Source organism: Neofelis nebulosa, chromosome 9, assembly GCF_028018385.1.
Source record: "Neofelis nebulosa isolate mNeoNeb1 chromosome 9, mNeoNeb1.pri, whole genome shotgun sequence".
NCBI classification, from domain to species: Eukaryota; Metazoa; Chordata; class Mammalia; order Carnivora; family Felidae; genus Neofelis; species Neofelis nebulosa.
Window position 1 is genome coordinate 14,318,978 of NC_080790.1, and position 72,089 is coordinate 14,391,066.

Sequence of the window (72,089 nt, forward strand, 5' to 3'; positions counted from 1 at the left end):
TTTTTCTCTGTTCAGAACACGGCTGCAATGAATATTCTTGCACATGTTTTTTTTGTGCACATCTTTGAGAATCCCTTTGGAATAAACATCTGGAAATGGAACTGCAGAGCCAAGGAGGATGCTCATTTTTAATTTCGTTACTTATTATTGCCAATTTGCTTTCCAAAGTAGACGAACCACTTTACATTTTTCCCAGCAGTGTGTGAGTGTTTGTATAAAACGTTCCACTAGCTTTGGTGATGTATGACTATGAGACCGCTTCATTCTTGCTCATCAAATGGAAATGGATTTGTATCTTCTTATTTTGATTGTTAGTGGGATTCTCAAGTTCATTGCATTTTAGGTTTGTTTTCTGGAAATGCCTATTCACATCTCTGGTCTATTTCTCAGTTAGGTGTTCGAGTCCACTGGACCACAGACCTGACCTGTGGGAGCAGTCCCTGAAGTTACAAATGTCAGGGGAGAGTTCCTCAAACAGGCTACATCAAAAGCCCAAGAGTGCTCTCACCCCTTCATCCTAAGCAAGAAATAAATAGTGATCATTTCAGGTTTTAGTTTCTTTCTGCGGCTCTCCTATTACCTTTTCCCAACACTCCAGCCAAGCTCATTTCTGGTTTACTCCAGGAAGGCTTTCCAGACACATCTCATCCATAAAGACCTCTCCTTCCTCTGACAACCATCAGCCACTATTCTCAGCGCCTGCTGCACATGGCGCAGAACTGTATTCTGTCTTCTCACGTCCTCCGAGATCAACTTGAAGCCCCTAGAGGCCAGGACAGTGGAGTGCTACAGAGCTTGGAAGTGGACAGGTCAGACATATGGGCTCGGCCTTTACCAGTGTGTGATCTGGAACAAGTCACATAAACTCGTGGCCTTGTTTCCTCAACCATACAGTGAAAAAATAGCAATATCAACCTCAGAAATATTGTGAAAACTATGCCTTTACGCCTTTAGCAGAATGCTTGACTTAATCACTCAAAACATCTTTGTCATTGCCACTAGTTAAAAAAAAATAATGTTTATTCATTTCTGAGAGACAGAGAGAAACAGAGTGTGAGCAGGGGTGGGGCAGAGAGAGCGAGGGAGACACAGAATCTGAAGCAGGCTCCAGACTGAGCTGTCAACATAAAGGCTGATGCAGGGCTTGAACCCACAAACCATGAGATCGTGACCTGAGCCAAAGCTGGACGCTCAACCGGCTGAGCCGCCCAGGTGCCCCTTTGTCATTTCCATTATTATCGTGACTTTGTATTTCCCTCCACCCTTGTGTAACACTAGGTCCAGAAGGGAATCCCACACACACTAGGTCAGTCCTGACTCCCATGGAATCCTCTTATGTACTGATGTTCACTTTCTCTCCGTTACCTCCTGTCCATTTGGTATTTGTTTGCTCGTACTCTTGCCCCAGACTGCAGGCAGTGAGTTAAGTGTGCCCTAAAATTTGGGCAGTGTGGGACAGCAGATAGGGAGTATGCTTGAGGGTGCCAGTATGCTTACAGGTCCCAGGTAGCACATGGAACCCATTCCATGGCAAAACTAAGATGTGCTGCCCCGGTATGAAATATTTTTTAGCTTGGGGGCCCCAGGCTATGAATAGCTCAGTTCTTGGCTGCGACTCTAACTGTGCCAAGTCGACGAAGCATATTTTTCCTTTGTCAGTTTATCCAGATCAAAAGCTTTTGAAAGTACACGGTCTCCATGAGATTATTTGCTTTGTAACAATAGGAATCCCATATATATTTATAGAGCACATTTACAAAGTGCAAGGTACTTGCACATCTATGATGTCACACAGTCTCCCAAATAATGCTTGAAGGTAGTCAGGAATCGCTGACCTCGTGCCACAGATGATTCAGAGGAGAATAACTCGGTCCATAAAACCGAGAAGGGACAGAACAGGGCTTGAGTTCAGGACTTTTACATCTAAAAGCTTATTAAAACATTTAAATGCTTTTAAATCTAAATCTAGTGGTGCCTGGGTGGCTCAGTCGGTTAAGCGTCGACTTCAGCCCTGCTGAAGTGAGTTCGAGACCTGCATCGGGCTCTGTGCTGACAGCTCAAACCCTGGAGCCTGCTTTGGGTTCTGTGTCTCCCTTTCTCTCTGCCCCTCGCCTGCTCACTCTCTGTCTCTCAAAAATAAATAGACATTAAAAAATACAAATTTAAATCTAAATGCTTTTAAATCTAAATACTAATTGATAGAGTTAATATTCGGTGTACTGTGTGCCATGCCTTACATTGAGTTTTTTCTTATGTCCCACTTACACTCATTTTCACGTCAATGAGATAAGTTTAGAGAGATGATGTGACTGGGCTCCAGCATACAGCTGTGACAGCGGGTTTTACAGCCACTGCTTTTGCCTCCACACCGGGCAGCTTCCGAATACCAAGGTGATGTGTATCAGAAGGCAGGAAGACACCTTACCTCAGGCCCTCTAGGCTGAGCTGACCCTAATGGCCAGCCTTCATTGAGTCACCTCCCACCTGGCCACCTCCCTCTCCTCCAGACCAGTCCCTCTGCAGGCGCTGGCCCAGCTCTTGAGGAATATTTAGCTCACTGAGGGTAGAGACCTGGGTCCGAGGAAAAGGATAAGTTTTCGACAATAATTATGCCAACTTAGGCATAGAACAGACATTCAGATGCAGGCTTCCTTTTCCCACAAAAGAACTTAACTTCTAAGGAGAATATTGGAGAACTTTTGAATGTGTGATTTATCTAAATGATCTTCATAATGATATTCTTTTCAATGAAATACATTGTAAAACATCATTTGGGTATAAAGGAAAGTAAGAAAAATGTCTCTATGAAAAAGCAAAGAAGGTTCTTGAAGGAAACACAAAAATCCATTCATTCTCAGGGGAATTAGGCTGGGCTGGGCTGGACTGGACTGGGGTGGGCTGGAGACCTTTCACACATCCACTGGGCATGAACTCTTGGTTACCTAACACCCTGGTCAGAGGATGAGGCAGGGCAGGGCCACTGAGGCATAGACCCTACTAAGTACAGAACATCTGACTGTAGATTCTCAATACACACCCCCACATTCATGGGCTCCAGGCCCTCCATTTACAGTAGCGTCTGAGAGCTCGGACTCCAGTGTCAGAGGAAACAGGGTCCCATCTACTCAGAGCTACTGAGCCTGCTCAAAAGAGCAGTAGCTTCCCACTTCCCTTAATCAAAATCCAAGTCCTTTGAAGGGTCCCCAAGGCTCTACCCAATGTGACCCCTTTGCTCATCCCTGCTGCTTGTGCACTGACCTCTTGGCTGCTGTTCCTTAAATGATGCTGCACACAGTCCCCGCTTTATAACCTTTGAATGCTCTTCCCTCAGCCTGGCCAGCCGCTTCACCTTCTTCCATGTCTTTACTTAAATGTCACCCTCTTAGCAAGATGTGCCCTGTGAACTTCATTTATTATTACCACCATTTCAGCAGGCACCCCTTCATCCTCCTCAGGTTTTTCCTACCACCTTCATAATATATAATTGATTTATTTGTATTATTCCTACAATTTTATTCTTTGTTGATGTCCTTGTCAACTAGAACTCAAGCTTCATTAGAGTCTTAGTTTCTTTCATTAATTGAGTCCAAGTTCCTAGCACAGTGCTTGGCATATAGTCAGAAATTATGGTTGAGTAAAGTAATAAATGAATAAATAATGCATGGCATGGAAGCCACTTAACCTCTCGGAATCTGTTCTCTTCTCCAAATAGGAGTGACAATAGTGCTGCAAGGAGCAGCTACTGCTTTCTCCTGCACGGTATTCCTTCTACGTGCAACAACCCAGCTGCTTCTTCCCGTGTTAAAGCCATTCCACGTGGTTTAGATGGTATTGACCACGGGGTTCATATTGTCACCCAGGCTACCCTGGCTCAGGAGCACCACTTCCCTGGCTATGGTGGTGCACAGAGGAGGGCATGTGTTTCAAACGGGGCTCGTCTGTGAGATTAGCTCCGTCTGGAGGAACCCAGGCTGGCAGGGCCGTGTGGGCTGGAGGCTGTCAGCAGCCACCTTGCATACATGTGTAGGCAGCTTGCCTGAGGATGAAACCAAGCAGAGGCAGGCAGAGCAGAGCCCGGGGCCTTAAGGAAGATCAGGCTTTGTGTTCTCTCTCTTAGTAATGACTGGCTGAGGGTCCTTTGAGGCAAACAAAACCTTTACAAGGCACCAGAAGACTAACATGGAGAGAGGTACTGAGAGCCAGAAAGAAGGAATTCCTCTGTCCGTGATGTCATCCTTCAATTTTAGCTTGGCAAACTGAGAACCTCACTGAAGAATTTATTCCTCCCCTAGATCTCCCAGGCCGAATTGATCATGATTCCCTTGTGCCCCATGGTACCAGGTTTATACTTTATCACACTCTTATCATCGTAAATTTCAGTTATCTAGTTTATTAGTCTGTGAGAGCTGCCACAACGAAATACCAAGACAGGGTGGCTTGACCAAAAGAAACTTATCTTCTCCCAGTTCTGGAGGCTGAAAGTCCAAGATCAAGGTGTCAGCAGGTTTGATTTCTTCTGAGGCCTCTCTCCTTGGCTTGCAGGTAGGTGGTCTTATTTTCTCTGTGTCCTCACATGGTCTTTTCTCTGTCTGTGATGTCTGTGTGCTGACCTCCTCTTTTTGTGGGGACACCAATCATATTGGATTAGGAAATACCCATATAATCTCATTTTACTTTAATGACTTCATGAAGGGTCCTCTCTTCAAATACAGTCACATTCTAAGGGCCTGGGGGTTAGGCCCTCAGCATGTGAATTTGGTGGGGGGACCCAATTCAGCCCATAACATCCATTTACCTGCCTGTTTTTTCCAAGTTCATTGAAGTCACATGGAATCTGCAGTGCAAACATTTGTTGAACAAAGGAGTGGGAGAATGAGTGAGTGAATGGAAAACATCATACTTCCCCAGAACAAACAGAGCCTTCATTCATTGGCAATGGCCACTTCCCTAGTCTCTCCTCCTCAGGTGGGTTTGGGAAGATCCTCGTGACCTCACTTAAGTCTACCAGAGAGAGGATTCTACCTGAGGTTACCAGAGTTCCTTTGGTCCCATTTCAGGTGAAAGCAGTGCTGAGGGGATGCTTGTATCTGAATGGTCAAGAATCAAATTAATTATTTTAATCCATTGAAGGTCTTTCTCACCACCACTCTCTAGCTCTCTTCCCACATCCAGTAAGTCTCCCCAAGCTGTCAGTTCTCCCTCCAAAGTAGCTCTCAGTTCTGACTAGCTCTTTTCCTGGATTAAGAGCTGCAACTTCCAAACTGGTTTGTCTACACCACTTCACCATTTCAATGACCTTGTCCTTGTGATCACAATCTATCCGAAATACGGAGCTAGCTGTGACATTCATCTGCTAAAAAAACTCCAACGACATCCCATGGTAAAAACCTAGGTTACCTTTCTGTCCTTCACAGGCCCTTCATGCCAGCCGCGACCCTTGCCTCATCCATCTTTCCCGCATCTTCCTTAGTGTCCACCCTCCTGCCACATCATGGCCAAGTCCCCGTGCCTCAGCCTGTGCATCTCCCACTGCCTGTGATCTTCTTCTGTCCCTTCTTCCGCAAGGAACCCACGCTTCCAAGGCCAGCCCCAAACCACATGCTTACCTAAAGCTTTCCCCTTTACTATTGTTAGTTTTCCTGTGAGTTTTTTATCACAGATCCAATCTAGTATTTATTTATTTTGTATGCACATATTCATCTACACCTGCCAGACTGAGAGTATCTTGAGGGGCAAAAATTGGTCTTATGCATCGATGTATTATTTCCAGCACCCAGCACAATACCTGGAATATGATAGATGGTCAAAAACAGGAGAGTTTTTAGGGACGTCTAGTATGTGCCAGGCATAGAGATGCACGTGGGCCTGACCTAGAGACAGACATGACTTACAGTAGTGTGTTCAGGGCTGGAAAGGACAAGGAGGTGGGAAAGGCTTTTTGTAGAGGCGGCATGGGATCCGGGGTTCATCACATGGCTAGTGATTTTACAAAGGAAGTGAAAAACAATCCCTGGCCGGTGGAGGGTGAAAACAAGGGGAAGCATTCCCGGCAGAAGTGAGTGGCCCAGTTGGAGGAAAATAAGAAGCAGCCAAAAAAGCTTCAAGAATACGGAGTGGCTGAAGCTAGCTGAGAAGTAAGTTATCGTTTGCTGAAAGTCTTCATGTTGAAGTGAAGGTCCTTGGCTTGCAACGCAGGTCACCTGTTTTCGTGAACTTCCAGAGAGCAGAATAGAAGGCGAGGGCCCACATATGGGGTGACTTACATTGGTGCGAGGGAATGTGTATGTCACTCTGCTCAGGGGTGGTATGTGCTGTGTTATTAGGCCCAGGCTGAGGCCACAGTACAGTCATAAATCAAGAAGCGGGTGTTTAAAAAACAGTGGAAGTGTTAAGGGAACATGAAGTGGCTGACCTGTGGGGCTGGCTGTTACTCCCTACAAGAATTTCGATGACTAATGATGTGGATAAATAAGTGCTTAGCTTTCTCATAACCGCATGTGTAATTTATTTAATTCTGGGGGTATTATGCAGTTCTGGAAGCCCTTTAAGATGATGGTGATCCGTTGAAAAAGGTTTCCCACTCTTCAGAAGAGGCCAGAGCCTTTTTCTCCCAGACAAGTTTCCCCCCCCCCCCCCCCCCCCCGGTAACTGGGATTAATGCACAGAAGGATGGGATTTAGGGGTAGCCACCCACCTTTCTAGTTTAATTTATGGTTTTTGAAGTTCTACCAGCAGATAATCATTCACCTGGGTCTTTCAGAGCCTTTTTGGAAAAAAAAAAAAAAGAATAACTGAGAAAGAGGTGAGTCTCCCCTTAAGATTTATTGAATCGCATTGACAGAGGTTCATGGATCTGCTGAGCGAAAGGCCTAAATGCTTGTGAGGTCGAAGGATGGCAGGTAGCGGAAACCTGAGACTGCAGCCCTACCGTTTAGTCGCTGCCACTTCACACCTTCAAGCCTCGATTTCCTCATCTCTAGAAGGGGCTGAGGGGGGCGCCCGGGTGGCTCGGTTGGTGAAGCGTCCGACTTCAGCTCAGGTCATGATCTCACGGTCCGTGGGTTCAAGTCCTGTGTCGGGCTCTGGGCTGACAGCTCGGAGCCTGGAGCCTGTTCAGATCCTGTGTCTTCTTCTCTCTCTCTTCCCCTCCCCCACCAGCGCTCTGTCTGTTTCTCTCTCTCAAAAATAAACATCAAAAAGATTTTTAGAAGGGGCTGAGGATACTGGCCTCACAAAATATTGTGAAGCTCAGAAGACAAAATAAAGTCAGATGGCTATTTCCATATAATATGCTTCTTACAGGTGTATGAAATCCTAATATAGATATAAGGAATGGCTGATCCAGATACTTATAAATGACAAAATCTCACATTGGCCCTGTTGTGGTATAATATTTGATGTAATATTTCTAGTATTTTGTTTATATTCTTTGGTACATTTTGATTTATAACTGGGCACAGAGATAACGAACTTAAGCCCAATGAACACAGGACTGATGTTGTAAGTTGTTTGCTTTCATTACACTTATTTCACTCATTCATTCAACAAACACAAACAAATAAATGAGTATCCATTACTGGACAATTTAGTCTCAAATGTGTCAGGATTCTGAGATTTATATTGATTTATCACCTCCTTTGAAAAAAAATCTCGAGCGATTTTTAAAAATATATAGATAAAATGCAGTCCATATCAAGTAAGTTTGAAAACTTCTTCTAATACTCAACCTTGCTTTTCTTATCTCTTTTTATGAAATAAGCGCTGTCCAATAAGCCACTTGCCTGCTTATCTCTACTTCAGAATCTGCTTTTCAGGTGATGTGCAAAAGACACATAAAATGGTATTTTGGGGTAGTCAGAAATTGGGGAATGTTAACATAGATGGATTATAAATTTTAGAGACAGAGTCTGTAATACTTGTGACCATTCTGATGTATCTCTAAATAAAAATAATCGGAGTTTTAATTTTCAGAATACTATAATTTAGGCTACTCTAGGAAGGCCAGTAGAAAAAATTATTCAGATTAGGCAGAAGGGCTAATATGAATCATGATTTATAAACTAGAAATTCTGTTTCAGGGGCACCTGCGTGGCTGAGTTGGTTAGGCGTCTGACTCTTGATTTGATGGTTCAGGTCATGATCTCAGGGTTCATGGGATCGAGCCTTGTGTCAGGCTCTGCACTGACAGCACGTAGCCTGCTTGGGATTCTTTCTCTCCTCTCTCTCTGCCCCTCCCCTTGCTTGCGCTGTCTCTTTTTCAAAAATAAATAAATAAAATAAAAATTAAATAAATAAAAACAACATTAAAAAAAAGAAATTCTGTTTCAAATATATACATATCCACCAAAGGCTAATTTTAAATGAAATATGATAATCTTTAGATTTGTCAATTAATAATATGGTTAAAAACAACTTCTCTTGACCAGGTGGTACATTGCATTGCATGTTCATTTGCTTGGGATATGCTTTGTCTTGAGAGAATGTGAAGGCAACTCATCTCCTCTTCAAACATGCTATTACAAAATCCCAATTAATTAAGTCACAATAATGAGGTTTTATTTCATTTACAATTACTTTAAGAAAAGATGCATTTCTAGGATACAAAATCATAAATGTATTTAGCAATAGTTTTAGTAATTTTAAAGCTATCCTGTAAGCATCTGAAAGCTAACCTTAGTTCTAAATTCAATTACTTTTCTTGTTTATGTTTTATTAAAAAAAACCCCATATACCAAAAAACAAACAAACAAAAGAAAGCGTAGCACATAGCACATATGCAAATAGTTTTAAATGCCTGTACCCAATCACCCAAGAGATAGAACATTCCTAGACACCTGGATCACAATTTTCTCCCTCCCTCCTATAGTTATCCACTATCCTTCCTTCTGTGAGGTTATTTCCCTAGTTTGCTGTATTGTTTTATCACCCACATATCACAGATCATTATGCTCCCTCCCTTGGAATCTGAATGGGATTACATTTAGTGAAACTAATAGGATCCGACAAAACTAATGCTATGCTATGCAGATTTCCAGGCCCAAGTCTTAGGACACAGCAGCTGCCACTTGAAATCCAGATGCCATGCTATGAGAAGTCCAAGCCATCACTCAGAGAGGTCCACAAAGACAGAAACCATGCCCCCCACCCAACCGTCCTAGCCGAGCAACCATCTGACAGCCAGCACCAACTATCCAGCCACGTGAATGAACCATCTTGGAACCGGATCTTCCATTTCAGGCCAGTTGCCCACTTGGGGCTGGCTACGTAATGTGTGGGGCTCAGTGCAACTGAAAATTCAGATACCTTTGTTCTTAAAGTAGGAGAAAAGTTTTTTTCTTTTATTAATGGCCTCTTGGTTGACCTGCCATAGGTTTTTCGGTTGTTGTTTGCTATTTCATATTGTGCACCCTTTGGGACAGGGATACATGCCAAGTGAGTGCCAACCCTCAAAGGTTTCTCAGCACCCTGCAAGAATAGGGATGGTTGAGGCAGGTGCCTGATAAAGGTGGGAGCCAGGCAGCTAGGAATCCTCTCTGGGATGCTAGAAGGTGTCAGAGGGCTAAACTACATGTAACCTTAGGCTCCAAGCCTTTACTGCATGTTCCATTGTCCCATCAGATTTTATTTACAAAACACAGATTCAAAGATAAAATTATTAAAAAGTCGAAGAGACTGTGGGTCCTCTTATGAATATGAGGCCCTCTGCACCTACACATACTGCATACCTCAAACCAGCTCATGTCCCAGCTGATGTGAAGAGGAAAAGTGATGAGCCCCCCATGCAGAGCCTGGTCCCAAACTGCCAACTCATGAGCAAAATACATGGTTGCTATTATTTTAAGTAACTGCGTTCTAGAGTGTTTTGTTTCACAGCAGTGGGGAAGCAGAACAAATTTTGATACCTAGAAGTGGAATAATACTAAATCAATCAATCAGTCAATATAAAGGCAACACGGTTTTTGGACTAGACAGCAGGCAGAAATTGGAAGAGCCTCACAGAGATCATTAGTGAAAGTAGGTAAGATCTTAAAGAAGATTCTGCCATTGAGGGCTTGAAGGGCAGTGAGTGACATTGTCTGTTTATTTGTGCCTTCTCTACAAAAGGTAGGCCCATTTTATAAATCTTTTCAAAGAATCAACATTGTTGATTTTCTCAATTGTAAGTTGATTTTCTATTTCATTAGTATCTGCTCTTATCTTGAAAATTTTTCACTTTTCTCGAGCTAATATTTGCTGTACTTTAACCTCTAGATATGAATGCATGCCTGATTGATTCCCAATGATTTTCTACTTCTAATATATTCATTCAAGGCTATTATTTAATTATCATATCTTTTAAAATATTTAAACATCTCTGTTTTGCTTTCTGATTTGAACCATTGATATTTTAAAAGTTTATGTTTCAATTTTGAAACATAAGAGAATTTCTGATTATTATTCCTGATGTTTATCTTAACTGCATTGTGATTAGGAAATACATTCTATATGATCTCAAATTCAAGAGATAGTTGAAACTTGGTTTATAGTCCAATATAAAATCACTTTGAGGGGCTCCTGAATGGCTCCATCAGTTAAGCATCTGACTCCTGAGTTCAGCTCAGGTCATGATCCCATGGTTTGTGAGTTCAGGCCCAGCACTGGGCTCTGAGCTGACAGGGCAAAGCCTGCTTGGGATTCTCTGACTCCCTCTTTCTCTGCCCCTCCCCCGCACTCTCTCTCCCTGTCTCAAAAATAAGTAGATAAACATTTAAAAAGTAAATAAAATGAAATCACTTTGAAATTCTTCTGTACAAGCTCGAAAGTTCATGGATTCTTCAGCTGTTGAGTGCAGTGTTCTCTGTCTATTAAATTAGCTTTGTTAATCAAATTATGGCTCAGATCTGCTACAGGCTCACTGACATCTGGTCAGCTTTGGGTATCAACTACTGAGAAAAAGATACTGGGGCGCCTGGGTGGCTCAGTCCGTTAAGTGTCCGGCTTCGGCTCAGGTCATGATCTCAAGGTTCGTGAGTTCGAGCCCTGTGTCGGGCTCTGTGCTGACTGCTCCAAGCATGGAGCCTGCTTCGGATTCTGTGTCTCCCTCTCTCTCTGACCCTCCCCTGTTCATGCCCTGTCTCTCTCTGTCTCAAAAATAAATAAACGTTAAAAAAAAAAAAAAAAGGATACTATGACAGACAGTAGATCTGATTGCTTTTTGCTTTATATGTTTTGAGGCTCTATAATTTTTAATTTTCACACAGTTAGGTTCATGGCACATTTGAAAAAAAACAAAAAAAAACAAAAAAACAAAAAGCAAATCTATCATATCTTCCTGGTGGACTAAAAGTGTTACTGTTAGGAAGTGACCTTCTTTATCTACACTAATGTTTTTTGGCTTAAGTTTTACTTTGTCCTAATAGAGTTATGTCCATTTTCATTTGGTGACTTGTCCTGATGCAGCCTTTTCCTTTCTTTTGCTTTTAATATCTTCATACTTACATGTAAGGTGTATCTCTTGAAACAATGTACAATTGGGTTTAAAAATTTCTTAAACATTTATTCATTTTTGAGAGACAGAGCACAAGCAGGGAAGAGGCAGAGAAAGAGGGAGACACAGAATCGGAAGCAGGCTCCAGGCTCTGAGCTGTCAGCACAGAGCTCGAAGCAGGGCTTGAACTCACGAACTGAGAGATCATGACCTGAGCTGAAGTCAGACACTTAACTGACTGAGCCGCCCAGGTGCCCCTACAATTGGGTTTTTAAAAACCAGGGCACGTGGGTGGCTCAGTTAAGCTGCCGACTTCATCTCAGGTCATGATCTTGCAGTCTGTGAGTTCGAGCCCCACATCGGGCCCTGTGCTGACAGCGCAGAGCCTGGAGCCTGCTTCAGACTCCATGTCTCCCTCTCTCCCTGCCCCTCCCCCACTCATGCTCTGTCTCTCTCACTCTCAAAAATAAACATAAAAAAAAAGTCCAAAAATCTTTGTCTTTGTTATAGGAGTATTTAATCACTTACATTTATTATAACTATACATTTGCTTTATTATGTTGTGTCCTATGTTTGTCTCATATTGCCTACTCTTTTTCTTAGTTTTTATATTCTTTTAGAAATATTTTTTAAAACTTTTTATTTATTTAAGTAATCTCTACGTCCAAGGTGGGGCTCAAACTCACGATCAAGAGTCATATGCTCCTTTGACTGAGGCAGCAAGGTGCCCCTAGAAAGATTATTTTTATTTTTTTTTCCTGCTGTATTAGTTTGGAGATTATACCTTTTAAAAATTATTTTGGTGATTACTCTATAATATACCATGCATCCTTTACTTAACAAATTTGAGTATCAATCTTGACTTTTTAATCTTACTCCTGGATAATGGAAAACCATTAGAACACTTTAACTCAACTTACCACTTCCTGATTTCAACCTAAATCTTATCAGGTGTATTAAGTCTATTCTTTCACGTTATTATTTTATATACATTATTTTTATATAATAAGTGTTCATATGAGTCTTATTTTCTAATATAATTATCAGTTTTACTTAATATTTTCTTTGGTCTTATCTCCTCAGGACTTCCATCTGGAATTACTTTCCTTATGCTTGAAGTGAATTGTTTAGAATGTCCTTTGATGGGGTTCAGCTGTGGCTGGTTCTCTCCATTTTGGACTGTTTATGTTTGTTAACATTTTTATTTTACTTCCATTCTGGATATATACTTTGATTGAGTATGGAATTCTAGGTTGGCAGTTATTGTCATTCAGTCTATTACTATCTTTCACATGTGTATGTATTTTGTATGCAACCTTTCCAGATTGATTTCTCTCATTAAACAATATTCATTGAAGTCTCCTCCATGTCTTTGCTTGTCTTGATATCTCATTTCTTTTTAGTCCTGAATAACCTTCCAATGTTTGGATGTACCACAGTTTACTTAACCATTTACCTGCTGAAGTATATCTTGGCTGCTTCAAAGTTTTGGCACTTACAAGTAAGGCTATAAATATCTGCGTGCAGCTTGTTGTGTGTATGTAAGTTTTCAGTGTGTGCCTTTTTAACATTCCTTTTAAAATTAGGTTTGTTGAAGTTGTGGATTATTGTTTCTTATCAGTTTTGGAAAATTCTCTGTCATTATCTCTTCAAATATTGCCTCTGTCCCTATTCTCCCTTTTTTTCTTTCTATAACTACAATAAAAATATATTATATTCTGGGGTACCTGAGTGGCTCAGTCAGTTTAAGCATCAGACTTCGGTTCAGGTCATGATCTCACAGCATGAGTTCGAGCCTCGCATAGGGCTCTGTCCTGACAGCTCAGAGCCTGGAGCCTACTTCAGATTCTGTGTCTCCCTCTCTCTCTGCCCCTCCTCAGCTCACACTTTGTCTCTCTCTTTCACAAAAATAAACATTATATAATATATATATATATTATATATAATGTATATATATAATATATACATATATATACATGTATGTATAATATATATATAATATAATATATATAAACATTATATATATTATATATATATCTCATACATATATATGTTGATACATATATATAATGTTCTGTCTACATATTTCTTGATCTCTCCCCTAAAACTTCCATCCTTATGTCACTCTTTGAAACATTCTGCATTATTTCTTCTAATCTGTCTCTTTAGCTTATTATTTCTCTCTTCTGCTGTGTTCAATCAGCAGCCAAATCTACCCTCTCACTTTTCATTTGTTACAATGTTGTTATAAATTATATTTGTTATAATTTGCTATAAATTCTATAAATAAATTCATTTCTAGAAATGTTATATAGTTCTAAAAGGTGTCACTTTTGTAGTTTTTCTCTGATGAAATTTTCAACTAATTTTTATTTTTTTAAGCATAGCAAACATACTTATTATATCATCTATGTCTGAGAATTCAACTTACTTGTTATATCATCTATGTCTGAGAATTCTGTATCTGAAATCCTCGGATCAGTGCTGCTGATTCTTACTCATGGTTCCCATGCTTGTACCTTAGCTACTTGTTGACTTTGAAAAAAAATATTTATGGAGATTGCTCAAGCCCTTTTATGAAGGTCCCTTCCTTGGAAGAGGATTTGGGTTTTTTTCTGCTGGTCCTCTAGGGTACTACCAGTCCCCCAAAGGACTTTCGGCCAAATTGATGGTTTGAGTTTTTTGGGGGTTGCTCTGGTGAAGTCAATGGGCACTTCTCCCTGGGGGCCAGGGCTTAGTCTTCCTTCCAGGGAGGGGTTTTCTCTTCTTTTATATGTTCCTTCTTCTGTTCAATGTTAAGACAACTCCGCTGTTCCACAGGACAGTTGGGAGTATAATTCAATGTTAATTCTTTTTCATACTTACCACGAGCGTGGAATGGTTCAGAATCCCAGCTTCATGTGAATTTTTGTGAGTGTGTACCAAATCCCAGATTTTGTGCAGGCCTTCACTTCTATCCTCCTTCAGGCTCTGGGCAGTCAAAACAAAATTTTGCATTCATCATTGTTTCTGCTAGGGAGACAAAGGTACTCTGGGCAAGAGTAATTTTGCCTTCTCTCTTAACTTTTAGGATTCTTACATCATGTTTGCCTGATTTTGATCTAAAAATTTCTCACCACATTGTCCGCATATTTTTTCTATTTTTATCCAGAATTGTCAGTTGTCTTTAAATTAAAGTATTGGTCTAAGTAACCTGTCATTTTCAGCAGCCAAAATTCCCTCAAATAATTTTTTTTTTGGAAAACGAAACACAAAAAGTATTTTTCTTGTCATCTCTCACTTTATTCAGAAAATTTTACATGAAATAATATTGATATGTCAAGTGTGTTATCAATTGCAAAGAGGGAAAACTATTCTAAGTATTTGGAATCTTTAGAGGGTTTTTGCTAATAGGATATGTATAATCTCTGAATTTTCAGCAGATGTTGGAGAGTTAAAACTGCTTTATTTCAAAAGAAATGGATGCATTTACTATAAAGTACAGTAATACAATTCTTTTGATCATTGTATTATGATTTAACTCAGACATTTCATTGTTTGTGCAATTTCTGCAAAGCCATGAAAGATGATATATATCCCTTTGGCAGGGAACCAACATTCTGGATGGGGCACTGGGTTTTTTAACCGCCCTGATAAATAATTTACACTTAGGGATATTATGCAGAAACCTTTTCAATTAACTTGTGTTGACAGAGAAACTAAATATAGTAGTCAATGAAAAAAAAAATTAACACATTCTCGACCTATCAGGCAGAAATAACCTTACTTAAAATATTATCTACTCTAGAAAATGAATATATTAAAGGGACAGATTGGGAATAATAATGATCATAAATATGAAAACGAAATATCTACTATTGTGTTGGTTTTAGAGAAAATTTTAACTTTTTCTATGTACATTATTTTAGTTCACTAAAAGAAGTGCACACTGGTAGGAAGGAGCCAAAGTCTCTAAAACCTGAAAAATTTTGGTTCAAATCCTGGGCCCATCACTTTCTAGGCAAGTCACGTAGGCTTTCTGAAACTCTCTTCCCTTATCTGCAAATTAGGAATAAGAATATCTTGCAGTGTTGCTACAAGAATTAGAGATAATATATGTGAAATAGCTCTCATAAATAATAATTATTCTAGAAAGAACTCTCTCTGGTGAGTTTAATCACATCTCAGTTGTCCTAATTGAATTGATCATCCGTGGTCTTAGGGATTTGCAAGAATGGTGACATTATTTTTATTTTATTTTTTATTTTTTTTTAAATTTTTTTTAACGTTTATTTATTTTTGAGACAGAGAGACAGAGCATGAACAGGGGAGGGGCAGAGAGAGAGGGAGACACAGAATCCGAAACAGGCTCCAGGCTCTGAGCTGTCAGCACAGAGCCAGACGCGGGGCTCGAACCCACGGACCATGAGATCATGACCTGAGCCGAAGTCGGACGCTTAACCAACCAAGCCACCCAGGCGACCCACAGTGGCATTATTTTTAAAAAGAACATAAGCCCTCTTTATTTCTTTTCATGCATATATACTTATTTGAAAATTAATTATGAACCAGAGCAAATACATACTGGTTGTGGCAGAATTAATTGTGTTGGCTTTGGCAAATCCTCTCTCGACAACTGAAGGCAGACTGCTTACCAGAATCCACAGGAATCTGCAAAAAGAACTGGAAGGCACTAGTCAATAGTTTGAATGAACTATATAGACGTTTCCAGGGAAATCTGTGGCAAGATTCGTTTTTTTCAGCCTGTGAGCCTCTTTGTTGACATTCTAGTTTCCTCTCCTACAAATTCCTAATTATTATTGACTATAACTGTCAAAAATGATGACACACTTACTCAAGGCTCTTTCATACACATCATTCCGTGTTTTGAGTAAGAGTGTATAAGACAATCCTGCATTACTGTCACAAGCCCAAAGAACCCTCTACTCCCTGTGAAGGTTGAGCTTATTTTCCAGGATGTCGGAAGAGACCATCTGCCAGACCAGTTAAATCAGCTCCATCTACCCTGACCATCAATATGGTGGTAGACACCTTAGTTTTTGGTAATTAAATAACTAATTAAATAATCAACCTAATATCTTGTGAGTAATTGATATGTTTTAGCCCCATGCCAGATGTTAGCAGGAAGAAGAAAATGTTCAAACATGTCCTTGCCTTCCATGCACTATAGTCTGGTTCTTAAACACTCACATGTAGCCTCCGCATCCCCCTTACCTCTACTTCTCTGATGTGATTTGCAGCAGATAACTAGAAATAAATATTCCTAGGGTAGCCAGGGTTTCAGTTATGAACATCCTTCTAATCCATTCACACTGCCCAAAACACTTATGCAGGATTATCCATCACACGTCATTCTACAATCTTAATCAAATTGCCTGCTGAAGGAAGCCTAGTATTTATTACATTTTTCCTAAATGGAAAACAGCTGTGATAAATTAACCTGTTCCCCAGAAATCTCATATTAGGAAAGATTCGCGGATACTCTCTCATATGTCAGCCTTTGCGACCATGAATGATATATTCCTCTACCCCTACCTGTGTCTTTGAGTGTGGCTAATTCACTTGGCCGCTTTTACTTCTCTGTGATGTATTATAGAAGTGAAATGTTTCCTGAGGCAGACTAGCCATATTTAGGTGAGAAGCACAGATTCAAAAAAAGCAAAAAGAAAATGTCACCCAGAAGGTGGAGTAGTCAACAAGAGAACACATCCTTTCAAAGCCCCCTTCAAGAGCCATGGCCATCTAGAGCATAAATCTGCTTATGAATTCACCTAATACAGGTATCTAATCAAATTTCTGGTTATAATTTTGTTCCCCAAATGGATTTCCTCACTGTGTGTCACCCAAAGGAAAGAGGTTTCCAGTTCCTTTGGTGGTTTCTCATTGTCTACTGACATCTTGACAAGTTCAAATATGTGAGGCTGCTGAGTGAGGGCCCAAGCATTGTACTTCTGTGATCTTACCAAAGAAATGCCATGTTGGCTGCCTCTCCTTCATCAGCTCCCTCCTTTTCCAGCTGTAACCCTCCATTTCTTTGTGTCTTCTATTATGCCATTGCTTGCTCATTTGCAAGGTGGTTTTTATTTGAAACTTTATGCTTCTTGTCCCTGGTCAGTAATCCTGTTAATCTGCTTTCTTTCTTTTCTTTCTTTCTTTCTTTCTTTCTTTCTTTCTTTCTTTCTTTCTTTCTTTCTTTCTTTCTTTCTTTCTTTCTTTCAGCAGAAAACAATCCGCCCAGATATTTTAAGGAAAAGGGGATTGAGTAAAGTAGGGAAGTAGGTGCCTACAAAATAATGGGGAGGGCTGAAATACTGGGTTAGGTTATAGTAACAGGAATGAATCCAGAAATACTACAGAACTGACCTGTAAGAGGAAGCTACTACTTCTGTCATGCACGGTCAGGAAGGTGGGAGCCTGGCAGAAATACTTATTTACAAGACATAGCTTTGATTCTGGGATCAGGAAACCAGAATCAGGATGCTGCTACTGCTGTAGCCCCTGCTCAATACCCACTGAGAAGTGAGTGGACACAGAACTACAGGATCTACCTCAATTGCCTCTTGTTATCAAAACAAAACAAAACAACAAAAATAAGACTGAATAAAAAGAAGCAACTCTGTTTCCACAACTACCAGAAAATAGTCAAAAACAGTAGGAATCACTCATTCAAAATCTCACTGTAGAGGCATCTTTTGTTGGAAACTGGTTTTTGTCTGGAATGTGCACAGTGCAGTTGTGTTACTAAAAGGAAAGAAAACTGAATGGCAATTTAACATATCCAAGATAGTTCTGGTTCTATTTGTCTTCTTGTTTTTCTATAAACTGAGTGCAAGTTATATTGAATGTATCCTATCCTGCGCATAGCCCATTGTTCACATGGAATCTCTTAATGCTTGTATATGCATTAGTGGGTAAGATAAGAATTACACACTGGAGTTAGTCATAAATTATACTCGGTGTAAGGTACTGACTTAGATCCTACATTGTCCCACACCCCAAAAGGCTGTGACTAAGTATGTGGTTGGTGCCTTTGAATGTCCCCATATCACACATAGTGAAAAAAAAAAAATCCCCACTGAAAATAAGAGCACATTTATTTGATTTCTTACATCCCGCATTTATTTTAAGGAGGTGGGGACCCTCTAACCTGCTATTCCTTTCCTTTCTACCCTGCTGCATACTTTTCCAATTTAGCTATAGTTACTTCTTTGTGGCTACGATGATTTCTTTTAAAATATTCCAATACGGTTCTTCTCCTCTTTTACAGGTCACAAAGAGAGCTATAGTGTGTTTGGAGAAGAATGAAAAATCTACATTCGAGCCTTCTCCACCCTCCTGCAAAGGACTCCATTGGCTTTTGCAACACCCCCAACTTCATTTATCTATAGGATGGCTCTCGATAGCTTTGTGTGAGCTTTTTAAAGTTCAGCCAAGCCAGCTGCATGATCAACACAAAGACAATAGCTCCCACACACAGGGCTACATGGATTAAAGAACCCGATCCATCAGTAAATCTGCCAGATGGCAGTGGAAGAAAGCTTGTAACTCTCTCACTTTCATTTCAACAGCAGCAAACAATGTTCAATGTTTAAAATAAACTCTTCCAGATGAGCTAAAGATAAACTCTGAGGTGGGTGGACTTGAGCTTGCTAGGCTGCAGCTCTGAAGTGTTTGATTACATTAACACAAAACCCCTGGGTAGGACCCGCTTCTGTCAACAGAATGCTCAGACTCCAACACCTACTACATGAAGCCATTTCCTGTGCTTTCATGGGTTGGTGGCAGAAACTTGCTTTGCTTTTTTCACAAACTAATGATTATGTATTTCTCTGCGCTCAGCATTTCCTCAAACCATGTGTACAACTTCAAGATATTCCTAAAATGTTAACATTGTATGTAGGTCTGTACAGATAAAAATCTCTTGAATATATTTACAACTTAAACTTCTATTTACTCATTCATTTTACTGCTCTCATAGTAGCAGGAAAGGTGCTATTAGGATTTAAAACCGTTCTGCTAATCACTGGATTACTATGTAGACTATAGGGTATACTCCCTCCAAAAAAAAAAAAAAAAAGTATTAAGTCAGAATTTATAAAGGAAGTTAGCAACTTCTTTTTTGTTGTTTTTTGAATAGATTTTAAAACTTGAGACTTGGAACAGACTAGGCTGTCATACATCATATGTAACATGGCAACTTCTAAAGACCGAAGGACATACTGAAAAAATAACTATTAAATATTAAGGAACTTACCTACTTAACACAATTAGTAGGGGCTTTAAATGAAGCAGAGAAACAAACAGGGTTAATGATGAAAATAAATCTTAGGATGCAAAAACACTCAGGACCAAATAAACCCGATAATCAAGTCTATTGGGGTACTAAAATATATATATTTCAATTTAGATTAGAAGTCTTAAGGAAAATATGACTCACTATGCAGAACACATTTATTGCCAATTCCTCCAAATTGAAACTTTCTGGTGTCAGTGATAGCTCTATTTCATACAGTACTAGCCCTCTTCTTTGGAATTGGTTGGTTACATGAACAAGTTGATTAAAGAAGGAAATCATAAAGATGAATCATATGCACTGGGATTTATTATTTCAACTTGAAACATACAGCATATTCATTTATTTGCCTATCTTCTGATACAAGGCAAAGGGCCCTTATTTGTTGTTTTTCTGAGTATGAGTTCACTTGGAATCCCATCTTATTGCATTATAGTCACTTACACAGTATAGTCTATGATTTCCAGTTTTTGTGTCTTTAAAATGGAGTCAAGGGGCGCCTGGGTGGCTCAGTCGGTTGAGCGTCCGACTTCGCCTCCGGTCATGATCTCACGGCCCATGGGTTCGAGCCCCGCGTCAGGTTCTGTGCTGACTGCTCGGAGCCTGGAGCCTGCTTCCGATTCTGCGTCTCCCTCTCTCTCTGACCCTCCCCTGTTCATGCACTGTCTCTCTCTGTCTCAAAAATAAATAAAAATTAAAAAATAAAATAAAATAAAATGGAGTCAAAGTTGAAAGTCACCTGCAAAGCACTAAATATAGACACCTTTTAGATTTTTATAAATATATTTTTAGTATTTGACAGGTGTTTTGAAACTTTATTCAACAGCAAGTTTCTAGCGATCTGCCCTCATTTAATTGTAAGAAAGCACTCAGCTTACCTTTCATAGAAGTTCTTTCTCTTTGTGCTCATATTTCATTGGTTTGTATTATGATGAATAATTTCTATTATGATTACTAATAGTGCACAACTAACTCACACACACAGATTTGGTTGAGTTTTCTTTGTTGCCCCTGCCTCCCCAAAGCCTAGAATAATGCCTGGCACATAATAGGCATTCAATAAATATCTGTTAAGTGAATACATGAATGCTCTACAACTCACTCTTCGTAAATATATGATAGAACAGGTGGGAGCAGAATTCTGAGCCAAAGGTGCCCTGGAGGGGAACCTGCCAGCCTAGAGCATTTGCACCCTATGGGTATCAGTCAGTATGTTTTACAAGATGGAGTTATTACAGTAAGTCAATGGTCGGTTAAAGGTGCTTCTCTGTACTTTGGTGATATATCTAATTTAGCAAAAACTCTTCCTTACTGGTGGTGCAAAATGGAGCACTCCACCTAACTTGCCTTGAGGAATAAACTACCTTCCTTGTGTTAACCTGTAACTAATTTAACTCCCTATTGTCCAGATAAGCTTTGTGAAACATCTGAAGCTGTCTGTAGGGGCCAAGCTCCTGAAGGGTGATTAGTAACATGTTCTCTCTTCAGTGTTCCTTAGGACATTTGGAATCAATTAAATATTCAAATAGAGGTTCCCTCAGATCTCTGGCCAGGCTCAGCAGGTTTGTGAGGGGAGAGACTTGAAGGCGGATAACTATGATTCCTCACACCAGAATCGATAGCTGGAGAGAGGTTTTAAAAAATACACTCTCTAGACTTCCTGGGTCTGCAAACAAATAGTCATACAAGATTAGAGATGATATGAAGAAACAACAGGAGCCACACAAAGAAACTGGTGTTACAGCACACTCAAGAACCGCTGTCATGCACAGTGTCTGAAAGAGGAGAAGAGTTAGTTAGTCCATTGGGCTGTTGCATAAATGTAATGGTCTGGCCTGCATGAGCTAAGAAAGGTTTTTACATTTTTTAAAGGATCATAAAAGAAAAAGAACATGTAACACAGATTGTATATGGCCTAGTGACTTTAAATATTTACAGTCTGGCCTTTTGTAAAAAGTTTGCTGACCCTTGGTTTAGTTTTGTTTCCATCATACGAACTCACATAAACATTACTATTATTAATTACTATTACCATTAATAGTAATGATCAGGTGCATTTGGGAAGGGGAAATGGATGAGTGCCTATTATGTGCCAGGCACTTTGCTAAATGCTTTATTTACATACTCTAATATATTCACTGCACAGTCCTTTAAAGGATTATCTGAATGATAGAGCCAAGAAAACAGAAGCTCAAGGAGGTTAAGTACCTTGCCAGTGTCTCAGGGAGAACTGGATAGTTGAGCTGTTAATCAAATCTGATGTGGTGGTGTCTTTATGCCATGAGATCCCTTTCCCAGTTAAATGCTACTGGGAAACCCCTATACAGAATAGTTACTCTGAGTAGAATCGAGGCAGAAAATCTAGCAAGTTCACTTCTTTTCAGAACAAGTTGCTTGATGTAGAAGGCAACATTTCAAAAGATGAAGCCAGAAACCAACATGAAAATGGGTTTCTAACTCAATTATTGCATCATCTGGCACACTGCACACTTCTAACAATATTTTGCTAAGGGTGAGAATAAGAATCAGCGGAACAGAATTGCCTTTTGCTCATTTCTTTGCCCAGTGAAATGGTTAGAAGTAAGTCAGCAGAACAGAAGAGTTTAATAATAATCTTCAAAATCTAACTAGTCATACTATAGCTATTAGCCCTCGATTCCATACAACACGGGGTGGGAAGGACATCTTCCAAATGGCAGCTCATTTTACCTAAATACTTGGTGTTTCCAGATGAGTTTCTAGTTTTCCATCATGATAAATTAATATATCCTATTTTATTATGGTGCCGCAAACAAGAACTCTGAAAGGCTCAACTCTTACAAAAGGCCCAACTCCCCTGAAAAGCATCAGGTATCAAAATGAAGCCAGAAAAGATGGTATTAACTGGAAGAAAAAAAAAATAAAAAAGGCGCTCTTTTTAATGAAGTCGAGGTGTAGGACAGATTTATTAGCTTCCATTTTTCCAAGTTGCATTCTGGTGTATTTCCTGCCATATTTCTAAGTTCAGCAAGTCTCTTTGTGGAGTATTTTTTAAAAATACATTTCAAAGAACATGATGCAGCTATACCCACTACACCTGCAGAGGCACACCTGTGATGATACAAACACCGTGTTCCTCAGATGCACAACCCAGTGCTCTAACAGAAAACAGATCTTCTGTGTAATCTGCCAAGGTCCTGCCATTCTCGAAAAGAATTGATACTGGTAACCAGATAATATAAATAGTCTTAAAAATAATAAACAACCGAGGATTACTCCTGAGCAAAATGGTCCTTAAATTCAGTATTGTACAGTCCATCATTTTCTGTCCCAATTCCTTTTCCAATAAGAGATGGTTAAGACAAAGAAATACTAATTATTATTCTGATGTAACAGTACAGATACCTACAATAGCCCTATTCAGACTTATTTTTAGGCACACCACTGACCCATTACTTATTACTCATTCAAACATCAGTATTCAATGTTTACTGTGTGTCAAGTACTACACTTGATTCTTGAGGAAGGAACACTAATAAGAATATAACAAAATAAAAAAAAATTCCTTGAAGAATTCTTATTCTAAGTATCTAACTGGATTTTTGAGCAAATAATTAATAAAGCTCCAAAATCAATTAAAACAAAGTAGTAAAAGGACTGGTTCTGCCTACAGGGATGGAAGGAACGATAGAAGGAAAGGCCAAGAAGCAAGTGAACATATGACTGATTTATAATGATGACTGGGTTATACAATGGAATGAAGAGAGACTCCTGTCTGAGACATTAGTCACTAGGCACCTGTACCTATTAAATCTAAATTAATGTTAAATAAGATTAGAAATGCAGGTCTCAGTTATATTTCAAGTACTCAATAACCACACGTATCTAGAGTGTACCTCACAGGACAGCACAGACACAATTATTTCCATCATTGCAGAAGGTTCTATTGGACAACACTAAGAGGACAAGGTAAGCCTGTGGCCAGTTCCTGGATAGTCTCAAATGTATATTAAAGAGTTTAAACTTTAAATAGAAGTAGTTTATAAACTACCATATTCTGCTAAGTCCTTTCAGGAATTAGCAAAAGGAACATATTTGGAAAAAGACAATACTAACAAGTATTGTAATTACTTGTTTTATCCATTAAGTTTCTCTACTTAAGACTTTTTTGTTTTGTATTGTTTGTGTTTTTAGAGAGAGAACGAAGAGGGTTGGGGGTTGAGGGGCACAGGAAGAGAATCACAAGCAGGCTCCGTGCTCGGAGCCTGACGCGGGCTCGATCCCATGACTCTGGGATCATGACCTGAGCTGAAATCAAGAGTTGGATGCTAAACCAACTGAACCACCCAAGCGCCCCTTAAGACTTCTTTTGAAGAAAGAATTCTGCAGCTTAACAAAAAAAGGCTGGAAACCCACTGTTATGGGCAATTGGAAACCACCACATATTTTTAAGCAGGGATATGACACTGTGACACAGATTTGGGTTTTTGAAATATTCTTTTAAAAAAATTTTTTTAATGTTTATTTATTTTTGACACAGAGAGAGACAGAGCATGAACGGGGGAGGGTCAGAGAGAGGGAGACACAGAATCTGAAACAGGCTCCAGGCTCTGAGCTGTCAGCACAGAGCCCGACACGGGGCTCGAACTCACAAGACCGCGAGATCATGACCTGAGCTGAAGTCGGCCGCTTAACCGACTGAGCCACCCAGGCGCCCCGAAATATTACTTCTTAATGCAGCATGCAAGATGTGTGGGAAGGGAAGACACTGGGCATACCAAAATCAGTGGAGGCTAATAAGATGATAAAGGACACAATTTAGTGAAACTTGTAAAAAAAATGCACAATTAAGAATTTGCATCACTGAATTTATTCCAAGTGAGAATGGTGCACACAATAGGCATATTATTTTCACACAAAAACCAGCACTGCAATATAAATACTTAACACTTTGGCCATGAAACTCAAAAAGATATTTGAAAAAACTTCTCAAGGTGTTTAAGTCACTGGATTCTTTAATATTTATAATCCATGCTTGCTCAATCATAATTTATAAAATTGTTCATTATATATTCATTATACTATTGCTCATTACACCACTCATTATGCTTATATTTAAAACTTTTCTGAAATTTTATGTTCTCTAGAAAATAACTTTTTTAGTACCTTCAAAATATCCTTATGTACCTCTCAGCAGTTACTGTAAAACCAAAGCTGTGTTTTCAAGTAGCAAGTACTCAAGCCACACCATTTCTGATTACAGATGTAAGGCATCCAGTTTTATAAATAGCTCTCTTTCACTCCTTGTTCCTATTTTAATATGCCAACCATTACTTCACTGATATCCCAGAGTTTTCTTGCAACAGATTCATCCATAGCTTTGGGCAATAGCGCTTCCTCTTTACAGTCCCCAAAGTACTTTCCCGACACGCCTTCCACCTCAGGTGAAGAGGCTAAATAAACTGAAGTCTGGGCACCTTCTACTGGGGTTTTAAAAAAAGCCCACGACACCAAATTGAAAAGTGGTTTGACCAACAGTGGAATGTGTATGTGCCTGCCAAGATTCGTCCGCACAATACCAGGGTGTAATACGTTGACAGTAACATTTGTGCCTTCTAAGCGGCGGGCTAGTTCTCTGGTAAAAAGAATGTTAGCCAGTTTGCTCCGATTGTAACAAAAGCTTTTATTATAGCTTTGTTCACTGTTCAAGTCTTCAAAGTTGATGTCTCCATATTTATAAAGTTTGGAAGAGACTACCACAATCCTGCTGGGAGCTGAACTTTTGAGGAGTCCAAGGAGAAGATTGGTGAGTAGGAAGTGCCCCAGATGGTTCACTCCAAACTGCATCTCAAAACCATCTTCGGTCTTCATATAAGGGCAATGGAAGATCCCTGCATTGTTGATTAAGACATCCAGTCTAGGCTCTTCCTTTAAATGTCAAAAAGAGAATGAGGTAATTATGAACACAGGCCTCAAATGAAATTAAAAACAAATTCTTGCAAAGTACTAAAATTCTATACCATGCCTTCAAGGGTTTTCAACAGTTGAGGGTGGGTTGCATGCTTAATGGGGGGCTTGTGCTTCTCACATGTTATCTCATCTACCCTCAACAACTTCAAGAGCAAACTGAAGCACCCGGGTTAGGTGATTTGTGAAGACAGGGCTCGTAAGTGGCAAACAAAAATTGGAAGAGGAAATCTTCTGACAGCAATGCCCTATTTTTTAATGCCCCTATTTTTAATTAGTAAGCTAGCTTGCTTTTCTAGTTGGGAGTTTCAAACCATAGCTAGAGAATCGATGTGTGCTAGAAAGTGGAAGTATAGCAGAAGGCAGGTCAGCATCCTTTATTCCCAGAGCTGCTATTAACAATGCCAGGGCCAAATTAGGATTTCTCCATTCTGTAGTTTTCTAAGGGCAAACAGTACCATGGGGATAGAGCAACTTCAAGTGGTTTCCTCAAAATTGGGACAATAGAGAGGGTCAAGGATGCAAAATAAGACTGGAGAGGATATCAAGAATAAATCAAAGAAATATTAAGAAAAAAATAAGTAGGTAATATCAAAATATCAGAAACTACACAATGGGAAAAAAAAAAAAACAACAACAATGCAATGAAACATAACACTAAGTCTCACAATGACAGCAAAGGACATTTAGAGAGGAGTTAGCCCCAACCAACACCTTTAACATCTATTAGGATTCTAGAATACAGTTCTTTTTTCCCTGTATGAAATCTACCTCTTTCAAGCTACAAGAGGCCCGCAGCTTGGAAGATCTATATAGTCAGAATTCTGCACTTTGTACCCTCCTGCATCTCTCCAGAGTAAAATGCTAAAATTTAGACTGTCCTCAAAAGGAAGTCTTTTCATTTTTTAATTCATATTAAGTTGGTTTTCCCCAGCCCTTTCCTGGCTCCTCTCTGTCTCTTCTGATGGGCAGAGAAAAAAATGCACAACATGTTCCAGGTGTAAAGACAGAGTGATGACCTACGATTAAATTAATTTGAGGTCAAATTTCAAATTTCACTGGCCCTTTTGCCAAGTGTAAGTAAAAAGAAAAATGTGTTAAATTTCACAACTGTTATCACAGCCTACCTGTCAGAGGATCAACTATTCATCATTCTGTCTGTCTACGCACCTTTGGCTTTTCCAACAGTCAACTTCAAAAAGAAGGCAAAAGTTCACCCGTGGGGGAAAGAAAGGAGTGTTCTTTTTTCACTAATCCTTTGGAAGAGTTTCCTGTATTAATCATTTGAGCCATCATTCTTTGCTGGGCTTGTATTATTTTAAGACTTTATCATTCACTATTTTTTTTTTTTAATTTGAGGAGATAAATGATATAAATACCATGAATACCAACCTGTGGGAAATTTACACTTCCACTAAAAAATATATATATATGGTTATTGTCACTGAACTTCAGAGCCAGGAAGAAACTTAATAAAGTTTATTTCTTTAACTTTTAATTAGTTCTGTCTCAAATGGCCAAAGTGGTTAAATGCTGTAAGTATCAGAAATGAGAAGCATTCCCAGACCCATCCACATTTTAATGAACAGGAAGACCCACTTTTTATGCTTCAACATCTTTTATACATCAGTATTGTTAACTGTTTCAGCTGATAATGAAACACTAGTTATTAAGACAAACAGACAAAAAAGATCTGCAATAGTTCCCAAACAATGCATCAAAGCGCCCTACAGCCTCATAAGGGACTCCACAGGGTGCTATGGATAATTTTATATTTTCCAGGGAAACAAAGTGATAATCTGTACAACATCTCAAACTACTAGCTGCAGGGGGTTCACAGCTTAAACATTAAATTTTGCTAAATTCCTTTCAATGGTGTCTCATCTCTGCAAAGCTGAGTTTTTACCAAAATGCAAGTACAATGTTAAAAATCAATGTAGAACAAAAAAAGATGGACATTTCCAGTCTGATCCCAAAGACTGAGAAGTTGGTGCAGTGAACAACAGGTGCACATTTCCCATCAATAGTTATGGTTATTGAACAATGAAATAAAAAATTTTTTCTTTTAATTATGTGTATTATTTTTTCAAACAGCTACTAAGTTGTTAGGATGTAAATACTGGGTTGTTTGGACCTAATTACTTAATAAACCGATAGATCTTTCCTTTGGCTCACCAGCATTATGAAAAAAAAATAATTAGACAGTTTGGGAACCTCTGCTGTAGACTCAAGAGGCTCCATTTCATACAGGCACCTTTCCCAGGCCAGCTAATTTTAAATTTCACTTTTCTATATGGCTTTTGCAAGTTACCCCTGCAGGAAACTCTTCTATCTCAATTTCAACAGAGGACATCCCCTGCAGTGGAATATTTATCAGCTAACCGAAGAAATCCTACACCTCACTGGCAGGCAGCAGGAGTATAGAAGCTAACAGCGAGGGCTTTGGAGACAGATCCTGGGCAAATTACTTGGCCTACCTAGCCTTCATTGCCTAACGTTGTAAAATGGGGATAAAAATGTCTACCACGGTTGCTGTGAGGCTTCGATGACAGTAATAGCCAAGGGCACTTTAATTTCATTATAAGTGCTTGGAACACCTCCTGGCACACAGGAAAGTCATCCTAAGAATGCTTGGAACACCTCCTGGCACATAGGAAACCTTCAATAAATACGAAGTATTATATTTATTTGTCCCCGTTTAGAGCACTTGGCCACTGGGATTCTGAGCTCCAGTCTATTTAGAAATCAGGCCAGATACTGCTTAAGGATGTGGTGCTAATGAGTCCACTGGTGACAGAGAACTAAACTTCCTACCCCAGTAGGGGGGGGGGACATTGTTTCAAGGTCCCTGGCTCTAAGGTTCTCTGAAAGATGGCTTGGTGCAGATTCACTAGGGACACAGAAAAAACAGTCCGTGACCTCGCGGATCTCCTCCAGGGCCGGTCCTCACATAATGAAAGGAAATGTGCAGAAACTGGCTTATTTTCCTCTTGGGGCCATTATTTCCTCAGCATCTTTGGAAGGCAGACGCCTGTCCTACCAATTTTCCCAGCCTGCACTCCCTAGCCTTCTCAAAACCACTGGACTGTTGGGACTCTTAGGCTTGGTCTTTCCCAAGGTCACACCCCCCGGACTCTGGGCGGCTACCCGCCGCTCAGCCCACGCCCCACCCGCTCGCCGAGGCTTGCGCCCGTCCCCGATCTCCAGCTGGCTCCCGGAGCCCCACACCTGGAGCATCTCCTGACAGAAGGCGCGCACCGAACGCAGCGAGGCGAGGTCCAACTCCCTGACGACGAGCTCGCCGGCCTCGCCGGCGTCGGAGCCCGGCCCGGGGCCCCCAGCCTGGCGGAGCTCGTGGCGGAGCTGACCCGCTGCCTCTTCGGCGCGCGCGCGGTCACGGCAGCCCATGATCACCCGCGCCCCTAGGCGCAGCAGCTCGGCGGCCGTGGCGCGGCCCAGGCCGCTGTTCGCCCCTGTGATCAGCACAGTCTTCCCGTGCATGAGGCCGGAGTCCCCTCCTCCGTGCCGGACACTGGGCCCCACGAAGCGCCGGGCCGCCAGCCACAGAGCCCCACCCAGTGCAGCCAGGAGTGCCGCTACTGTAGCCACCAGGGCCATAGCCGCGGGTGCCGAGGGCCCACCGGCCCCTGCGCGGGACTTCCGGAGTGGTCGCGCGCGCCAGGGACTAAGGCTGCCACCTGCCCGCGAAGAATTCTGGGGCGCGGCCTTTCGCCGCCTGACGGGACGGCGTGGGGCATACTGGGACTTGTAGTTTTCCTTCCGAGGGCATCTGATTGGTTGCCGTAGTACAGCGCCCTGGGTCGTGGTGACTTCGTGGAGAGGTCTCCAGCCTGAGCGTGGAGAGGTCTTCAGCCTGAGCGTGGAGGGTGAGCACAGGCCCGAGAGTAGCGGGGGTCGACCCCATGGGAATGCCTAATGAATATTTTTAATTTACAAATCCCATACATCGGAGCTTGCTTAGTGTGTTTTCCGTTAAAGGGCCCTGGGACTTGTTAACCCTCAGTGAAGTTTACTTTCACCCTCAGGAGAATTGTCCCTGCCCACCTGGAGTCTGAGGAAGGGCTCTTTTTTATTATGATGAGGCGAAGAACTCAGCAACAGGAACCACTCGGAAATGGAATGGATCAGTGGTTCTGGTTGGTTTAGCGTTGTATCAGAACCTCCTGGAGGACTCATAAAAAACAACCCCCCCTCCCCCCGAAATTGTAGGGTGCCAGTACGAGTTTAGAATTCAATAGGTTCCAGATGGGACCTGAGACTTTGCAATTCTAACAAGTTCCCAGGTGATTCTGATGCTGCTGATTTGTGGACCACAGTTTGAGAACTGAAAACCGTTACGTCATTGGTCTCTATAGCAAAAGGCATCCTCCAATGGTCTTATTTCATACTGGCAGAGATACAGTGGGAAAAGCCCATTCACTAGTGCCTCTACGCCTCCCTCCAGGAGGCTATTCAACGTGATAATGGAAGGGAAAGTGCTTTGTACACTGTAAAAATGATACAAAGATGTGAGGTCTTATTGCCACAGAGACCCATCTTCAAGCTGCAAATTTCATAGCTTTAGACCCAACTTTTCTCAAGTTGTCATTCGTTCATCTACTCACCCATCCAGTATGTGCCAGGCCCCTGCCCTGGGAGAGTCACAGAGAAATAGGACACCATTTCTTCCCTCAATGTGCTTATTGTCTTGTACAGAGACCTCCCCTGCCCAAGCCCCCATTCTAGAATCTTTAGGATAAGAGAGGAGTCACACAACTTGTACAGTTTGAAATGAACTCCCTAGATTATTTTGATAAACTCTCCTCCACTCCTGTACATTTGGGAAGGATATAACATGCATTGAGCACGCACATAGAAGAGGGTTAGAATGACAGAAGAAGGTTTCGTGTGAGTGCTGAAGGTAGAGCTTACAGGTGGGAAGGAGCACTGTCCCTGAGGATTCCACAAAGCACCAGAGAAGAAGTCACCAGGGGTGGGCCTTTATTTCTTCCTTTTGGTAATTTAAAGTTGCCTCTCAAGCTCACTGATCCCAGAGCACATCTGTTTCCTCTTTCTTTTTCTACCTATCCATGTCTTTTTCATTCTTAAAAGCTCACCTCGGTTCTCTTTATGGTCTGACCACATCCAGCCCACACAGATCTCTTCCTCAACTTCCATGTGTGACCCTCTCTTGGCACTGAGGACAAACAGCTTTTTGGGGTTGACTATATCAGTTTGCATGCTTGACTTACTCTAAGGGATTGTTCAAGGTTTTAAATTTCCCAAAGGACAGGATTATGTCTGAGTTTCTCTTGTGGTCTTCACAATGGAGAATGCATAGAAAACAGTAGGTACTCAGTAAGTGTCATGACTGGTATATTTTGGACTAGCTTATATCAAATTAAGAAAGAGAGCAAACCTATATGTCAGCAGCAGTCTTCTTTACCTAGAGCCGGGGCAGAATATGTATACATGGGTGCAGTAGAGATAGAAGTGGGGGTAGAAGAAGCAGGAGAGGGCATGAAGAGGAGAGGAGGAGGGAAATCCTCAGACCTGTTATGTAACTGCTATGTAACTGAAGCATAGAACGTAATGGAATGACTATCTGTTCAGGATGGGTCCTATGACCATGGAATTAATAACAACTTGAAGTGGAAGGCTGTATATTCACAGAGAAAACAGAATGTAACTTTTGAAGGAATCTCAGTCCTACCATTTATTAGCTGCACGTTATTGGACAAGCTACTTTTTCTTTGTGAGTCTTAAGTCCTCCATTGGTAAAAATGAGGGTAATAATAATGTTCTGTTACAAACATTTGGTTTGATGAGAAAATGAGGTAACATGAAAATAACCATCTCACTGTGCCTATTATGCAGTAGATTATGGTTAATAACCAATAGATGTTTCTTGAAATCAAAAGAAAAATAACTAATAATAACAACGAAAGGCTAGGATATTACACTTCATGTCACATTTTGAAGTGGTAGCCAAAGCTTTTTTTTTTTATTTATTTTTTTTTTTTATGTAAACATTGGACCTACCTGCCAGGCCCAGAGCCAGAGACTTCAAATATGAAGCCTTGTAGTCCAGAGGTAATGCACCCTCAGGTAAGCTTCAAAGAACCTTCCCCAGGTTCTTCAGGTTCTCCAGACCTTCTGTTTGGAGCTCATCTTAGATGGAAAGTGCCCTCTATGAATAACCTGCTGATTTATTTCTCAATGAGCAGTGTCAAACTTGGTGCAGGAGTCAAAATTGCAGGTGGAGTGACCTTTTCATTTTGCATTGATTAAAAGCCTGGTCACAGAGGCAACAGAATAAAAAGCTCCAATTTTCAAGAGTGTATCTAACCCTACTCTTTCCTTCTTTGAAGACCAATATTCTACAATGATGGTGGGTAACAATTCATTCTATCAACCAATTCCAAAAATGAGCAATGCTTTGTAAAACTAACTAGACACCTGAGATAGCCTGTTAAGTATTCAAGCATTCAGGTTCTAAACTTATCCTAAAGAGTCATCAATATGACTTACACATAAAGGTAAGTGCAGTGGTATTCAACAGCATTGATAGCTCAAAGAGAAGTAGCTTGCAGGTAACTTGAGGGTTCAAAATATTTTCAAAATATCAAGAGGAAACCTTTCCAAATGAACTAAGTTCTGAGGTCCAATCATCTGAAATACCTATCTAATTACCCTAGAGATCCACAAAAGTGTCTTCTGTAATACCAGACTCACTGCTTTATTTCTCCTCCCCATCCCTAATTGTTCATTTTTTGATTAATGCCATAAGGTACATGAGCTGTGATGGTGCCGAATTTCTGTGCCCCTTCAATGTGGAACATGTGGTCATCAAAGAAAATGTGGGGCCTTATCTTTACCAAGATGGGACCTTTGGGGGCTCCAGCAAGGAAAAGAGCTTCGTCTATCTCTAGACCCCAGCGGCGAAGGGTTTTCAGCACTCGGGCGCCTGAACTGGCTGCACTCCTGGCTGTAACCAGGTAGGTCCTGATAGGGCAAAGTAACCGTTCGTCTTTGGCATAAAACTTCTTTTGCAGTCTGCCTAAATCTTCCAGAAAGCCTTTTAAGGGACCCTGTAAAAGGAACATATGTCATTGCTGTGATCCAGTGAGCTAAAGGAAGTGAATGCTGAAAAAGCAGAGGCTTATAAGAGCTTATAAAAGAATATAATACTGCATTAGAACGTCAGTATTCTAAGGCCGATGGCAAAGTCCCGAAACTCCTTGCGTTTATGTGAATATGTTTCCTTTTGTGGAACTATCCTTGCATTGCTGGAATAAATATAGGATGACCATATAATTTATCATCTAAACATAGATGTTTTAAGAGTGAAAGAAGTTTCTATACAAAGTTAAACCAGGGCAACAGACATAAATTATCCATGGCAAAATGGGATACTCTAAATAAAGTCTGGTTAATCACTGAAGCACTATTTTGGTTTGCTTTTTGTGAATTGCACGTTTTATTATTATAATTTATGCTATATTGTAATATATGCTAGTTAAGTGACTTCTTGGCTTGAATCTAACCTTGTCTTATATTTACAATTACCTGTGTATATCTTCACACTTACTTTTATCTTCATCTTTCTGAACACTTAGTTCTAGCTGTTTCTCTGGAATAGAGCAAGAATTGGATTCTGCTATATGATCCAATATGGAAGTCTTAATTTTTTAAAACAAAGTTGAGTTTTAGGCCATTTATATTTATTGGCATTACTAATATATGCGATAATGGTTCTGTCTTAGGATTTTTATTGTATTTTCCTTGTTCATTGAGTATCTTTTTTCTTTGTGAATGTGTGTATGTGTGTTTCTTCTAACATTTAGGAAGGTCTGTAGTATTTCCTTATATTGGTTACCTTTGTAACTTTAACTTTTTATAGTACTTTTAATCCTTTATTTTTTTAAATATCAGACCTAGTGTTTTTTATAATGAGAAGTAATGAAATTACAGTCCTTCTTTACCTCTCTTTCATCTTCTGTTTCTTTGCAAGCACCCAATTTTACTTGTTCCCTCTTCCTCATTTTCATTATTAAAGATTCCTATATTTCTATTTATCAGTTTTACATCTTATCCTTTGATCATTATTGTAACTGAAGATATCAACATACTTACTCTTCCTTGGATGTTTTTCCTCCGCATTTTTCTTGTTTTCATTAGTGATATAATTTCTACATCGTTAGGACATATAATGTGTACTTTCTTTTCTGTCACCCTAATCCCTACAATTGTTTTAGTTTTAGCTCTATGGTTAAATATATTCTGCATCCATTTGTGCCTCCGTGTTTTTACTCATCTACATGTGGGCCAATATGTGTCTTCTAGACTAATTTTCCCAAGAAAATCTTATGGAAATAACAATCTCTGAGAATATAGTATCTTTTCAACTGTTGATCTATTTTTTTTACTTGAATAAACTTTTGGCTAGATATAGAATCTGTGATATATATTTTCTCTCCAAGTGATTTTATAAGTAGTGCACCACTGTCTTTTGCTATTGAGTGCTGCTGTGGAGAAAACTGAAGACAGCTTGATTTTTTCCCCCACTCATATGTGCAGACTGCTCAAAGAATTACTTTTTCATCTTTGATGTCAAAATTTTTTACTAGGGAATGTCTTGGTGATGATAATTTTGTTCTAGTTACCAATTACATAACGTCACCTTTAATCTTTATTCTTTTAATAGTTTATTTTTAAAATATTTTTATTTACTTTTGTTTTGAGAGAGAGAGAGAGGAAGAGAGGGAGAGGAATGGAGGGAGAGAATGAGCTGGGGAAGGGCAGAGAGAGACAGAGGGAGACACAGAATCCAAGCAGGCTCCAGGCTCTGAGCTGTCAGCACAGAGCCTGACGTGGGGCTCGAACTCATGACTGTGAGATCATGACCTGAATCAAAGTTGGACACTTAACTGACTGAGCCACCCAGGTGCCCCTAATCTTTTAATAAATCTGACAGTTTCAGATATTTTATTGATTTATATTTTGATATAATTTTGCATCTTTGTATTTACCACACACAATCCTCTCCTCCTCCCTTCAAAACATAATTTCAGTGTTTTCTTCAGGGATTCCACTTATGCATATGTTGGATTTTCTTTATCTATGATACAGTTCTGTCATTTTTTTTCTCTGTAAAATCCTATTTTTCAATTTTACTCATTTCCAGAGTTCTACCACTTAACATTTTATTATCTCTCCCTTGATTCTTGCATTTCCACTTTATGACCCTGACCCTGCTTTATTACGTTTTTAAAAGTCATAGTAAATGTTTAGTCACAATTTTTACCTATGCTTTGGCCACTATTTCTAGTGAGAGATCTACATCTGTTATTAGATTTTGCCCTTTTTTGCCTTTGTCTCAGTATCTTTGTGTATGTTCTGTGCTGCTTCTGTTTTTATTACTCATCACTGAAGCAGACTGGTTTTTCTGGGAACAATTAGAGAGTTTATGGGGGAAGGACAAGGATAGTATTGTACGACTGACTTGTTTTCAATTCAAAAGATCCCTTCCCTGCTGTCCTGGAAACAAACTGTTTATTTATAAACATGACTTAACAGATGATCTTTTGTCTATTTAGATCTAAACATTATTTAGATCACTGTTTCTCTAAGACTGCAAATATCAGGAAGAAAAAACATGTAAAATTCATTTTCTAAAGGTATTCTAAAACTATTAACTCTTTCTAAAATTGGCAACAGCAGCAAAGGGGGTATGGTGACTGTTGGCAGGATCCACCCTACTAATAACTAGTTTGGCTTTGAAACATAGAGGAATACAGTTCTCCTACTGCTTTTGAGTAGTTTCCAAAGGGAATAAATAGGGACCAGTTTATGTCACCATATTCAGAACGGGTGTCTGTATTATCCTTTCTAGAGACAATTTAAATGTAAAAACATAGGGATGCCTGGGTGGCTCAGTCAGTTGAGTGTCTGACTTCAGCTCAGGTCATGATCTTGTGGTTTGTGAGTTTGAGCCCTGCATTGGGCTCTGTGTTGACACCTCAGAGCCTGGAGCGTGCTTCGGATTCTGTGTCTCCCTCTCTCTGCCCCTGCCCCATTCACGCTCTGTCTCTCTTTCTCTGAAAAACAAGTAAACATTAAAAAAATAAATGTAAAAACATAAATCGGTTAAAAGTAAAAATTATAGAAAAGATATGCCATACAAACACCAGTGAAAAAACCCAAACCAAAACAAATAAAAAAGCTGGAGTGGTTATATGACTATGAGACAGAGAGACATTACATAATGAAAAGGGATTATTTCACCAAGAAGACATAACAATCCTAAATATTTAGGCAGTAAGCAGAAGAGATTAAAAATACATGAAGCAAACACATATAATTGAAAGGAGAAATAGATTAATCCCCAAACATACTTGAAGGCTTCATCCCTGCCTCAATAATGGATAGAAGAAGTAGGTAGAAACCTACTGACAATATGGAAAACTTGGGCAATATTACCTAATACACTGTCAATTTAATCTAATTGACATTTTTGACTACTCAACTTAACAATACAGAATCAATATTCTTCTCAAGTACACATGAAACATTAACCAAGATAGACCATATTCTGGGCATAAAACACTCCTCAATAAATTTAAAGAATTGAAATCATATAAAATGTATTCTTTGATTACAACAAAATTCTATGTGGAATTGATAAGAATGAGATATCTAGTAAAATTCTAAATACTTGACAAATAACCAACTTCTAAATGACCCATAAGTCAAAGAGAAAGTCAGAGGAAAATTAAAAAATACTTAGAATTGAATGAATATTACAAACAACCTATCAACATTTGTGGGATGCCATCACAGCATCATTTAGAAGAAATTTTAATGTATTAAATGCTTATTTTAGAAGTCTTAAATCAGTGTCCTCAACTTCCATCTTTAGGAACTTAGAGCTGGCTATTGAGAAGATAAATAAAATTGTTGTCTAGCTAGACTAAGAACAAGGGAGAACCACAGAGAAGACAAATATTACTAATATCAGGAATGAAAAGGTATATATCACTACAATCCTAAAGATAGTAAAAGCAAAATAAGAACATATGAAAACTTTATGCTGATGAATTCAGTGACTTCAATGAAACAGGCAAATTACTTTAAAGATACAAACTCATAAACTGCCAGAAAGTAGGACAAAAAGAGAAAATCTGAGTAATAGTTTATTAAAAATAATTGAATTTTTAGTTAAAGCCTTCCTACACAGAAAAGTCCAAGCCCAGATGGTTTCTCTGTGAAAGTCTACCTAATAGTTGAAGAAGAAATAATACGAACTATACACAAAGTCTTCCAAAAATTTGACGGGGAGAAAATATCTCCCACATGCTTCTGTGAAGTTAGCATTATTCTGTAAGATATTACCAGAAAGGAACACTATAGAGTTATATATCATTCAGGAGCATAAAGGCAAAAAAAAATCCTAAATTATATTTTTACAAATTGAATTTAGCAAGATATAAAAAGGGTACTACAACATGACCAAGTTGAATTTACACCAGCAGTGCAAAGCTGCCTCAACATTTTTTTTTTTAATTTTTTTCAACGTTTTTTATTTATTTTTGGGACAGAGAGAGACAGAGCATGAACGGGGGAGGGGCAGAGAGAGAGGGAGACACAGAATCAGAAGCAGGCTCCAGGCTCCGAGCCATCAGACCAGAGCCTGACGCGGGGCTCGAACTCACGGACCGTGAGATCGTGACCTGGCTGAAGTTGGACGCTTAACCGACGGCGCCACCCAGGCGCCCCTGCCTCAACATTTTTAAATACATCAATGTAATTTAGCTATCAACATACTAGAAAAGCCACATGCTTTTCTCAATACATGCAGGAAAGAAATTTGACAAAATTCAACATGCATTTATCGTAAAAACTCTCAAAAAATAGGACTAGAAAGTAATTCCCTTACTTGGCAAAGGGCATCTTGAAGAAAACAATAGATAATATACTTAGGAATCAAAGACTGAATGATCTGTTCCTAAGATCAGGGATAAGGCAAGGATGTCCCCTCTTATCACTCTTATTGAACATTCCACTGAATTCACAAGCAAGGGTAATAAGGCAAGAAAGATAATTAAAAGACATGCAAAAAGGAAACATAGAAATAAAAGTGTTTTTATTCAGTCAATATTGTCTATGTAGAAAATCTCAAATAATCTCTGAAAATTTTACTATACTAACTAGTGAATTTAACAAAGTTGCAACCTACGAAGTCAATATGCAAAATCTGTGATAACAGATTGGAAATCAAAATTTTAAAGTACCAATCACAATAGCACCAAAATTATGAAATACTTAGGTATAAATCTAACAAAGCATGTGCAATATCTATATACAAAAACATTTGAAACACTGAAAGAAATCAAAGATGACCTAAATGAATGGAGAGATGTACTATACCCATGGACTGAAAGACTTGATATTAGGCCATCCCCCTGCCTCCCCCAAGTTTAAGCTATAAATTCAACATAATCATAATAAAAATTCCAGCAGAATTTTTTTTTCAGGAATGGACAACCTAGTTGTTAAATCTATATAAGAATGCAAAAAAAAAATTCAGAATATCCAAAAGAATTTTAAAAAATAACAAATTTGAAGAACTCACACTACCTGATCTCAAGACTTACTATAAAACTGCACTTATCAAGACAGTGTGATATTGGTAAAAGCATGGACACCTACATTAAAGGAACAGAAAGCCAATCTTTTTCACAAATAGTGCTGGAACAATTAGGATATCCATAGGCAGTAAAAGTGAACTTAACCAATACTTTGCACAAATACAAAAGTTGATTCGAAATAGGTCATAATCCTAAAAGAAAAAAACCCTAAAGTTATAAAATTATGTGCAAAAACATAGGGAATTTATGTGACTTTGGCAAACAGTTTTTACATATGACATTAAAAGCATGATTCATAAAAGAACTGATAATTTGAACTTCATCAAAATTGTAAAATTTTGATCATTGAAAGACAATGAATGGTATAAAGAGAATAGAAAGACATGTTTGTCTTGAGACTGAGCGAAAATATTTGCAAAACATATCTAATAGAGGACTTGTATCTCGAATATGTTAAGAACTCTCAAACTTAAATAATAAACCCAATACAAATGAGCAAGAGATTTGAGCAGATATTTTTGCTAAAGAACATATATGATGGCATATGTTCAATATGATTTATTGTTAGAGAAATGCAAATTAAAACTACAGTGAGATACGGAACAACTTAAAAGAAGCAAACAAAAAAACAATTACCAGTACAAAATACTGGTAAGTATGTACTGCAACAAAATCTCGTATATAGTGCTATTGGGAATGCAAAGTGTATGGTCACTTAGGAAAATAGTTTCACAGTATGTTATAAAATTAAACATATACTTAACATGTGACCTAGAAATCCTACTCATAGGTGTTTACCCAAGAGAAATGCAATCTTATGTTTGCACAGAATGCTGTATGCAAATGCTTAAAGTGGCTTTATTTATAAATGCCAAAAAATGGAAACAGTCTAAATCTCCTCCAGCAGGTAAATGGGTAAAGAAAATGGGGTACATCCATAGAAGAGAATATGACTCAGCAATAAAAAGGAACAGACGCTACTGATACGTGGAATGGCATGGATGTATGTCAAATGCATTATGCTAAATGAAAGAAGTCAGATTCAAAAGATTGTATACTGTGTGGTTCCATTTATGTGACATCTGGAAATGGCAAAACTATAGGGACAGAAATTATATTAGTAGTTGCAGATCCTGGAGATAGCAGGGTAGGATGACTACATAGAGGTATGAGGGAATTTTGTGAGTATATTGAGTATTTTGAATTTGGTCATGGTTTCACAACGGTATACATTTGTCAAAACTCAGAAGCACCCAATAAAAATTATGAATTTTACTGTATATAAATTATACATCAAATGTTATGATTAAAACACACAGAGACACACACAGACACATACATACACACAGAGTTGGAGACCACTGTTTGAGAATGGTGAGACTAAGTAAGGATCAAATCAGGAAATGTCTGTTACTTGTTATAGTGCCACACTGGAAGCTTTTAAGCCACCAGAGAGTGGCCAAGTTAATCTTCTCTAGCTGTTTCATTTTCTGGGGACTCTCAGCTCTCCTCTATTTGAGACAAGTGGGACATTGTCATGACCAAGCTGCAAGTCCCATGACCAACATACTTGAAAGGCTTGGGTAGGAATTGTACCTCGGTTGTACTTCTTTCTCATCAGTGGAACACACTGTCAATACCTGATATTTATAGAAAAGCTACGTTTACTATGTAAAAAATAGCATCTTTATGGGGTGCTTGGGTGGCTCAGTTGGTTAAGTGTCTAACTTCGGTATGACCTCACGATTTGTGGGTTCTAGCTCCGCATCAGGCTCTGTGCTAACAGCTCAGAGCCTGGAGCCTGTTTCCGATTATGTGTCTCCCTCTCTCCCTGCCCCTCCCCTTCTTGTGCTCTATTTCTCAAAAATAAACATCAAAAATAAGTAAGTAAGTAAGTAAGTAAGTAAGTAAGTAAAATAGCGTCTTTATCCACTGCCAGAAGGACTGCATAATGAAAACAAGTATCTTCAGTTGAAATTTGTTGGGTATTCCAGCAATAACTAGCGTTGGGCTTCACAATTTCAATGTTTAATGTGAAGAACAAGTTCTTTAACACGGAAAAGGGAAGTGATTAATGCAAAATTTAAAAGAAATTTGATTTACCTGAGATGAGAAAATGGTATTTTAAGATTATCTCGAAATAATTATGATTTTGAATATTTTAAGTGTTCTTTTTCTGGAAATTTCCAAATTTCAGTAATAGACTACTATACAATGGACTCTGAATTTCAGCAGACTTACTAAAATATAACAAAGGATTTTCCTCTCAATTTCTTAACAATGAACAACTTCATAACATAAGATCAAGTTTTCCAAAGAAGCTGTTAAGGCAGGGACCATGAAGTTATGTGCACATGTGTGCACACGTACACACACACACACACACACACACACACACACAGTTTAAATATCACTTGCTATCACAAGGCAAATTAGTGAAACATTTCAGCTTTCTGTTAGTCTATTTATACTTTTACAAGTATAATAAAAATAACAATATTTGTTTATTTTAAGTTCAAGAAAAGCTGAAAAAAAGACCAATTAAATAATTAAATTCTTTGGTAAAATTCTTAGATTAAAACTAAATGGTCCATCAGTTTAGATTCAGTTTAGAGAATAGCTTGATGTTTCAGATTTCCTTTGGTTCAGGAGTTGTAAGTTTTGTTTATTTCAGACTGTGACTTTAACATTTCAGTTCATGGGTTGATTCAAAAAATTTAAATATTCAGTTTCATTTTGATTCAGTGTTCATAGCTTGCACTTACTTGAGGCTCATTGTTTGATTCAATCTGAGTTCACACTTGTGCAGATTTTCTCAATTAAATAATGCCTTTATTGAGTTTGAGGTCTATGGTCAAAGAGGTCCATAAATGTTTACTGAACCTATTGGAAATCACTTTACTATTCTGAGAACTTATTATGTAGAAATGGTTTACTGGTAAGCCATATTACCTCTATTACTTGTAATTTGGAGGTGAACTCATTATCATGAGAAGATCATAGAAACATTTCCAAAACAGGATAGATAAAAGAACCCTAAAACAAAACAAAACTAAAAACAAAACAAACCAAAAACAAAAAGTACCCAACTCGGCAGCAGATGTTTCAAAATGAGGAGTTCATGAAAGAAAGGGAGCAAAGTGTGAAGGATACGAAGTGAGGAATAGCCTGCCTAAAATAATTCAAAACATTTATATGTTGGAAAATAAGTAGATCAAAATTAATTAGAAATCACTCAACCTACCTGAGCAAGAGGCTTATTCTCAAATAGTGCTTCATGTTGAAAGAACTTGTCCAGCCCGTGCTCCTTGGTAATATGTTCAGATTCATCCGAGAAGAGGACGGCATCCCCATCAAAGGCCACGCGGAGCTGTGTGTCACAGTAAGCCATGTCTTTGGCTCCATCAAACATAGTTGCAGAGGCGATCCCTGGCAGACCATGGAGATTTATTAATAGTCTTCCCAGAGGCGTCAGTTTCTTCTACCATTTTAATGATTAAAAAAAGAAAAACCTTTGCAGTATTTTTTTTTCAAGCTATTACCTGATGACTCAACTGCTCTTTATAACCACGCATCCCCAAACTATTGTTTACACACTGCCTCCATTTCTATAAGGGATGGGAAAGTGTAAAAGCAGTTGTAGGACAATCACTGAGGATGTCCACCTCTAGGTCAGAGCTCTAAAAGACAGCCTTAGGGGCTGCCACTCGTTGGAAACGGCTTACAAGAAAATTTAACAAGCCACATAATCATATATGAAGCCCAATGAAAGTCAAAACTCGCGCAAACCTTCGATAAAACCAAATGAATACCTTCTTGTATGGCTTCTTGTACTTTTTCAGAATCTGCCGAAAGATACAAGTTGGTAAGATATGCCTTCAGATAGCCAATGGGGCTTTTTCCACCAGTCAGACAGAAGCGGTCAATTAGTAAGCCTATTATTGGGCAAGAAAGACTTTGTTATGTCAGAGACTAAAGACAATCTACCTACTATAAATGTAAATCAAAGTTATCATAGGAATAATTGAGCGTCTATTGAAGTTTTAAAATTCATAGCACTAATATTGAAAAACTGCTATATTACATTTAAAAAGCTATTTTATATAATAGTGGATGGGTTTGGTACATGATAATTCATTAAGTATGTCCACGTAGACCATGCCAATTTACCCTCACAACAACTGTATGACAGGCATTATTCTCATTGTGACACAAAAGGAAACTGAGACATAAAGACTTGTCTAAGCCCATTGGTTCATAAGGACTCTTGTCTAGACTAGAACATAGTTCTTTTCCTTCAACCACAGGCTCTTCACTTGTTGAAAGAGATAGTTAATGTGTGGCTCTATTTTAAGTACCATTTCTGTATTTCTTCAGTAACAGTACAATAGTAATGACAAGCAGTGCCAGGATTTAAACTGTTTTCTAAAAACAACAACAAAAGGTCTGAAAGTGTCTCCTTCTTCACTTGGAATTTTAAATGTAATTATTTAGCAGACTAAATATTAAAATACCACTAAATGTCTTTCAAATCAACAACAATTAAAAAGCAAATGCTAGATGTTGGTGAAAGTTTTGTAAAACAGGTACCCATATTTACTTTAGATGAGGGTATAAACTGCTACAAGCTATCTAGAAAGTAACCTGAGAATATGTCTCAAGAGCTTTTATTAGTTTATAGCTTTTGACCTTTTCATAGTTTATTCTAAGGGAATAATCTGAGGCTCTGATAAAGATTTATGTGGAAAAGTCTCAGCTCAGGATTATTTATAAAAGCAGAATACTGTTTAATGATATGAGAATAGCTGAATAAAGTATAACATTATGCATATGAGATAGTACATACCCATTCAAAGTATTTTTTAGGTACATGATGAATGGGTACCTGCACGTGATACAAAGCAGAATTTTGAGTCTAGTCATTGTGTTTCATCTGTATGGACCAACAGAGTAGATAGAGTCCATTGACAGTTGAGGTGGAAGTGTTTGCTACTGTATGAACAAAATACTCTTGTTTTTCACTTAAGCCAACATTGGGCATAAGTGGCACCAAAGTATACTCTACAATCCCTTAAATAATATTAATTTAAAGGTCAGAAATTATTTGGTGGCATGGAGGACTTCAGAAATGATTAAAACACCATCCCAATTCACAAGTAAATCATAGTTCCCTGAGCAGCCAGGCACGTAAAACAGATAATTATAATCTAACAGGCCATATGTAGCAGAACGAGACACAGATTGCATTCAATACTCCGAGAAGAGAAATAATGCTTCCAGGTGAAAGGTTGTTATTTCATGAGTAAGGCTGTGTGAAGAGATGGAGCTCAGTCAGTTCATTAGCAGAACTGTTAGGTCAATAACCATGATTCCTTATGCTACTAGCCATGATGGACCCAGTTTGGCAAGGGTCAAGAGACCTAAATCACCTACTAAATCAAATAAGATTGCTGTAAAGTTAATAGCTGCCATAACTGAGTGATTTTGCTGCTCATCTATACCAAACCTTTTATATACGTTCTCTTTTCATGTCATAACACTATGAAAGCTGCTTTTTTGAAAGGCAAACATTTTTTAAAGTACGTCTCAGACATCAGCCTTATAATTAGGATAATGTAAAACTCATAATTTGTAAAATACATCTTGATTATTCATAAGTATTCCCACTTTAAACCCACTTTAAACCTTGAATATACCAAAGTTCAACCTTACTCTGACTTCACATACCCATAAGACTGGATATGTCAGTTAAAGATAGGCTAAAGGTCCTCAGATAACAAGTCAGGTAATTCTATAACAGGAAAATGAGGATTTTTCTCTTAAAGTATCCAACACATTGATGGAAATGCTATGAGAAGACGAGAGTCAATCCAGATTTCCATGTAAAGGAACAAAGACATTTTTGCTGGCATGGATCTGATGTGCAGGGAAAGCAGTCAAGGAGAATCAAATTGTTAAGAGTCGAAAGGAAAGGGGAAAACCTGTAAACCTTAGACATGGATGTGTGGTGAACAAGAAGTGTGATCACCCAGAGAAAGCCTCTGGGTTGATGGCTCCTTGAAGTCAAGTTCAGAAGCGAAAAACATAAAACCGAGAAATATATCGCAGGAGCTGGGATTAAGTCTTTGAAATTCACACTTGACAAGTTAAGTCCGGAGCTTTGGGCCCAACTCTGCTGAAGTTAAAAATGAACATGGCCTCTCTTTTTCTGACATAGGCAAATAAACATTCCTCACGCAGAAGGGGGTGTCAGTATCAAAGACGTTGCGTTGGTTAGGCCACAGTTAGCAAAATGACATGGCTTCTCCCTTCCAGAGCAGCTAGCTGTTCTTCCACATGTTGTTTATTTTACTTACCATAGTGATTGACGCTGTTTATAAGCCGCACTCCCACTTGGGCATGGTTATTAGTCATCAGTACAATATCAAATAAGTCCTGTTCATTAGGATACAGCTCACGGAGTCTAGCATTGACATGCTGCAGTGCCTGCAGGTTACAAACATGAATGCATGTAAAGAGGGGCAGGCAAGGTGGGCATTGGAGTCTGGAGTCTGGAGAGAAAGGATAGCATCAGTGTCAAATTCAAACTCTGAAGACTCTTCACTGAGAGATTACGGCTCCATTAAGGCAGGGGTATGTCATTCATTCCTGTATTTCCAGCCTCTGCTACACAGGACATCAGTTAATGTTTGCTGAGTAGATAGGGAAAGTTTGTTGAAGACCGTTACATTTGATTTCTTAGAATTATCTCTGTGGGGTAGGTAGAGGGAAGGATCAGGTTAACCCTTTTATGCTTTGTCTTTTTTTTTTTTTTTTTTTTTTGGATTCATAAAATCTGCTTTTCCGGATCATCTGGTGATTATTTTTTATTGTGAAAATATAGAATGCTTCATGAATTTGCAGGTTACCCTTGCACAAGAGCCATGTTAATGGTTTCTGTATTGTTCGAATTTTAGGATATGTGCTACCAAAGCACTTTGTCTATTTTTCAAACATGAGTCTTTAAAATAGGTTAGTGGTTTCCTCCGATGCATCTACCATGCCCCACAAATACCTTCTACTCACAACTTGTGGAGATGTCATTTATTTCTGTCTGGTTATAATGTTATGGTGTAAAATTTTATAAGTTATATAGGGGATCACAAGTGCTATACATTTCAGTGTGAGTTCAGAGAACTTTACTTTCTCTATTAAAATCATGCCTCTAAGCACCAACCAAGATCATCTCGATATTATGTTTGGGGCAGCTAAAGTGAATTTCATTTTGTTTCTAATGCTGGGATTGTAACTCATTATCGTTTCCGGTTACCACTCCTTCTAGGAAGGGAACAAAGGTGTCTCTTACACATGTCATCATTAGAACTCGGCTGAGGGCCATCTCAGCATCCGAAATCTAGAACTGGAGACCCTTTCTCACCAGTCTAGGAGCCTCTGTGAAAGCATAAGTTGACCTGAGGTCAACTTGAAAAGGGCAAGAATTACAAAGGTAGACCAGTAATTATAAAGAAACCTGGATGAGTTCCCAAGGACCTGCCTGGGTCCTTCCCTCTCCATCCAGGGTTCTGACAGGAGGAACACAGCTTTGGAGGGTACCTTGACAAAGCGGAATGCAGGCCCTGGGGTCAGGATGACATTCTCATTGGTGAGCTGATATTCCATGTACTTTTCTAGACCCTCTTCCTCGAAGATTTTCCTGCCGTCCACCATGTTGAAAAGTGCCCGGGATGACACAGCGATGGTGATGGCATGCTTGGGTTTGGGCTGCATAAGAGGGGTGCCAATGCGAGGACAGTCACACAGAAGGAAGGGATCAGCAAAGGGGCTCATGCCAGGGCAAGGTGGAAAGGTGGAAAGAAAACACCTAGGTGTCCGCTTGGAGCACTGAGATGCTGGAGACAGCAAAGGGCTGAGATTCCACAACCCAACACCCGCCCCCCCTCCAACTCCTGAACCTACAGGGGTGGGGGTTTAGGGGGAGGAGAAGCAGGAGGCTGGGCAGGACTTCCCTACACACTGGAGAGGAGGAAGGCTGGGGGAGATTCAGGCTGTAGGGTTGCAGAGAGGGGGAGTCAGGGGGAGTCCTGGGTCCCAGGTCGGTGGGCCACGCTCACCGGTCGGGGGCGAGAGCAGCTGGGGGTCTTCTCATACAGAGTTCTCACGGATGCCCAATAGGCCTCATCCTCTTCCTCCTCTTCCTCCAGCTGCTGCTGCCGGGGCAGTTCTGACAGGCAGTCGCGGTCCAGCTGGGTGGAGTAGGTCGTCCTGCGCTGGGCATAGGACTTCCATTCGGTGGGGGGCGTGCGAGGAGGGTATTCCCGTAGCTGCATGGAGTCCCGCGCGATGCCATGAGCCCGGGCTTCTGGATTCTCCTGTATCTTGCTGCTGCGCCGGGACTGGGAATAGGACTCCGGGGGAGTGGGAGGGCTCGAGTCGAGAGGCATGGGTGGCGTGGGCGGCGAGGGCTGCGCCGACAGCTCTTTCTGGGACTCTTGCTGGCTGGGGGAGGTGGATGAAGTCCGGGAGGTTGTGGAGCTAGCGGGGAGCTGGAGCGAGAAAGTGGGAGTCTGAATTAGATGCTCGCCTTTCCCCCTATCTCTCCCCAGCAGGAGTAAAGGACCCTTGCCCTTCCCTTTGTTACATTTTTAGCCCTTAGTTGGATCCCGGTCATCCCAGCTCCTTTAACTAGGGCTTGGAGGGGCTCACATGTTTCAAGAACCCAGTCTTTAGGTATTTCTGTTAAACAGACACAGAGACAGATTGCTTTTATTTTCCCCCTCCTCCCCCCCCCCCCCCCCCCCCCCCGCCCCATCCCATCAGCACCTCACACTGTTTTTTGTTTGTTTTGTTTTGTTTTAGTTTGGAGTAGATATTACAGGTCTTCTTGCCCTTAGGCAGCTGGCACATAGTTCCAAAGTTCTATGGCTTGCTTTCATTTTAACTGCTCATTCAGAGACCTCCAGGTGGGATGGAGGGCTTGAGTAAGGGACCTTGCTCACCACTGCCTTCATCTGTGACCTCCAGTTAACTATGAGCTACTAGACCAGATGCTCCACCAGCAGACTCTACAAAACATCTGTAGGCATCTCTCTCTCTATTTGCCCTGTGATTAATGCAGCAATTGCTGGGAAGGTTGGTAGTCTAGAGAACCAAGGGTCTCCCTGTTGCCTTCAGAACTTTGTGCCAGTGGAGCTCATTGGGAGAGAATCATCTAATTAGAAAGGAAGTATACCTGTGCAGTAAATTATTAAGCACCTATATCTTATTTCAATTTTGATGATTGTTTCACGTGTTTCAAAAGACATTCTTGGTTAGATTATTGAGCCACTTTTCAAACAGGGATAGATGGATTGGTAGGGATACATATTCTCCATCTAGGTCTGTGTCACTCTCTCTGTACTCAAAAACTCAATCTCAAAACTAATGTTTTCTTCTCATGGGACAAGGCTTCCATAAGGGCCCAAAGCACCACACAATGTAACACTTTTCAACAACTTATTTCCTTTGTTGATTTTTCCACCCCATCTTCTAAGGCTTCGGTACTCAGTTATTGAAGGAAGGAAAGATGGAAGGAGATGTCAAAGAGCATAATCATTAAGTGTACAGTTTATAGACCTGGTAACCCTGGGTTTTAATCTAGCTCTATTAGTGTTATTAATGTGAGATCTTAGGCAAGTTACTCTGTGTTTCAATTTTCTCCACCATAAAATAGGGCTTTATAGGTTTGTTTGTTTTGTTAATGATGACTGAATTAGCTAAAACATGTAAAATGAATAGAATAGGGCCTGGCACATAGAAAGCATCAATAAAAAATTATTATCATTATCATCATCATCATCACCATCATCGCCATTATCATTATTATATCATGTTCCCTTCATTTCATCTCCATCTCTACCTTAAGACTGGCACTCTTGCTTCTGGTTTCGTCTACTGATGAAGCTCTGGTGGATAGGCTCCGTGAAGTTCGTGACCACTGATTTCGCACAACGTACCCCCGAGAATCAGTCTTCGGCAATGGTGATTCTTGTGATTCCTTTGGAGGAGAGAAGAGACCCAGGAGTATGATGCCCCATCACCCACTCCTGCCATGCATGTACCTACAGAACAGCCATGTCAAGCTAAATATAGCAGAGTCCAGTGAGAAGGTCCCTGGCCTATATGATTAATTCAACCTTGACCCTTATGTACTATTCTAGCTCTGGCCCAATCCTAAACTCTGTGAGGGACAAACAGTGGGGATCCACCTGGAGGAGAACCCAAAACTAAGAAACAAATCTGATATCTCCTATATTTTTTTGCCTGTGACTCCTCTTATATGGAACATAGTAGAGTTGACCGTTTTTCCTCCCTTTTCCCCACTTGTTCCCTTAAGGGTAAGCCTGTTAGCTGAAACTAAGAAGGTGTGATTCACCATTTTTGACCCTACTACAAAGATGAGGGCAGGTGCCTCCTAAATGGGGCTGCAGCATGGCTCCAAAGCAGCTACCGAAGAGGGAATAGAGCACTCTGGCATTTCCTTTGGGAGGAGTAAGAATGGAGGACACCATGGAGAGGCAAGCGGAAGAGTTTTTATTCCCCGTATCCTGCCCCTCACCCAGACTGCCTGTGGCTCCCCTCCAAAATCAGTTGTTTGATCTCTGCTCACCCTGATCATGGTGATCTGCCGGCCCTGCTCCCACAAGAGGCACAAGTGAATATAAACACGTATTGTGCGGCAGGGGCCAAGAAGTACTGTTCCCTCCGCTGCACAAAGGCAGCGTCTACACGACGAGTGACCTCGCATGGGGCAACATCTCAGCAAGTGATTCGGATTGACTGCACGCCTCATCTGAAAGATTGTGCAGAAAATGGTCAATGCGATGGCCAGACTCCCCTTCCCTCCCTGATTTGAACAATGACCAGTCTCCTCCCATAGGCTGAGCAGAGAATATGGCTGTGGTTTCTACACCATATATTCTATATGAACATGGGGATGTGTACTGGTGGGGAAGGCAGGGACCAGCTTCTCCTAGTCTGTCTTTAACCTCTCATGAGAACATTAGGTTTCCCTTAGTAGAAATCTCGGCAGCTCAGTCTTCTCTCCCAGAACTCCCCTGCTGCCTTACATTTTCTGTTTTGCTTTCTACTCTTTAATTCACTCATCATATCTAAAGAGGTCAGCTCACCTGTGTGCTCAGACGAACTCCTGATTTCTCAGAATCCTTTCTTTTCTCTGTGTCTATGCTGTCTTTTGAGTTCTTCGATCCAGTATCATTCTTAATATGAAAACAAAGTGTATTTATTAATTTTTTAATCCTAGGGGCATTAGAAACCTTGGGTTTAGGAATGGGAGGATAAATAAAAATTAGAATTTGTCTCTTTCCCAATTTAAAAGTATATATAAATTTTAGACATTTTCCCTCTGTTATAACAGGCATGGGTAAAAAATAACACCTATCAGAGAACTATATAAACAATTTTTTAATTAAGAAATTTGTTGGCTTATATATTGAGGCATGAGGTATTTATCATTTAAAAAAATGATAACAAGGGAAAGGCTATGGCAGAATTTTCTAGGGCTCAGCCAGACTTCAATTTAATGTGAAATTGCTCACACAGAATAATTTTTTTTCTCTCCATTCCTCTGAAGATTGCTGCATGAGGAACTTTTCCTTTTGCCACGTAGAATTAAAACTTCTCTTGTTTGTTTTCTTAACAAACCAGAACTCCAATCTTCTGTGCATCTAAGCCTCACCAATATTAGCTTGATTTTTAAAATCAAGGTTCTTAATCCCATGCAGATCTAATGACCGACCTGTCTTCAGTACATATTTTCTAATTACTCATACCAGCTACAGTGAAAGGATGGACATTTCTTAATTAACAAACTTGTAGGGAAGTCTGTGTAGGAGAGCACAGGGAGATAATTCATGTCATGGACAGCTAGTCAAATATTTTCATTTTCAATTGCGGAACATACCGTTGTGTGTGTTCGTATTGTTTCATACTAATTCGGCAGCTGTAATGCAACCAAGATTAGCATTATTTCTGTTTTAAGAGCTCATCTTCTAGCTTAGACCACGGTGCTCAGGCGCAGTCTAGGCATAAAGCTCTTTGTGCATCTGTGTTAGTTGAGTGATGGAGACTGTGACTGCAGAGAATGGCAGAGCTGTGTGGTCCTCGCACTGATCTTAAAATCCTCCTAGCCATTCGCCACACCATCACCCTAAAATCCCGTCAAAAGATATTTTAAACCCAATCCTTCGTCTCCATCCCTAGTATCATTGCCTTGTTCCAGATCTCAGATCAGTATAGGACTGCATTCTCAGAATTATAGACTTGTGGTCAGGTTTCATAACTTTAAATCCTCCCAACTTCTAGATCTACCCCATCAGTTTAAAGTGACCTTTATCAAACATAAATCTAATTATGCTTCATTTCCAGGTACACCCTTCATTTGCTTGGATTTGCAGACCAGGAGCCTCATGGTGCATCCTGCCCGCCTCCAACTCGCCCTCCGCCGTACACTTTCATCTCTGTGTTTGCTTGTGCTAAATGACTTGCATTTGCCTCCATATCACCCTATTTCCTTGTAACCTCCTCTTCTCTTTAATGTTCTTCAAAACCCAGCTCAGCATGACCTGGGAGAAGTTCCCAGAGTTAAACATTCTTTTATGTTGCCTGTGTCTTTTATACATATTTTCACTGAGCACTGAATTGTATTTTGTTTATATATTCTCTTTCCTACTAGGCTGTGCATTCTTCACAGATAGCAACAGTGTTTCCACCTCTTGCCACTGACATAGGAGCGTCAGCCCAGTAAAAGCTAAATAATTCAATTGATTGCTGCTGTATGCTCTAATCTCATTCTTCTCCATTCTTCATTTCCTTTATTTTCCTTCCCTTTTCTCCACGCGCAGTCATTATCTAAAATGATTTAATTGTTGCCGAACATTCCCAAAGGTAATGCTATCTACATTTGTTGATATCTACATTTCCTTAGCTCTTTGGCAAGATTCTAGGACATTCAGCTCACTCACCTTCTTTTTCTGTTTCAGAGATGTTTGACTCATTTCTTTTAACTGGAATTTCTTTTGTTGTTACGCAGGTTTTCCTCTCCCCAGCTCCATTTCCTGTTGTTTCTGTTGCTCTGCCTAGGTTTGCGCTTAGAATGTCAAATTTATGACATCATATGTGATTCCATAGTAACAAACTGACTCTATATATATGACTATAAAAAAAGCAATAGTATTTCTTCAAATTTGAGTACATCTACTCATAACCATTCTTAGAGTTTTTAGGAAGTGATGTCTAAACAATGTTAAAATGTTTTACATGTAGCAATATCAATATTACTGCTTCCTTCTTTTTAAACATTACTATATTACTCATCAGGTAAACCCCCTGTGGATGTACATTTTCTGGTACTGCAAAATTGAATGGCACACTCATTTGCGGCCCCGATCATTTATTATTGTTTACCCCAAAAGATTTTGGAGAACTTTGTGCAATCTGGAGATGATTTTTGACAGCTGAGGTTTTGGTCTCATGGAGAACAATGGAGTTTAGACCTGTTTTTAGTTTCATGTTGGGTGTTTCTTTCACAATGGCAAGGTCATTTCCATTTTACAAAGTCAAAGCACCTTCCCTTGGGCCAGAGAATGATACCTGCACTGTCGTTTTGCTATTTGCCCCATCTTCGAAACTTTAAGCACATATTTGTCCCTCTTGTGTACACACAGAAAATATACAATCCAGTCCCCAGCTCTGGTTTACAGGGTCTGCTAATGTAATGCATTTAATGGTTCTGGTTTTATCTTCAACCAGGCTCTAGGAAAGAGATTCACACACCAGCCTGAGTTGGTCAAACCAGCCAGGACTAAGGCAGATTTCCTCCTCTCTTAATTGGAGTTAATAATTTAATTTGAATATCAGAGGAAGTTTTTGAAAGCTTTAATCAAAGTACTCCAAGGAGTTTTCTAGATAGTAAAACACATTGGCTCAAGTTTAGAGGCCCTCGGTTTGAATTCTTTCCCCACTGTCACCCTGTACCTCACCCCCACCCAGTATCTCTCTGAGATTCTGAACAAGTGGTTTAATCTTCCTAAATCTCAATTTCCTTATTTGTAAAATGGAGAAAATGATTCTATCAACATCAAAATGCACACAATGATAGTAATCGTGATAGTTGAAATAGTGTGAAGTACTTAAGACAGTTCTCGGCATTTATAAGTGATTAATAAATGTTAGCTATCACTGTGTTATTCATAATTATGCTATAGCTATACTAGAGAGTTCAAACAGAAAATCTCTAATCTCCAATGCAATCTGGTTGTAGGAACAGAAGTTTAAAAATACCTATTGTTCATATACATGTATAATCAATGAAATATCAGTTTGGTGGTTCTTCCCGTATCCTAGACTCTAGAGAGTCCCACTGGTGAGACAGAGCAAGGAGGGCAGGCTGGGAGGGAGCAGTTGTTAAAGTAGCAGGAGCAAAAGCTGGAGCGCTCTGAGACTTGCTTTCTGTAACACACAGGAGGAAGATTTTGCAGAGATGAAGGATTGGAAGAGTCTGGTTTCTGACTGGTTCTTGGAGCCAGGATCAGCCTTTGCTTCTTGTTCTTTCCATGACCCTTCCATGTAAATCAGCATTCATATGTTCAATAAGTTCCTTGATTATTGCTCCCTTCCCGTAGCACACAGCCTCGGATAGACTATGAGCTTCATGAGTGTTTTGAATGTTTTTGTGTACCAAGATTTAAATATGTCATTTTGTTTTGAGTGCTGAGGATGATGTTAAAGAATTATTCGTATTTTTTCAGATTTCCTCATTTGTCTTTCTTTATTATCTGCTGATTATTAACTTTGTTATTGAACACTGAAAACTACGCATACATGTAGGCAGTTGTGCTAGTCAGGATTCTCTAGAGAAACAGAACCAATAGGAGATATATAGATATATAGGAAGACATTTATTGTGGGAACCAATTCATGTGACTGTGAAGGTTCTTCTGATTGCCATCTGCAAGCTGGAGAATGAGGAAAGCCAGTGGTATGAGTCAGTATCAATCTGAAGGCCTGGAAACTAGGGTAGCCAATGGTGAACTCCCAATCCAAGGGTAAAGGCCAGAGAGCTTGAAAGACCCCTGGTTTAAGCTCTAGGGTCTGAAGGTCTCAGTATCAGGAGCTCTGATGTCCAAGGGCAGGAGAAAAAGGTAGATGTTATGGCTCAAGAAGAGAGAGAATTCACCCTTCCTCCACCTTTTTTGTTCCCTTTGAACCCTTAATGGGTTGGATGATGCTTGCCCACATTGATGAGGGTGGATCTTCTTTGCTTAGTCTACTGATTCACATGCTAATCTCTTCCAGAAACATCCTCATATATACACCCAAATATATACACCAGTTTAACCTGCTATCTGGGCATTCCTTAGCCTAGTCCAGTTGTTACATAAAATTAACCATCACAGCAGCGTATCTCTTGTTTGTCTTGGGTTCATTTCCCCATGAGTTCAACCTTGGTAATAAAGCCAAGATACTACAAGGTTATGACACTGTCATGTACACTTTCCAGATCAACCAAAATCATTTTCTATAGTGAAATTTTCATTCTAGTTGTGGATGAATTTTTTTTATTTAAAAGAGTTCCATAAAAAGACTCTAAAAGACATTTTAGAATACCACAAATGTGTATAACTAGGCCTTTCCCATCTATTTTTGGCTAATGAATTTTGATTCTTGCCATGGTTATCGACAGGAATATACCCATTCCCTTGACAGAGCTAAGAGGATTTTGCATAGTCATTTGTGGGACATGACTCCTACTGGGTCATCCTTCTGCTATTTCTTATTTTCTTGTGAAGCTGTGATATTATGCAAAATTTCTGGGGACACCAGGAGACTCTGCTTTCACCAGGAGATTTTCATAACATAGGAGGCTTATTGCTTAATACAACTAGGCACTAGTACACTGGGAAGACTCTGAAGAATCTTTTTTTTCACTATGTCCATCCAGGTCTATTGAAATAAATATGGTGGAAAGTGGCTCTGTTGCTCTCATAGCTTTTCTTCTCTGAGTCTAAAGATACACAAGTAACTAGCATGTCAGAATGTCAACAACATTTATTAATATTTTAAACTGTTTGTACGTATGCATATAAATAAGTTCAAAGATAATGAAATTTAGTGAAAATTAGAGAGTTCAAAAAAAGACATCTGTGAACTCAGTATCCTAAGATAGTCATAATTATATTCTTCCAAAATTTTTTCACCCATTTGTCTGACATTTAATTTTTCTTCCTTTGTAAAATACTATTAGAATTATATAGTGTATACAGTTCAGTATCTTGATTTTTTTCTATATAATATTAAACACAGCTATTTTCATGATATTACTTGGTCTGAGTAATCATTAATTTAATGACTCCATATGCTCTACAGCATATGTATTTCCCTATTATTGAATATTTGGAGTATCTCCAGTATTTTGCTATTATGAATAATATTTTCCTGAGTATCTTCTTTCTCAGCTAACATAAAGTTCTTAGTACAAAATCTTTCTTTCCATGGTGACTAGTACATTCAGACATGTATTGGATGGTCCCATCAGAATCCAAGTGCTCTTGATGGAGTGTTACTTATGTTCAAGAGGGCCACATTGGGTTGGTTGGGATTTAAGCAGATGGCATTTATTTTGACCTGACTTTGTTTATTGTCTCCTTTGGCCTCACTGTCCTGAAAATTTTTCATGAGCAGAGACCTGTATACCTTGTCCACTGCTGTTTTCCTGGTGCCTAAAACAGTTACTAGGAGGTACCACAATAAATATTTCTTAAATAAATACATCATTCCCTTAAGAAATGCATAGCAGTAATAAGCAGGATACAGAGTGATATCAGTACTGTGATAACAGTAGTGGTGAAGATGAGAGGAGACCCACAAGGTCAGTGAGTAGGAAGGAGAAGTACAAAAATACCTTATTTTTTTCCCTGTCTTTTTAAGTTATTTTTCTAGATATCAGTGGTTCTCAAAAACAAACATGCATCAGAATGACCTGGATGGCTTATTGAAACAAGACTGTAGTAGGTGGATGGTTACACAAACGTCCATACCATGGAATGCTACTCAACAGTACAAAGAAAACATTGATTCTCACAACAACTAGGTGACTCTCCAGAGAATTATACTGAGTAAAAAAAGCCAGTCCCCCAAAGCTATATTTTGTTTAATTCTATTTATATAACATTATTAAACGACAAAATTATAGAAATGGGGACAGTAGTGGCCAAGGTTTAAGAAGTACATGAGGCCAAGATGGAAGTGAATGTGGCTATAAAAGGGCAACATGAGGGGTGCCTGGATGGCTCAAGTGTCTGATTTTGGCTCAGGTGATGATCTTGCGGTTTATGGTTCAAGCCCTGTGTGGGGCTCTGTACTGACAGCTTGGACTATGGATCCAGCTTCAGATTCTATATCTCCTTCTCTTTCTCTGCCCTTCCCCTGCTTATTCTCTGTCTGTCTGTCTGTCTGTCTCTCTCTCTCTCTCAAAAATAAATAGGCATTAAAAAATTTTAAACGAAAAAGTGCAACGAGAGATCCTTATGATGGTGTAAATATTCTATATTTTTAACTTAATTGTATCAGTCTCGATATACTGACTGTGATATTGTACTATAGTTTTGCAAGATGTTGCCATTGGCATATACTGGGCAAAGGGTGATGGTGATGAAGTTTTGGGGTGATGGTGGGGTTTGTGGGGTTCAGAGCTGATGGCTAAGAAAGAATTCTTGAAGATGTTTTTGGTGTAAAAAGATGATTTTATTAAAGCACAGGGACAGGACCCGTGGGCAGGAAGAGCTGGACTGGGGTTGTGTGGAATGTCTGGTTATATACCAAGGACTTGGAGTAGGTAAAATCAAAAGGGAAGTTTCCAAAGAGACTTTCACATGCTAAAGACTTGCTGCTGGAAACCTAACTATTGTCAAAGATAAGGTTGTTTTTCCCTCTAGCAAACAATTAACATTAAGACAGTAGGGAGTTCCTGGACTTTAGGCCATTGATGGGGTTGCCTTTTCCTTGTCAACTGGTGGAGACTTATTTATTTTGTTTTTGGGTAGTGGGGGTGTCCAAAGAATATCATACAGGTCCCACCTGGCAGGGGTGGGGTGTATGGGGGAGGCTGGGGATGTGGGGAGTGGGTAGTGGTGCTGTTAGCCTGAACTTGACCCTCAGCTGGCCCACACTCTCTCATTAATGGGATGGTTCTGTATTATTTCTTATAATTGCCTATGAATCTATTATTATTTCAAAATTTGTAAAGGTTTACTTTATTTAAAAAAATATACATTGATTGTTGGGCCTCCCTTCCAAGGTTTGTGATCATTAGCTTGGGATTAAAGCCCAAGAAACTGAACTTGTAATGAGTACCCAGATGAAGTTGGTGTTGCTTGTCTGAGAACTACACTTTGATAATCACTGAACAAGAGTAATTAGGAATTCTTACCACTCAGAGTAGAGCTCTAGCTAGCCCACACTTAACCAGTTCAAATAGTCTTCTCCTTACCTTAAATTTTATCTGTTGTGGTAAAATCCACCCTCAGTGAAACTGCTTCTTGGATGGGCCCAAGAAACCCCATTACTCATGATGGGGCTTTATCTTGTTAGGGAAAAATCTGTTAGAAGACGGCCGACAGGACTGATAGGGGAATTCCAGTCCCTGCCTGAAGACTCCCCTTCCGGGTTCTTCCCGGAAAAACTGCTTGCCCTGGCACCAAATTTCTACTAAAGAGGAATGCAGAAGTAACAGACTACAAATTGTCCCCTCTGTGGATGTTCAGGGCTCAGACCTCTGGGGAATGAACTCCTCGGAACCCACCAGTGAAAAATAAACCTCCTGCCTTCCAAGATCTGCAAGTGCCACTTGGTTCTTCTGCCGGGTGATCCAGACCAGACCAGTTTCTGTAACAATCTCTGTTCAGTAGGGCCAAGTCTTGTAGGCTCGGCTGTAAGCATCGGTAAGCAATGGGTGGGCGCTCTTCTGCCAGCCTCACCTGGAAAGGAGCTATCTAAGCCAGAGGTTCACAGGCTTGGCTGTGCGTTAGAATGACTTAGGATCTCTTAAAAATTTCACTGCCCAGACCACAATCACAAAAAGACTTAATCGGTATCATTTGTGTTTGGCTAGAGGGCAGAGCCCCAGGATCTAAGTAGAAATTTCTAGGTACCTAATGCACATCCCCACCCACCACCTCCCACAATTCCCTTGGGTCCAGTTCCCCAGACTCTAAAAAAGGCCAGGCAGGCACCATCATCCTTACAAAGCTGGACTCTCAAACTAGAAACCCCAGTGGTCTTGAGCTTCTTCCTTATCTTAAAAAGTTACATCTTTTTTTCTGTCTCCATTGTTTCTCAAACATTAGGCCTTCTTCCAGTCCTTTTGCCTTCGGCCAAGTCTATCTTTTCAGTGAGTTAATCTCTTTACCAACCTCCTAGTCTGCAGTATATGTCTCTCTTCTCACATTCATCCTTATAGAGCCACTAGAGGTATCTTTCTAAAACAATAATAGGACTTTTCACTCCCTTATTTAAAACCCTTTGTAGGGAACCATTATTTTTGGAGGAACACATTCCAGTCAGATTAGCTTGATATGCAAGGCTTTCCATGACTTAGCCTCGCCCTCATTCCTCACCTGCTTCCCTAGCCTTATATACCTCAATTTCTCCTACAAAACTTTTCTCACTTTTCTTTTTAGAAAACAGCTTTATTGACGGGCACCTGGGTGTCTCAGTCAGCTGAGCATCCAATGAGTTCAAGTCCTGCATCGGGCTCACTGCTGTCAGTGCAGAACTGGCTTTGGATATCCTGTCCCCTTCTCTCTCTGCCCCTTCCCCGCTTGCACTCTTTCTCTGAAAAATAAGATCTTTAAAATAAATCTTAAAAAACCTCTTTTATTGAGATATAATTAACATGCCAAACAATCCATTTAAAGTGTATAATTCAATTGTTTTTAGTGTATTCACAGAGTTGTACAACCATTTGGGTTCTCTGCTCAAGGTCTCCTAAGGCTGAAATCAAGGTATCAGCCAGGCTGGGCTCTTATCTGGAAACTCTGGGGAAAAATCTGCTTCTAAGCCCATTCATGTTATGAAATCTAGTATCTTGTGACTACAGGACTGAAGTGCAAGTTTTTGGATTGGCCAATCCTTGGCCAAGGATTACCTTCAGCTCCTAGGGGCCATTCTCAGATTTTGCCCCACATTCTCCATCTCATTATTGGAGAACTTGCCTTGGATGAATTTCTCTCATTGTTTGTTCGTTTGTTTGATGTTTATTTATTTATCTTGAGAGAGAGAAAGAGAGAGGGGGAGAGGGAGAGAGAGAGAGAGCACATGAGCAGGGGCGGGGCAGAGGGAGAGGAAAAAAGAGAATCCCAAGCAGGCTCATCGCTGTCAGCGCAGAGCCCTATGCAGGGCTCGATCTCACAAACCTGGTGAGATCATGACCTGAGCCAAAATCTATAATTGGATGCTTAACTGACTGAGCCACACAGGCACCCCAAATTCCTTTCCTTTTAAATCTCTCTGCCTTTCTCTTCTGTTGCCAGACAGAGAAAACTCTGTTTTTAAAGAAGTCACAAAATTAGGTTACCCCTACCTGGATAATCTCCTTTTCAATGAACTCAGAGTCAACTGATGAGTGACCTTAATTATAATTACAAAATCCCTTTTGTCAGGTACAATAACATAATCATGGGAGTGATGTTCCATTGTATTCACAGGGGAGGAAATTATTCAAGGGTGAGGGATTTTTTTGGAGGGGTCTTCTTAGAATATTGCCTACAACATTCATTTAACTGACTTGATGTTAGCGATCTTTCAAAACAGGGAGTTAGATGAATAAAACCTAGGCTTGCAAATTGATGATCACCATCATCTATCTCTGGGAATATGGGCTAATTAGGTAGGGCTGCTCTTGGCACTTGATTTAAAAACATTTCCTGTTTTTTGAGAATATGGGCTGGGAAAAGTAATATGTGATGAGTTGTTTGAGCCTGTTCTAAGTCCCTTGGATTCATGTGTTTGGACATTTTTGGAGGAGTAGTAGACCCTTCCCTGTAGATTGTCGAGGCTGGCATGGAACAGACTTGGAAGCACCTTGACATCTAAAAGGAGAGTTTATGTACTTAAGTTTTCTTGGGGTGCCGGGGTGGCTAAGTCAATTAAGCATCCACTTCAGCTCAAGTCATAATCTCATGGTTCATGAGTTTGAGCCTTGCATCGGGCTCTGTGCTGACAGCTCAGAGCCTGCAGCCTGCTTCAGATTCTGTGTCCTCCTCTCTCTGCCCCTCCCACTCACACTCTGTCTCTCAATCTCTCTCTAAAATAAACATTGACAAAATTAAAAAAAAAAAAAAAAGAAGTTTTCTTTGGAATAGTCCTAAAAACATAAATGTGAGGATAAAGTAGTGTATTTTTCTTAGCTCCTTTCTATAGAAATGTAAGCATTGCTCATGCTTGGCCTTTAAAGTATATATTTGAGTTATCAGTGTTGGTTTTGGAATAAAAACTGAGTTTAAAGAGCAGACCTGCTCTTTATTAACTACTTCGTTAATCTCAGATAAATTCTTAATGTTTGTGAGCCTGTTTTTCATGTCTATAAAATGGGTGTATAACACCTAGTTTGAGGGTTTCTTTTTTAGGAAGAAATATATGAGTAATGCATGTTGTATGTTTAACTCAGAGTACCGGGTTCTGTGGCCAACTAAGCCATGCACAATATTTTGTAGCCGTTCCCATCAGGAAGTGAAGTCTGTTTCCCACCCCTTGAATTCAGGTCTGCCTGTGACTTACTTTATCTAATATAATGCTGGGGAAGTAACATTGTGTAAATGCCAAAACCAAGCAGGTCTTCAAAGGTTTGCAGTGACTACTTTTTTTTTTTCTTTCTCTTTTGGGATGCTGCTGCCATAGGGAAGATTTGAAATCTTTATGAATTAAACAGTTCACACATTTTATATTATTTATTACATTTCAACTACCAAGCAGAGTGAAGCAACCTGTCCAAAGTCAAAAAATTGAAAATTAGTAAAATCAAGATTATCAGTCCTACCTGCCTCTAAAGCTTCAGTGGCTACTCAATTCGACTTCCTCTTGAAGGAGCCTCTCCAATGGCCCATTCTTCTATACCCAGATTAACAACGGGCCGATCTGAAAAAATATGCAGGTGATTGAATAGTCCAAAGAACAAGTCTTCATATTTCCAAATATAAACCCTATTGGATGAGACCATGTGTTTACCAGCCTGAGAGCATGATTACGGAGCAGCTTCTCATATAGACCCTGTTCATAGTGCATATGCAGAGTACTCTTGCCGAAAGCTCATAAGTGGAAATTCCTTGTTCAAAGGAGTGACTAGAGGCCAATGTACATATGTACTAGGCTCTGTCCAGATGACTTTTATATCAGCCTTCCACTTGCATAGGTCATGGCTGCAACGCACAAGTTCTGGGAAGACTATCCAGAGAGGAGAGTAAGCCATTCAGAATTCACTAGTGAAGAATATGCTGTTTTGGCAGTTCATATTTCTTGGGTCAGTCCATCTTGATTACCCACATGACTCAGGGGTTACCATGAAGTCAAACGGCCAGAGAGCTCTTTCTGTGGGACACTGGAATGGAATGTATCTGATGGATTGGGAAAGAATTAAAAGAAAAGGAAAACATTTGTACTTTAGAAAATAAGTTTTAAAGGTTATCCTGGGGGAGTCTTAAAGGTAAAGATGCTCTATAAAACAGAAGGCCCTGGAAAATAAAAGTGCCACTTAGTTGTGTAGATTAGGGCTTTGAGCTTCGATTTTTTCATCTGTAAAATGGGAATTAGATGCATATACATATCTCACAATTGTGTTGTCAAACTTGAATGAAATCATACAAGTCAAAGCACAGAGCATAGTTCATGGTAAGTTCTTAATAACACATGCCTCCCAAGACAACTTCCATTTAAGAAGTTATGCATGTTGCACTGGGAGGAAAGGTCAATTGGAAGGTCAACAAAGGGCCTGAAAAGCCAGCAGGCTAAGTAGGAATGGGTGACCACTGTCTTCTAAAGGCAAGGGAGCGTGGTGCACGTGTGAAATTGGGGTCTTGCTTTTTTAAAGAAGCTCATGAGGCATTTTTTCCACTTTTCATTTGGCTTAGCCAAAATGGGCCGTGTTCACCTTTTTTTTTTCTCCATTCTGCCTTCAACACTCACTTTCCTAAGTAAAGTTAACAAATGATCCCATTTCTCCCATTAGTAACAGCCATTAGCGGGAATGTTCGACACTCACCAGCATTAACCAAACCCTAATTAGCTAAACACTGCCTGCCACCCCCTTACAAAGCACACCTTTCTTTCCGTGTGCCGGCTGTGGCTCTCCGAAAGAAAACTTTTGTAGAACTCCCCTCCTTAGCCCACTCTCCCTCACATCATTAATCAGCTTGCTATGCCTCATCCGAGGGAAAAAAAAAAAAAATTATCCAGTTTCCTGCTGCATGCCGGTCAGATGAACCAAGTGCTAAACAGGACTTAAATATGTGCCCTCCCCGTGTTCATGGCATGGAAGCTTCTGCACCTGGAACTCCAGTGTGTTAAGGAGGACGTGTCCTGGAGTTCCCAGAGGCCATCTAAGCTGTCTGGTTCTGTATGACATTCTGATGCTTCTGATTCCCAGAGTCAAGTCTCGAGTAGAACAAAGCAGGGAAACAACTCCTGGCCTGAGACTTTCAGGACTTTATCAACTTGCTCAGAGAACCCATAATCTGAGTGGAACTGTGGAGACTAAGGGGCTCTCTCCTTATTAGGTAGCTTTAAAAACAAAAACCAAAAAAGAATAACAACAAAAAAAGGAGTGTTGAGACATCTACACGTACACACGTTCAGCACACTGGGCCTGCATTGTTACCAGGTTGTTTTCTGCGTGGACGTGGCAGTGATAGGCGCCTCACCTCCGGCCCCGACAAGCTCCCAGAAAGCACGCTTACTTCCTCGAGACAGGCGATGCATTGCTGAGAAAAGAAACAGCTTTGGCATCTGCAGGCTTGGCTCTGAACATTAGCACGGCCACTGCCCAGCGGCCTCTGAGAGTCGCTCACCCTCACAGCCTGTTTCCTCATTTGTGAAATAGGAATGATAATAACACTGACTTCATAGACAGGAAACAAGGAATGTGAGGGACGAAGCACAGTGCCTGGCACGGAACAGGCACGCCGTAACCATCCTCTTCCCAGGTCCCCTGCCTTCTGATTCACCTGCACAAACAAATTTCAGAGGCTCTGGGAAGGATTTTATCTGGACCCCGTGACCACCTAGAGAGGGCCTTGCCCTGAACTTCAGTGCCCCATGAACAGGAGACTAGGAGGCTTGTCTCTTTGTTTTCCTTTGGCTTGTTTTTTATTTGGGGTCTGTGTGATTTCCTGGCAATAGCCCCGCTGGTGGTGAGAACATATGTGTGTTTGCTATTTAAGGAGCAAGCAGCTTGTTTCTGGAGGTGCTCCCCCTCGATACTGTTGCAAAATATGGGTCAGCGATGCATGTCCCTCAGTGCAGCGCGGAGTGCCAAGTCCAGTCCAGCATGCATTCGGTATTTTTGTGGATGAAATTGGCGTTGGTGACATTTTTCGGGGTTTTTTTGGAGTTTGGCTTTGAGATTGATGGCCTCTCCTTTCTTTTCCAGTTAGTCACTGCTGCTAGCCTCTTCCTCCTCCCCATTAAAACAAAAAAAGCTTGCCTTCGACTCTTGTGTTCTCATCCCTGTGAATGGCACCAACATCTTCCTGGTAGCTCAGGTAAAATCCATCCTGAATTTATCCTAGACCCCTGTATCCGCTTCCCTATCACATTCAGGCACTTCTTAGCATGCTTTAGCTTGATTTCCTTAATATCTTTCAAAACCAGCCACACCCCTGATTGCATGTTCACTGTCATACTCTTGTCCCTTCTACATAATCCTGTGCAGCCTCTACCCTAAGCACACTGATTTATAATTATTTTTCTTTTCCACTAATCCCTGAAAACCTTGCGGGGCAGGGCCAATGAATTAATCATCTCTGTATCTCCAGTGCCTTGTACAGTGTTTGAAGTAAATATTTCCTGGATGAATAAAAAGATAAGTATAAAGACAATGTGTCCCCTGGAAAGACTATCTGTGTCAGAGGTCAGGCGAGGGTTTGAGGAGGTGCTTTCTATGACTCTAAATTTAATCAGATCCCAATCCGATTTCCACCAAACCTAGGCTTGAATGACATTATACCCATTTGTGGTTTTCTAATTTCAGCCAAATGCCCTCAGTGATTAGTCTACTTGATACCTTGAGAGACTATTCTAAGTAAATAAAGGTATCATTGCTGCCTGATGATTCGTGGATATCTACAACTTGTCATGCTCAAATTTGGATTTATTCTCTCCCTCTAATATCTTTTCTTCATCCTGTGTTTCTTATCCCAGTGAGCTCTGTTACCTGAGCAGGGACGCAAGAGTCATGCCAAGCTTCTCCTGGCTCCACCATCCTGCCATTCATTTGATCACTGAATTCTGCTGATTCAACTTCCACAACATCTCTTGAATCTGTCTCCTCTGTCATCGTCTGGTTCCAGCCCTCATCACTTCTGATAGGAACTTCTGGACTAGGTTCATTGATTTCCCCAAGCAGAGGCAGCCACTTCCTATTCTGAGTCACCTCTTTGCCAGTATATCTTTCTGCCAGAACAAGGTGTTTCATGTAGTTGTTGAAATTCTCCCTACTCTACTGTGAACTGATTGAGAGCAAGAATTATGTTCACTGAATAAATGCATGTTATAGTTGATTTAAATGTAATTTAAAACTTATAGACAAATAAATAGTAAAAGGAGCTCTTGGATTTCTTTTATTCAGATTCACTGATTGTTTATATTTTATCCAATTTAATTCTCTCTCCCTTTATTCCTCTTCCTGGATGGATGGATGGGTGGATGGATAGATAGATAATTTTTTTGACACTTTGAGAGTTGGTGACATTGTGCCCCTTATACCCCTAAGTATTTCAGTGTGCATTTGCTAAGATAGGGTGTTCTCTTGCATAAGTATAATGCCATTATTAAAATCAGGAAGGTTAACACTGATATAATATTATTATCTAATCCTGGGCCTCTATTCACATTTGGCAGCTGTTACAATATACTGTTTCTTATTGTTTTTCTTGTTCAGGATCTAATCCAGGACCACACACTACATTAGTTTTTATTTCTCTTTAATCTTCTATCTCGGGTACAGTTCTTTAGCCCTTCTCTTTTGTTTTTGTTTTGTTTTGTTTGTTTGTTTTGACTTGGGCCTTTTTGAAAATTATTAGTAAAATATTCTCTAAAATGCCCCTCAATTTGGGTCTTTGTGACAGTTCCTTATCATTAGATTCAGATTACTTATTTTTGGGATAGTGTCACTGAAACAATATTGTGTCCTTTTCAGTGCATCTTGTTAGGAGGACCACAATGTCAGTTTGTCCCAGTATTGGTGATTTTAGTTGGAAGATTTGGTTGAATCTGTGCCTTTCAGGTTTCTCCATAGTGAAGTTCCTAATTGTCCCTTTGTATGTAATGTGTAATTGTAAAGAGGTGTATTGAGAGCCTCTGCACTTACCCCATCCTTCAAACTTTCACCTCTAGTTTTAGCTTCATTGATGATTTTCTAGCTCCATTCCTTCTGTACTCAGGTGGCATTCTACTTTAATGAAGTACATTCTCTTCTCACACATTTACTCATTTCTGTAATTATGGACTCATAGATTTTTATTTTATTCGTTGTGTGTAATTCAATTGTTACCATATTTTTTAGATATTCATATTGTTCCAGATTTGGCCACTTGGAACTCTTTCAAGCTTCCTATGTATCTCTGAAACGTCCTCAAGATTATTCGGTACTTTCTTACTTTCAGAAATGACAGAATTCTCTAGACTCATCTTGTACTTTTTCTCTTCCATCTCTGGAATCAGGTATTTCTCTAGAAGTCTATTTCCTTTTACTGGACAATAGTATATAGAAACCAGTATGGGGGCACCTGGGTGGCTCAGTCGGTTAAGCATCCAACTCATGGTTTTGGCCCAGGACGTGATCTCACGGGTTCGTGAGTTCGAGCCCTGCGTTGAACTCTGTGCTGACAGTTTAGAGCCTGCTTGAGATCCTCTCTCTCCCTCTTTCTGCCCCTCCCCCACTCACACTGTCTGTGCCTCTCTCAAAACTAAGTAAATGAACCTTAAAAAAAAAGAAATGAGTATGTGGTCATTAAGTGGTTTGTTGCTTCTCATATGTCATTGCTGCTAGGCCCTTCCAACAGATGGAACTAAAACACACATACATGCACATGCACATACCTGGGTTTATTTACATGTCTATTTAACTATTTACTTGTCTATGATCTTAAAAACCATGAATTGATACCAATATCTCCAATCACAATCCAGATCTACAGTGTTCATTCCAATCTTTCTTTCTATATTTATAACTTCCTCCTTCTGGCTTCCCCCCAGCATATTCATTCCTCAACTTTAGAGTATACGTAAAATAGTTTTATAATTGCTAACTCATTACACTGTGCAAATATAGTTTTGTGAAATAAATTAAGAGCCTTTGTCCTTATCTTCCTGCCTTTAGTATTTCTTGCCCCGATTTCTTACCTGCACATAGCTTCCAGACCACATTTTGAAATAGGAATGTTACTTTGTAGGTTCAAGTATCATGGGAGCTAAGTAACTTTATGAGAAAAGGAAGTAACCAAAATCTAAGCTTTGGTTGGTCTGACACCAATATTATAATACTAACTCAATACTACAACTGTTATCTTACTACTCAAGACAAAATGAAAGAGAAAATACAAAGGATCTGAAAAGAACTTAGGTCATTTTATTGAGAAAACTATTTTAAAACAGAGTCCACACTTAACTATGTTAATGTAAGTATTATATTAGAATTCTGCTCATTTTCCCAGTCAGTTAGCAACTGGATCATTGAAGAGACTTGTTTTATATGATGGTTATTCATTATTAAATCTGAATAATTTTCTCATGTGAGAAACTTTGCTACCCTGATGACTTTTAGTATATAAAGATCTTGTGGACATTTGAAGTATTTGTGTGCCTGAACATTTTTATAGTGATGAGAAGACTACAAGCTTGATAAGTTTTAATGCATAGATAATTACAATAATCCTTTTATACACGTAGGTATCTGTGAAATAAATATTTGACTAAAATCCCCTTACTTATATTTCTATGGAGGAAGTCAATTCTTTATTAATTTTTTCCCCTGCTTTAAAAAAATAGCCTCAAGGGAGAGGGTATTTCCCTAGCACTCTATTCCTCTTTCACCAATAGAGATGAGGGAGTTTTGAAACTACCAAGCTAGCGTCACCTCTTAGATTTGGATGCTCCTTGATCCTCCTATAACACCGTGTACACCCCCCTATTATCAAACATACTATATGACACTTTGTCATTTATATGTTGTCTGTCCTGCAACACTTTGATATATTTTGTACTCAAGTGCATGATATTGTCCTGTTTCGTCACAGTCCTCAATAAATGTTTCCAAAGGGATGAAGGTGACTAACTTCTGAAATGGGTAGCTTTCCCTTCCTTTGGGGTCTGTTTAGCCCATTCACTTCTGGGCCTGATCTCAGAATGTGAAGCTATGGGATGAGAAAGAAGGGGCATACATTATGTTTCTTAAGTGAATCTGCAAGGTAGCAGGTGGATTATAAGCAACGACATAATGTTGATAAACTGGCTAGGTGCCAAATGACTGCTTAAAGCATTTGTCTTAACACAGCCTTCCAACAACTCTGAGATGAAGGAAATAGGAATCTTACTTTGTAGGTGGTTCAAGTTTCATGGGAGCTAAGTAACTTTCTTAGAAAACGAAGGAACCAAAATCTAAACTGGTTGGTCTGACTCCAAAGCTTGAACTTTTTTTGCTACGTGGCTCTGCTCACCACACCTTGGATGCCATCAGAACTATGCTATGTGGGAACATCAAGAGGAACTTAACAGAAAATTTAGCTACCGATGATGGAGTTCTGCGGGGGCGGGGGGAGGGTATTGCCAAAATAAGCGAACTTACTGAATAAATATAGTGGTGAATATACAGTTTGTTGTACAGGGGAGGAAGTGTGACATTTCTGGTGGGACAATAGGCCTTAAAAATTTGGGGGGGTTAATAGAGCAGGTGATATTTGAGATATTTCAGATACAATCAATCAAAATGAACTCATTTTACAGATGAGGAAACCAAGGCCTAGAAAGAAGAAAGGGCTTGTGTATAGTCACACAGTGTTGATGATGCAACCAAAGAGCCAAAACTCAGGTCTTTGTATTCTGTCTCCTCTTACCGTGTCCAGCTAGTCAGTCCATCTGACTCATTCGCTTCAATTCCACAACAAAGCACCTGATGTGAATTAGCTCTGTAATGAGCATTGACCAGGCACTGGGGACCCAAAGGCAGGAGAACAGTCTTCGCAAAACACTTGCCTCTGTCTCTCTGTGTGTCTGTCTGTCTCCCTCTACAGTGGGTGACCTCTTTCTCAAGTGCAGAGGGCAGAACATGCCTGCACATGAATATAGCCCTTCGTGTGTTGTGCTCATGACCACGCATGTGTTCCAAATCTCAGTGTTGCGTTATTGCAGTGCCTACTGATAAATAGTAGGCAGAGAATGGACGAGCATGATTATGAAGAGGGAGAAACTGTCCAGATGTTAGTAGCTCATAATGTTTTAATTTGCCCAATGCCATCACTAAAGGTTTGTCTTTGGTTTATTTGTGTTATCACAACAGTGAGGATGGAGTTAAATGAAGCCTTTGAAAAGAGGATTTTTGCTTGTTTCATTTATATTCTACTGTTCTTTCATTAAACATTTCTAAATATCCATGGGGCCCAATTCTTACAAAAATAAATCAGATAAACCCAGGGTTCTTGCCAAGTCAAATATCTACAGTTTCTGGCAATTATGTAATTTCCAACTCTGCTGTAGTAACTATTGCTGATAAGTCAATCGTCATAAAGAGAAATGTTCCAGACCAATCTTTATTAGCGTGTCCTTCACTGATATATGCAGAGTCTTTTTTTAAAAGCAGAGTTGTAATTTTTTTTTTGTCCCAAGTGAATAGCTTCTCATCATAACAATTTATATCTGGATAATGTCATAGCAAAATGTAAAAATGGTAAATTAAAACCCATGAAATTAGGTTCTGCTGTTATTAATAAAAACTGCTCTGGTTTTCACCATTTTGTTATGATGGCACTGTCTTATAATGCAGCTTTGTAGTAATGTACGTCTGGCATCTCAAGTTGATTTGGCCCAGACAAAAGCAATATTTAGAAAGTTACTCCGTGGAACTTCTCTGAGAGAAGGAACTTGAGAATCATGTGCTAATTTAAATACCTCTTTAACGTTGAGGTTAAACACAGTATTGATCAGGAAAGGCTTTTATGGAGAGAGGGCCTGGGTTATTCTGTAGGAGTGGCATAAAATAAACAAATTGAAAATACCAGCATGCTGTTTTTTTCCCCCAGAGTAACATATCTGTTTGGTGGAGATATACAGTGTTTAAAACAGATTTAAAATAAAAGCATTATTTTCAAGTCACCATTTCTGCCCTCATTTGAGGGGAATCCTTAGAGACTGACTCTCCTTTGTAGCTAGAGCTCACATACTGTGAACTTGCTATTATTGGGGTCATTACAGTTTGTAGAATATTTTTGCTCACACTCTCCTACTCATATCCTAGAATAGCCTAGGAGGAAGGCAAGGTTTCATTCCTGTGTTACAGATGAAGAAACTTAACTCACACTAGGCCTCATGCAAAGTCCCTTTCAGTCCTTCTAACAAGTAGAAGCCCAGGGACTCAACCAGGCCTTATGCCTCTTGACCACTCCCTGCCCCGTCACTGTGCTGAGGAGGGAGTAGGTCCTTTCATGATACACATTGATGTTTATGCTCCTGATATAGATATATAGCAGATTAACCCCACTTTCATTTCTGTGAAGGGAAAGCAGCCTGATAGAGTCATCTTACTTTAGATGCTGTCCATTCACATTACAGAGCAATAACCAAAATCAATTAAATATTCTTTCCCACCTCACACTCACATAAATTCAGGGAGGAAGAAGCAAACTGGTGAGTGCCTGTGTCAATGGAGAGCCAGAGCCTTTAGGTTTTCCAAGAGCAGGCTTTATTTATAAATGGTTATTAGAAGCATCCTGTTGATGTAGACAGTACCTTCCAATGTCTTAAGGATTTTCTTTTTTTTTTTTTTAATTTTTTTAATGTTTATTTATTTTTGAGAGGGACAGAGAAAGACTGAGTATGAGTGGGGGAGGGGCAGAGAGAGGGAGAGGGAGACACAGAATCTGAAACAGGCTCCAAGCTCTGAGCTGTCAGCACAGAGCCCGATGCGGGGCTTGAACTCACGAACCGTGAGATCATGACCTGAGCCGAAGTCAGACGCTTAACCGACTGAGCCACCCAGGCGCCCCTGTCTTAAGGATTTTCAAAGCCAGCTGGTTGTTGTCTTTTATGGGAAAATGCCTCCTTTTTCTAGTATCAGTGAAAAAAGATTGGAAAGATGGGAATATAACTTATTCTTAATGGCTAGGAGTGATTTCTTTCAGCTCTCTGCTTCCTTGGAGCAAAAGATGTGGTCATTCAAACCCTCTCTATATCACGTATAGATAAGAATGCAATCTTCTGGCTGAATGGAAGCTTCTGGCCAAAGGACATTTGGAGACAATCAGCCTAGATAGGTAATAAAATTTCAACTGAGAAGCCAGACTTGGTGAAAAGGAATGGAAACAGGGCTTTCACAATGTCTTAAAGCAAATGACATATAACTAAAGTATATGGTATTGCAGAGGTTGGAGCTAAAAGAAAATATGCTAGGCACACACGAGCATAACATCGATTTGCAACAAAATGTGAAATTCATATACACAATTAGTTTTGGAAGCAAATGATATTTAAGTTACAAAAATTAGAATACAGAAGGCATGATTTTTATATCTTAGTTTGCATCCAATCTACATTGGGCTAATAACATAGATTTCAAACTGTTGGACATTGGTATTTACCCTCACAATTGTATGTGAACAGGACAGTTGCAGGGTGAATAAATGTGTAATTGCAAGGTGATAAATGTATAATTTATCAGCTTGAGTCTTCGGGCCATTGTTGTCATTGAACAGCAGGAGTTAACCACGTTGCTATCTACTTGTCTACCTGTCACTTTCACCACAAGGCTAAAAAACCTCCTTGTTGGGATGGGACTGGCCTCGGAGAATTGAGGAGAGGGCAGATCACCCAGGGAGGAAACTGCAGCTGCCCTTGTGAGTGAGTCCTTTTTGGCATGGTGGGTCATCTGGTTCAAAGCTCAGGCAGTTGGAACATGCCTTCTTTGGAGACCCTCTGCTGGATTCCTTCCTACTCCTGCTGATGTGGTTCTCAGAATTCAGTTTTGTTACTGCTCTTCCTCTAAAACAACTTTCCTGGAAGTATTGCATCAAACGATAGGTAGATATCTTTCAGGGTTTGGAATCAGCACTTAATAAAGGACCCAGAGAACCACCTGGCTACCAAGTCTTCTTGGAGATTGAATTCTTATCTATATGTGAGGTAGAGACGGTTTGAAAGACCGCATCTTTTGCTCCATATTTTATTGTTCATACAATGGAATAACAGCCATAGGATAATAAAATACCAATTGTCCAAGCACCCTTCCTGTCCTTCTTCAGCCTCTATTTTCCTGCGATCACAATATATGGTAACCATCTCCAGAATAAGAAGGAAGCCAGACAACTTCTTCCTTTCTTCTTCCAGTGACAGGTATTGCTCTGGCAATCCTGGCTTCTCTGCCTTCTGTGCTTTACGGAGGAACCACAGCCAGTTCAAGTCACTTTCCTGCAGCTGTCGCATGATGGATTGGTGCAGCTGGGTGGCTCTCAGAGTGGGGGAAAGATTGCTGGCTCCTATATATTCCATTTAGGATTAGTTGGGAAATGAGGGCATTGGATTCCCTGCTGCTCTTGTTTTATCTGGGACTGTGCAACAGGAATGGGGACGGGGAGAGGTCTGCAAAGGCAGTTGTTGCGTGTACACAGCAAGTTTTACAAGCATGAACTCTATTCCAGTGTCCTTCCTAGGAGTGTTTCCTCTGAATTAGAAAGCTCTAGTTTTCATTTGATGACTGCTTTCTGGTTAATTCAATTGTTCGGGCCCCTGCTGGAACTCGTATAATGGATATTTAGGGGAGAGAATGTGGCTTTTTGAAATGACTTCATGAACAGCACTGCCAGATTTAGCAAATAGAAATTCAGGGTGGCCAATTAAATTGATATTTCAGATAAATAATGAATAATTTCTTAGTATGTTCCAAGTATTGCATGGGCTCTCTCAAATATTGCAGAAAACATACTTATAATAAAAAAGTTATTTATCTGAAATTCAGGTTTGATTGAACACACTGTAGTTTATCTGGCACCTTAATCATGTATAATTAAATGTTGATACTGCCTTTGATCACAGACAATAATTTATTTGATCATTGATTAGTTTTGTTAGAATCAATATTTATATTAGATATTTATCCTCATCTTTTTAGGTAGATTACAACAGTAGGATAAAATATATGTTTTCTCTTTTATATTGTAGAAATACGGGGATGTCTACATAGATGTAGATATTTATTTGTTGTCTA

The 72,089-nt window shown here is 39.8% G+C and overlaps 2 protein-coding genes and 1 non-coding gene across 5 annotated transcripts; all 3 read right to left on the reverse strand.

The window, feature by feature from the left end:
- Positions 1–24,586: 24,586 nt before the first annotated feature.
- On the reverse strand, positions 24,587–29,417 carry RDH14 (retinol dehydrogenase 14). Its single transcript, XM_058682595.1, has 2 exons — positions 28,935–29,417; positions 24,587–25,667 (listed from the first exon to the last, which is right to left on the reverse strand). The coding sequence occupies exons 1-2, from the start codon at positions 29,322–29,324 to the stop codon at positions 25,050–25,052; spliced, it is 1,008 nt and encodes a 335-aa protein (XP_058538578.1). The 5' UTR covers positions 29,325–29,417; the 3' UTR covers positions 24,587–25,049.
- A 1,648-nt stretch (positions 29,418–31,065) lies between these two features.
- On the reverse strand, positions 31,066–51,500 carry NT5C1B (5'-nucleotidase, cytosolic IB). Of its 3 annotated transcripts, XM_058682594.1 has the most exons (11): positions 51,376–51,500; positions 49,522–49,611; positions 49,002–49,184; positions 48,252–48,389; positions 46,468–46,899; positions 45,950–46,117; positions 44,713–44,842; positions 42,169–42,291; positions 41,601–41,785; positions 33,298–33,339; positions 32,767–32,797 (listed from the first exon to the last, which is right to left on the reverse strand). In XM_058682594.1, exons 1-10 carry the CDS (start codon positions 51,406–51,408, stop codon positions 33,328–33,330), a joined length of 1,494 nt encoding a protein of 497 aa, XP_058538577.1. In that variant the 5' UTR covers positions 51,409–51,500; the 3' UTR covers positions 32,767–32,797; positions 33,298–33,327. The 3 variants fall into 3 exon arrangements, with proteins under 3 accessions (XP_058538575.1, XP_058538576.1, XP_058538577.1); XM_058682592.1 differs by lacking the exon at positions 33,298–33,339 and having other exon boundaries at positions 31,066–32,797; XM_058682593.1 differs by lacking the exons at positions 33,298–33,339; positions 49,002–49,184 and having other exon boundaries at positions 31,066–32,797.
- Positions 45,230–45,332, reverse strand: LOC131486416 (U6 spliceosomal RNA). The gene has a single exon (XR_009249325.1). It is a non-coding gene; the product is annotated as a U6 spliceosomal RNA (small nuclear RNA).
- Positions 51,501–72,089: the final 20,589 nt, after the last annotated feature.

Excerpts from the sequence above, each read along its gene's own strand:
- RDH14 (XM_058682595.1), bottom strand. The coding sequence starts at position 29,324 with ATGGCCCTGGTGGCTACAGTAGCGGCACTCCTGGCTGCACTGGGTGGG. Across the intron at positions 25,668-28,934 it reads TCTGTCAGGAGATGCTCCAG|GAAGAGCCTAGACTGGATGT; the intron begins GTGTGGGGCTCC and ends TGACATTTAAAG.
- NT5C1B (XM_058682592.1), bottom strand. The coding sequence starts at position 51,408 with ATGAGTCAAACATCTCTGAAACAGAAAAAGAAG. Across the intron at positions 44,843-45,949 it reads CTGCATTCCGCTTTGTCAAG|GCACTGCAGCATGTCAATGC; the intron begins GTACCCTCCAAA and ends TGTAACCTGCAG. Across the intron at positions 41,786-42,168 it reads ACAAGAAGCCATACAAGAAG|GGATCGCCTCTGCAACTATG; the intron begins GTATTCATTTGG and ends ATGGTCTGCCAG.